Below are 72,089 nucleotides of genomic sequence, written 5' to 3'. Positions count from 1 at the left end.
GTGGATTTATTATGAAGTTAGGGTTTTTTCAGAGTTTTCCCGCTCAAGAATATATCAGTTACATATAGAGCACTTCAAGGTTTAACTGTGTAATAGTCTCTAATGAGAAACAAAATAAAAAGCATTCTATTGTTAGACCTTTAATTTCTCTGGAAGTAAAGTTGGAAAAGTCTTTTTTTGATTCTGTAAAGTTAACAAGCAGATACTAAATAGTAATTTTATACTTATCTTTTAGTAGTGCTTTGGTTATAAAATATGCAAGATAAGTACACTGTTCACAGGAAAGGCGTGTCATTGACAGGAGAATGAAACAGATTGCTGTTCACAAACCCTTCTTTGATTTAAAGAAGTAATTAATCATTTCTTTCTTGCACTAAGCCTTGAAGATCCTCTCTCACTAGAAGGCTGCAACTGCAAGAGCGGTAGGAAGACATATCCTTAGGTAAAAACCAGTTTTTCAATTACTGATTCAAACTCCATCCTAACCCTTTTCTTCATTAATTGAGTAGTTTACAAAACCAAAATATTGCCCAGAGGAAAAAAAGAGTCTCCATGAAATCTGACATTCAAAAAATTCTTATTGTCCCAGAGGTTCTCAATAGACAGTACAGAAATATATCCAAGAAAAAAAAAATAAGGCAATCAAAAAGGATTGAATGTTATAAATCTGTGTTAGCTAAATGGTGATGTGAGGAGGAGATTGTGTGTTACAGTCCCTCCTGAGTTTAGGTTCACACAAAGCACCAGCAGGAAGCAAACAGGGATCAACATCAGATTCCTGCTTGAACTTGTGCAATGATGTGCCAACCTCAGATCAGCAAAAAGGGCAAACATCCACATTGTAGATAAATAGGAAGGTCAGGTCTTGCAGCTAGTTTCAAAATTAGCACAAAGAGAACGCAGGAGAGTACATGCACTTCCAGCTCTAAAGATGCTCTCTGCAGACAAGTTTGAAGCACACTGGTACAACAGTTCAGGAGGCACGTGCTAGCATTGCCAGGTTTAAATGCCTTGAACCAGCAGCATGATCAGTCCTGGCTGGCATTTCCAAATACATTTTTATAGGAACTACCAGCTCATTGTATTTAGGCAGATTTTATTTCTCATTCATAAGTGGTAAGAATAATTAGAGATGCTTATAAATTGATCTCCATGGCACGACTCTCAAGTTCATTAAGCGTCCACTTCATTGCTTTGCTGGATCAGAACCAGGAAGTTCAGCAGCTTCTAGACTTGATCCTACAATAAGGTCAGAAGAGTACAGAAATTTCACAAGTTTTATTTTCTTCCTTTTATACATGAGTGTTTTAGAATGGTCTGTGCACTTAATGTCAGGCAGAATTTTGAGTAAACAGTATTACACTTTGAATCACAAAAACAATTCTACCGGCAGCCAGAGTTTTGAAACTGATTCAGTAAGCGCACTTAGATATTTGGAAGTATAGATTTAATGGCCCTCTCTGTCCCAAGAGTCAGCAAGGACATTCTTTGTAAGATCCTAATTGATCATATTTATTGAATGCAGTATGCATTTCAGCTATTTCAGGTATAAACTTAAACACATTTAGTCTCATTTTATTAAAAGGAAAAATGCATGTGCTGCATTTCAGGAGCACAAGATGACATAGCACTGGAAGAAAGGCATTCCATAGCGCTTAGCACTTCTGAAAGTGTACTCCCCTCATTTTTGAGAAAAGTAGTGAATCATTGCCTTTCTTAACAGTAAAGATTCTGCTGGTGGCTGAACAAAATAATTGAGAAGGGGAAACCTCCCCTCTTCATGGTCACAATGATTAATGAACAGAGGCATGATGCTTTTGCTGGCAGACAGGAGAGAAGGGTTGGGAAGGCAGGCTGTTCTCAGGCCAGTGAGACAAGTTTATGTAGTTGTCAACTGGACTTCCTTGTTTCTTGGGTTCAGCTGACTACAGAGTTCCCAAGGAACATTTTTGCTGACAGTGTTTTTCCTCTTTATAAACCCCTCCAGAGCTCTCTACTAGACAGCCATGAACTGCAGAAACCTCTCTTTCACTCCTTTCAAGATGCTGTATAGAGAACACCAAGCCAGTCTCCCAAAACAGTCCCTCCCTTGATGCAAGCACGAAAGGAAAACAGGCAGAGAAGCACAAGCAGTCAGCAACACTGTGGACACAGAAGACTTAGTCTTTGGCATTTAAAAGGCACCAAATTTCAGGTGAGGATTCGAATCAGAGATAAAGACGTGAGTTTTTTTCTATTTCTCAATTTCATAATTTCATCAATCACCAACTGATGAAACAACAGCCTCAGAAATAACCATCACCTTTCCAATTCCCTTAATTCCCTCTTTCCCTCCAATATACTAAGAAGGCATTAGGACTTTTTACCAAAAATCAATGCTTAACCACAAACTGCAGCTGAAGTGATCCACTGACTTTATCACTTGTTTGCAGGTTAATACACACCAAACTCTAGGGAAATTTTGTCTGGTTACACCCAGGCTGCTGCATATTCTGCTAAATCTCTCACAATGCCTCCAACCACAGAAAGGAGTGCCAGCACCATCTTGTGGCTTTCACTTTTATACAGAATCCCCAGGAGCTGGTCAGTTTATGACCCCTCCATGTTAAGACTTGCAACAGGAACACACACTGTAAGAATTAACACGAGGAGTTGCATCTCTGGGGTCACTTTGCAGTTTCCTCAGACTCTGAAGGCTGCTGGTCAGGATAAATGGATGGATCAAATGCCTGTTCTTCAGAGTCATCTGTTTCCTCAAACTTTGCAAACATTAGAGTATTAAGAAAACAAACCTACTGCTTGGTTTTTCTTTAAATGGCTTTTGTTTTGCAAGTCTAAACACAGCAAAATTTTTTTACTCTCTTCTCCCTTATTGTTCTGGTAGTTTTTCCTCTGTTTAAGCCCCAGTAAATCTCTACTCCTTGAAAATAAGCAGTCAGTTTATGTAAAAATATTCTATCTCTCCCTCTGTAGCAAATACTTCACCTGAAACATCCCAGGCCTCCCTTTGCTTTTTTCATAGCTGCAGCCCACCTCCAATTAGTAGCTGAATTTATCTTCCTCTGCTATCTCCTGCTAAGGACTCACAGCATATTGGAGAAAAAGAAAAAATCCTGCTATGCCCAGTAGCAAAAGCTGCACCATTGTATTCCATAACTTTCCTTATTCTGTTCCCAAAAGGCATCCATGTCTTTCCACCTGACATTCTGAATATCTTTAGCAGTGATGAGGTCTCTCACCTTAGACTTGTCAGCACATCTCACCAATGCACTCCTCCTTTCCAGGCAAAAATCCTCCATAAAAATATTAACCTTGTTTCCAAACCAGTACTGGGAAAACTCCACTATTCATTTTCCTCCTGTTTAGCACTCCCCATGCCAAGACTGTTTTCATGTCCCCCTCAATCATCTCCTCATTCACATTATAATTCTTCCAAGTATCATTTTTCTTCAGGGGAACAAATAAATTCCTAAGCAGGCCAATATTATTCCTTTTACAGAGTCTATTTAACATTGGATCTACTTCTTCTGCATCTAACCTATCAAATAGATATTACTGGAATCCTATACCACACTAGAAAATAGGCAACATCAGAAATGTCTATATATATATATAGGTTTCTATATATAGGTTTTTACTGGTATTGAACAATTTTAAACTTAAAAGCTGCACAAGACGAGACAGCTGCAGAATCAAAGAACACGTATAAGTATGCACTGACCTACAAATCAAGAAACACATGCAAAAATAATTTTATTTTTGCCTATCTCAAGCACAGCATTCACAGCAGGTGCAATGTCTTGCAGTGTAGTAACAAAAGGCAAATGTTTCAGGCCATGATTGTGCGTGCAAAATAAAACTAAGAGGTCACAGGAATTTATGTAAATAAAAGAGGGGACCTGAGCTGCAGCCAGACTTCCAATAGTTTTCAGGAAGAAACCTGGAACACTCTTTCAAGTTTACTTATGGCTGCAAAAGTTGTGTACTATGACCATAATATTATTTTTTTCCCAAGTGTGTGTTTCTGCCTAACTGTAAGAAAGGCCCAAATGCATCCCTGAGGAGGGTGCATCTTGAGTCCTCTGCATGTTCACTGTCTCTGCTGTGAAGTACAAGCTCTCCTGAAATTGCTCTGTTCTGGACATTCACACACCAGGGACCAGGCCCAGACCAAGGAAAATAAAGTAGCTGCCTACTTTACCTTTCAGTTGCTTTGCTGTGATTTAGCAGCCTAAATGCAGTTTTGGGATTATTCCATTGAAGTAAGGATGGAGTAAGGTCCCATAACAGTGAAGAAGGGCAAATAAAGTAGTTCAGGTAATAACAGCCCAGTCAGCCAAACATCAAATTTGAAAAGAGATAGTGACAAATTAGTTAGTAAGCAATAAGTCAAGCTGTCTCTAACCACCTTGAAGAAAACAAGATGATAACAAAGAGATTGCATATTTATTTGTCAGGAAAAATTCATGGCAAATCAATATAATTGCTTTCAAAGGAACTGATCCAGCATACCAGGGGACAGGTCCCTGTAATGAGCAAACAAGAGAAATACAGTCTAGATGAAAGTGCACTAATTTCAGGTCAGAAGCAGTTGAATGAGATGATTCAGATTATTGTTGGAAAAATGGGAATACATTTCAAAAAGGCACATATTTCTTGTTATATCCAGTATTTTATTGAATTATGGTATTTTGTATTTCTTTAAAATTTGTAGCTGGCACAAATTTGACAGGTATTGTTCAGCTCCTGACTCATTTCTACTCATTTCTCAAATCTATTCATCTCAATCCAGCTGGTGTTGTCTAGCAAATCTTCTGTACATTCTGGAATATAGTGTTCAATGTAATTAAGCATTGAATAATGGTCATAAGAAGAGACAAAGTTAATCAACAGGAACTCTTCTTGACTCAGCTAAAAACCAATATGCAGTTATGAAATATTTACCACAACGACCTTCCTCTCTGATACTCCCTCACAAATTTTTTAGGTTAGAAAATGAGCAAACAATAACTCATGTTTTGTCTCATTCTAAACAGAAGCCTGGCTTTTATCGACCAGAGCAATCCTCTCCAAACTCTATTATTTAGAATCACAACTTATACTTTAAATTAAAAAATTCTCTTCCACAGTCCATGAAATTGATTAATTCTGGTGTCTATTATACTCCTATACCCAAGGACAAAATTTGACACTCTGTAAATTATCTAGCATTGTAAAATGCTGCAAAGGAACAAAAGCACTAAATTGAAACTAATGTTTCAAGTAGGATGCAAAGCACCCACTAAAACCAGCTGCAGATTTCTCTCTCTCATACTGTGTATCAGAACACACTGAGGTTTTTATGTCTTTATCTTATTTTGAACACAGAAATCCAGCTCAGACATCACCATGCACGGTTTATTACAAGGTCCCAAACGTGCCCTGATCAAATGGAAGCAGAGAGAATTTTTCCACCATCAGTAGTTAATAAAAGAATTCTTTCAGAACTAATGTGTGAGTTGAGTGCATTATATACCAGTGGTTTAGCATAGCTGGTTTTTTAAGGAATTTGCTACTAAAATGTTATAGAGAGTTTAACTGGAAATGCACAGGTGAGAAGCAGCACAGTAAGCCTGTGGCATTCTTCTACATTTCGAGTTTTTGCAAAAGATCTGATCAAGTAGTCTTGGAAATAGATGAGTGTGGATATAACTTTAAGATTTACCCTGCCTAATTAATCTGTCCCTAAGTTACCCTCTCTCTTTTCAAGAACTCCCCCATTTGGGCTGGCATTGTACTCCTGCCTGAGCTCCCAGAGAAGCGCTGAATGCTGCAAACAAGCTTTTCAATCACAGCAAGACAGTCCCTGAAAACTGATGTAGTTTAAAACACTTGAGGAATGTTTGCATTAGTAGTGTTACAATGAAGCACAGAGATAAGGTTTAACACCGGAGTTGCAGATGTGACATGCAGCCTTCAGGAGTAGCTGCTGACACAACACTGTTCTACCCCGAGCAGTAATGGTAAAACACTCTGGTTACATGCAGTACCCTCTACTCTGCTGCAGGATTAGATTTTAAAATTAAATTTAAAAAAATCCCAAAGATTAGCAATTGCTTCATTGGACAAAGAAATTAAGATATTAATTATCAGGATGAAGAATGTACCTTCTTGTGCTAGAACTTTGAACCAGCACCAGCCTGCCCTGCTGAAAATGGTCATTACTTGAGTGCTAACCTGACACCATGCTGCCATGCTGCTTTTCAGTTTGAAATTTTCATAAACACCTCAGTGTGAACTCTCCAAAGACCTTGTAGCTTCTAGAATTAGGGTGAAAAATAGGGCATTTGTATTTGGCTTGCTAATATAATATCCTAATAGCATCTTTGGCTATTTGTATCCATACTTTAGAACTGGGAAATTGTTCTGCAATGCTAACAGCTTCTTATCAAGTTTTACTACTGTTTTATTATGCTACTACTATTTTCTTTTATTTTAAATTTTCTTCCCTTCTCCACATCACCTCTAGGTGTCAAGTGCCTCCTCACTCACCACCTCACTGTCCCAAAACCACTTCAAATTAAAACCAGTTGTTACTCATCAGGTGGGAAAAATATTAAGTGTCACACAGCATTTGTATCAGTAAAACAGATGGTAATGTAAACCAAAATGCAAATTAAGCCTACAGGATATAGTCACAGAATTCATACAATCAACACTGCACTGAAGAGGAGGTGCATATTTACATGGGTCTTAACTGGAAGCAGAAAAAAGGGTAAATGGAAGCCATAGCATTCAGCCTTCCTGAGGCTGTTCAGCATTTCACCTAACACTCCTACTTAGCGTCACCATCAAAGCAGATACTAGGAATGGTACTTGAAGTGCTGGAACCTGGGATTTCCAGCTGCCATAAGCATCCAGGAAGGCTCACAGGATGAGCCATTAGATCAGAGAGTTCTGAGAAGGGACAAATAGGTTTTGATTTGATTTCAGCACCACCACAGCATTTCAGGTCCATTATTTTTTGGCAACATGCAGCAAAGTCTCCATCAGTTACACTAAATTATATTAATGTACTGCAATACTTGAAAGGAAAAGAAGAGTAATACAAACAACAGTTATATACATATTTGAATATCATTTTTACTACAGATTATATATTCAGCCACTGTTGACAGCAATTATTATAATTTTAAGAACTAGATCAGCACTATGTATTCATACCAGCTCTAGGTATGAATAGAATATTCAGACTTATAGAATATTTGAACTTTTCCAGCATTATGACTTTCAATACTGGCTCTACTAATACCTTGCTCTCCATATATGAAATTCTTTTACCTGGCACCCAGGAAGAACCTTCTAATTCTTCACTCAGTAACACAACTTAGGCAGCAGGAATTTAAATCCTTTTACTGGGGTTCAGTTAAGAAGCATATAGATGAGAGATTCATTGACAGCCATATATTTCCACTGAGCTCATGACCCACTTCCTATCATCATTATCATTAAGACCTCTCAGAGACAACACAGCCAGACTGTGGGTCGAGTGACTTGTCCTAACATCACAACTCTTCACCAGCTGTCACCTTTCCATCAGACCTTGAGACCTCCAAACCTCAGCAGGAAAGAACATCACCAGTGATCAGCATGCTGCTGCTGCCTCAGATAGGTTCTGATAGATGTCAGCCTTTTATCAGGCTGGGAGCACAAGTGCATTCCCATGGATGTAATTGGATGCTCCTTGCACGCCCTATTTTGTGATTTCCTGCCTCCATATGCTAACATGGATGCACCCTCATCAAACAGCTGGCCTAGCAGTTTCAAAGAAAATGTACAATAATGGTATTATTGCTGCTGAGAACATCTTTGTTTCTGAAACTTTGTTTCAACCATGGGGGAAATTGTTAGGGTTATTTGGATAAGGATTACTTGGCATAACCATAAGCCCTTTCAATGGTGTTTCTGTGGTCTGATCCTTAATTAGGAGCAATCAAAGCACTCTGGCAGCAGAAATAGCAGTTTATATTGACCATGAAAATTGCTGATCAAACCAAGCTTGGACATGTGAAAAACAAAGACTCACTTACCTGTGGAGTCTTGACTCAAAGTTTCTTGACTACTACTGTTGTAAGAAGGCACTGGAGTGATTGAAAGTGATGCTGGACAGGACACTGGACATGAGAAGTCATTCTGTGTAGCAAAACATTGACACCCAGGAACAGAGGCATCTTCAGGGACCGTGAGACCAAGGGGAGGGTTCCCATACACACACAGATTTTTCCAGCGAAGCAGTCCTATTGCAAGAGGGCCAACAGCTTCAGAACCTGACAACAAACACCTGGAGTTAAAACCTGTGTCCTTGTGTTGTATAGCTTGTGATTTTGGACAAGAAAGCTATAGCAAGGTAATCCTAATTCTTGTTTTGACCATTAAGTTTGTCTGTCTCCTGGAAAAGAATGCCATATTTTATTCTGTAATGAGACATCCCACTATTGGTAACATTGTTAAATGCTGGTGTAATGCTGAAAGAATTCTTTCAGTGTGTGGTCCCCTTGTACTGAACAAGAAACATTTAATGTGAAACAAACCTTCTAATTGCTATGTGAATTCAAAGGTTGTGGTGGTCTAGCTCATACCTGGATTTCTGCAGGAACTCATACATTACAATCTGAAGGTTTCTCAAGTAGAAGTGCAAAGCCACTTTTTTTTTAATCACCAGCTTGCTGTGATTTTTTGACCCCCGTAAGGTTCAGACCTCAGTGGAAATCAAGAAGTGGGAAACAGCCATCCCACTGTCACATGCACTTCTCAGCTCTTATGCTACAGCCCTCAGGAATTCTCTTATCCACTAATCAGTGGTTTAGAATTTCTTCTGTCTATTTCAAATTTCCTTTTTGCACATTCTGAAGATTCATATTCCACCTTACTAAAAGCTCAGCTGCATATGACATCATGACACAAAACCACAGGGCTTATTCTGACACTGTACCACTAGACTGTGGAGGAGAGATACCCTGAAGAGAGTACTCTGCTGCATATGACAATACTTCTGCTGCTTCACCAGCATCCCATCCCAAAATACAGAAAAAGAAAAAAAATTACCTATAACTGCAAAATAAGGGGACTTCTATATGCCTCTCCTACAAGTAGTTTCTTACTTTTTAACTTTCATGTTTGTGATACTTACAAGACTAAGAGCATCTGAATACAAAGTGTCCCATCCCCAAAACTGGATTCTCAAATGCAGACAAATCAAACCTGTCACACAAGCACCCTCAGGCCATTATGGCAACACTCACAACAGGACTACAAGTCTGATGTGGACTTGGCTGCTGCATCAAGCCAGGACTGAAATACAACACAGAAACTCAGACCTCAGTCATGATCATGCAACGAGCTCCTGAATTCACCTGCAGAAAACCAAGTAAGTAACAGCAGAGCAGGCCTGAATGGAACAGGTGGCTCAGAAGTGGCTCACAGGTTCTGTGAGAGTATCAAATGCAAGAGTCATTCCAGTTGCTCCAACCACATTTCTGTCACTTACTCTAACTAAGCACCAAACTAAGCACCTGAAAAGCAGCAGACGTCTAATGGTAGATCCCTTAAAATGGAACAGAAGAACACAGATTTTCTACCAGTTGTCTCAGAAGAGGAGCCTCTAGGAGTTAGGAAATAATCCCCTTTAAATAAGTGCATGTGCCCTCAGAGCTATTTGAGTTTCCCACTAGACAGACAGATCCATACATCAAGGACCTTCAAGCGTGTCCACTCCAGAGAAAGAGCTCAGTGTCACTGCACAAAGTTCAATGAGCTGTAATAAAATAACATCACATTTAACAGAAAAGCTCCATCATCCTCCCTACTTTCATCTTTTTTTAAATACAAAATTTTGACTCATTTTTTTTTAATATAAATTGATGCATTTTCTAGGGACTTAGCTGCCAATATATTGTTCTAGCTCTCTTGCAAACATTCAGCACATTTGAGACCATCAATTTTACCGAACATGGAGCTTTGCCCAGCTAACTTAAAAGAACACAGGTTTTATTCAGCTTTCTTAGTTGTAATTTGGGTTTGTTTTAATACAAATACCTACAGACTAAAGACTGTGATCATCCCATAGTGCTTGACTGCTTTATCATAAAGGCTCAGGAAAATGGGAGCATTAAAATATATCTGTGTACATAGGATATGAAATTTATAGCTGTTTTTAACTGTCAATATATTAATGAAAATATCCATAAAGATTGATGTTCAGATTTTTTAAAATACCCTTGCAGTCACTCCTTTGTCCAGTATAATTTCCTGTAAACATTGATTTTCACTTTTACCAATAAAGAATCATTTCACAAACTCATTTGCAAGTACATTGCATCGGTCATTTCTGAGGAAAAAAAACCTCAAAATACAAACAACAGCACAGATACATCACATCAAAGAAACATTTAGTTGTCTTATTTATCCATTCACCGCTGCAAGGCCATTTTGCCTACACTAAAACCATCAGCCTAATTTTCATTTTTATCTGTAAGAGAGCATATGTTGCAGCTGTAAGCATATTGCACACAGAATCTTATGCTGAAAAACTAAGCTAGACTATAAAAAGTTCATAAACAGAACAACTCAGCACTCTTGAGTGAATACAAGCTATCCAAGTTTCTGACTTTGTTTAATCTCATTAGCCACATCAGTTAGGAACAGCTTTCACCAAAACCACTTCTAGTAGCCACATTAAAATAAATGTCTAATTAAAATAGCGCATATAGAACACATATATGTGTATATGTCAATAATATATATGTGTACCTAGATGTGAAAATGTATATAAACACACACATACCCACAAAAGCATGAAAGTATGTATGAGAAGTGAATGCAGTAATTTTAAATGTTTGAATTGCAAAGCCATAACTGTTTTGTTTGCAGAAAATTTTATTTTCAATTGGGGTTTTTTTTGGAAGGGAGGAAAAAAACTCCCTGAAAATTTTCGGCTCAGAACAAAAAAAGGCCACTTGGAAAAGTTGTGATAGTTAAAAGACATGTCTTTCAAGGTGAGCGCAACACCAGGGATCATTACAAAATGCAAGGAACGTTGCCTAAGCCTGCAGCAGTACAACAACGTGTTCAACGGCATGATCCATGCACAGGCTGTTTCTGCCTGCTTTTTTCAACTGACAGCAAACCAGCAGCTGAACCAGAAGGATCCAAAAAAGATACTTTTGCTGGGGTTACACACCTTTTAAGTTGCGCCAAAAATTTCAATCTTCTAACAGCAAAGGAAAGCAGTATATAGCTCTCAACAGAACTTCACAACATCAAGGCAGGGAAAGGGTTGCCTGAGATGTGCTGCAGGAGACTCTTTAGCAGCCTAATAGAATCGAGGTTGGAAACAGGAGGACAACTATGAAACCACAGACAATGTTCTAGCCACGAGCTTAATGCCATTCCAGGTGTTTGGATATGCTTTGCAGAGAAACAAACACATGCACCCTCTACTAGCAGCATAGAAATTAAATTGTATACCTTGAATAATTTTCCTAAGTGAAGAGGACTGAAATGGGCTTGATAGTCCCTCAGAGCATTGCAGGGGCAATGCCCTGAAGAGCAAAGCTTGAAGCTTAAACATGGATACAAACCTGGCTGCCCTAGTCCCCCAGGTTTTCCTGTCTGGCATCCACTTTTTATGTGCTTGTTCCACTGTTAGATTTCCCTTTCTCTCTGCAGTTTTCTCTGAAGTGATGGATTTGCCTCACTGATTTTTCTCTCTTTCTCAGACAACACCACACTCAAAAATTCCCCCCAAAACCTAAACTTTCGTATATCGTCCTGAAGCAGTGATACTCAAAAACAATCCCCTAACGCCCCTCTTACCCCATAAATGCAGTAATGCTATACAGCAAGCACATAATTCAGTAAACTCCTGCTTCTGCCTTATAATGTAACAAGCCAAAAAGAAGGGAGATGAAAAAATAACATACCTTGCGTGGTCCATGCATTTGCTCTAGCCGGGCTGCAGTTTGCTGCAGAGTGCCAGCAGACTGTCTGTCGTGGCCTGTGCACCCCCAGACCTCCCCTGTTTCCTGGGCTGCTGGAATCCCCCATCCTGCTAGGGTGCTTCTTTCTGCTTCTGCCCAGACAAAGCTGCTCACCTGTGCTCCTGCTGCCTCCTGAAGCCTGCATGGCACATGCTGGCCACATGTTAGAAGTGCAGGCTCACCATTCAAAGGCTTGGTTTTTTTTTTCTTTTCTTTTCCCCTCCCTCCTCTCCTCTCCCACTTCTCCAGCTAATCCTGATCTTCACAATCAGACACACCTTTCCCCTCCTGCAGCTGAAGTGGAGCAGGAGCTGCTGTCCTTTCACGTGGCTGCTGCTCCAGTCAGGCTGCTCCATAGGGAAACAGTCTCCCTCAGGGAGGTGGGAACAGAAAAAGGCACAAACACATTTGCAAAAACACACATATATTTATTCACCTAACTCCTTCTTGCTGCTAAACCCTCCCTGAGCTGTGGTGGTAAAACCAGACACAGCCCCTGCATAGGGAAATGAGGCTGCTGCAGGGCGGGCCAAATACATTTGCACAAAAGATCAGACATTAAAAGGAAGTGTTTATATGGAGAGAAACAAAACAAAACTTTAACAAAACAAATCCAAGTCCAGAAGACTTCAATGCCAAGTTTTGTTGCTACATTTCCACCTGAGATCCTGTCCCACCTCAGCTGCTCCTGTTCAGAGCAGGAGGCAGAAAGCCCAGCAGATTATCTGGGCCTGAGGTTTGCTGCAGGTCAGTGCCAGCCAGCTCCTCTCCTTCTCCAATGCCATGGGAGCCCTGACACTGTCCTCTAAAAGCTTAAACTGAGTGGCCAGCCTGCAACTTGCTGGAAACTCCTGAAGCTCCCAGACCATCCCACTTAACCCCTGTGACTGAAATGCCTCCACATGCTAGGGAGGCAAACAGGACACCCCTTTTCTCCCAGGGTAAAACTCCCCCAGTTGTTTTGAGCTTGATTCAAAGCTCTGCAGTGCAGGGAAGGAGGGCAGAAGGGAGACAGGAGCCATCCTGGCATCAGAGCTTGCCTTACCACCTGCTTGACTTGCTTATCTGGCCTGAAATACTGCATAGGGCTGCCTGATCTGGAAAAGGTTCTCCAAATCCTCTGACCCTTCAAAGAGGTTAAACGACTGAGACATCTCATTCCCAAATTTTGCTTCCTTTTTTGAAATTATCTCTTCTAAATAAACCATTTTATTCATTTCTTTCCACTTAAAATATACTTATTGGGAATAGATGACATACAGCTAACATGGCAGAAAAATTCACAGTAAGAGACTAAGAGTACCAGTTCTCAAATAACCCCACCCCCCCAAACTATCAAGTCTATATCAGCATTTTCTAGTTTTGCATACTTCTGGTATGTTTATAGGTATATTTAGCCAAATGGGACAACAATAATTACTTTCAAGAAATTCTGTTCCAGCTAAGCATATTTGACATTCACACACAGCATAAAACTGAAAGTGCATACGTGGGATTTTTTCAAAGTTTAGGTTAAGCAGAAAAACAGCTTTTAGCTTTTTATTATCTATGTGTGCCCCAATTCAAACTTTTCAGCTTAACCTCTCCTTGTCCAGATTCCAAATACTGGTGTTAGTTGATAGACTGGCTGACACATAACCAGATACAAAGAGCATGGTACATTAACAACAATTTGACATGACTAAATTATTTTACATCTTAGCAATCACTCTATCCCTTCCCCTTTGTAGAAAGGGAATTATCCTTCAGCTGCCTCTCCTTGGAGGATATATGCTGCCAAGGGTGAGCCAGATCTTCCATGGCAGTTATTATGTTAATCATATCTGGATTTGACAAGAACCGATATTTATATCAAATTTTAGTAGAAAATAAAAATACATATATGTGAAAGTAGCATGTGAAATGTGTACTCACTTTGCATCTGCTGACACGTGAGTAATTTCCTTTGGTTCATGTTGAGACTATAGATACACATCCAAGGAGAGAGATTTTCACTCAACCACAGAAAAGGTGCACAGCAGAGCCACGTCATACGGCAGAAGAGCATCTTCTCACTGCTTAGCTTCACTTAGCTGCTTTAGGAGGGGAGCCCTCCATAAGTTTCTCCCATAAATGAAGAGAGAAGGATAAACTGGAGTAATCTGTAGTAAGATCAAAAGCCTAGTCTGTGAATAACTCTTGATAGGACCTTTAATTTTATTTACCACTAAGTAACAATACAGCACAAGGAAATGAGCCACCTAATTTACCTGGCTAAATTGGTTTCCCGAAATAGGAAGTGTGAACCATGACCCACTGCATCCATTTTGTCATCCAGTCTCCTTCCATTTTTTTCTGGATTCAATAAGCACTTAAAAGTTTATTCTGGGGAGGCAATTGTACAAGTGTGTGTTCTCCTTCTGTGGGAAAGAGCAGTACCAGCCTCCACTATCACAGCTTGTCTTTCTCTACACAGGGCATGCATCAAGATCAGGACAGATTGGAAATGGTAGGCAGATAATGGAAATCACACTGGCTCTCTACACGTCAAGGCAAAAATAATAAATTATAAAGGACAAGGTGTTGCTTCCACCTGTCTCACTGCAGAGCTATGGGCAGAACACCTGGCAGAGCCAGAACACACAAAGCACTAAAGCCACAAGGGGTTTCCTTGACTTCATACCTAAGGATTTTGAGACTGCTTCCTGTGGAAGGAGAGAGCGTAAAGAGCAGGTTTGGAAATAACTAAAATAAAACAGCAAGAAAGACTTTTGCTCTGCTTACACACAGAAGGATCTAGGTCACTAACAAAAGCCTTGATCTTTAGCTAGTTGCCTCAGACTGCTTCTCTGTCAGATAACTTTCATTTGATTGAGAGCCCTTGCTCATGTTAGTGCAATAAAACACACTGCTATGGGTGTCCATTTCATCAGCAGTGAGGTTGAGAGGATGGATTTTTTTGGTTGTCTGTTTAGCCACAAAAGATGAGGTAGGAGCACTGCAAATCACTGCTTTAGACATGCCATAGCAGAGGGGCTGGGGAGAGTTGGATCATACTGCATAGGAAACAGATTTAATTTACAACAATAATTTATATTTACACCAGGGACTGCAACACCATTAAAAAACCCCCACTACAGAAAAAGCCCAGGAGAACAACAACCATAAACATCTTTCCTGAAAAAGCTTGATGCAAGGCACTGAATGCCAAACTCTAGCAGAAAGCATTCAGAGTGTGGGGCCTAGATGACTCAAGATGAGGAGTTACGAGTTGTCCCAGCAGTGCACTATAAAAGTTTAAGTAATTATTTAATTTAATTTTTTAAAAATACATATTGGTGACATATATTGGCATTTTAATGAAAATACAAGTAGCTCAAGAAGAGACTGGCTTGTTGCATTCTACAGCCTACACAGGAAAAAGTCTTTAAGCTTAACAGCTTCTCTTCTCATCAATAACTGTGATGTTCCAGCAGAATAAAAGTTAAATAAATCCTAAAAGCTTTAATTTTTACTGTGGAATTGGAGAATTAACAGACTTCACAGCAATGTGAAGTTCACTCAGTCTTCTCCATTTAACCAACTTTTCATATCTGATAAGGAGAATTCTGCTCAGAAAACAGCTTTGCTGCAAGTGCTGACAAATGGATAACACAGAGTTTGCTACAGACCTTAACAAAAATAATTGAGAGCATCAATCACAATCTATTTGGAAAACCTCACTGTGTATTAGATGCAAGTCATGAATGGCTCTTCCTAACTCAAACATTCAGTCAACAGGGGTGAAGACTGAGGTGCAGAGTGCCAGCTGCCTAAAATATGTAACCTATCATCATCACTCACCAAATGGGTCCTGTCCCAAGAGCCTTGGCACCCTAGGTCTCACCTCTGCCTGAAAATGTGCATGCTCAGAGACACAGAGGGGCTTTGAACTCCACAGCAGGGTTTCCTTGTACAAGATACAAGTGAAAGAAGTACAAGTTAAGACTTTACAGAGAGACCTCTGCTCTACAAGCTAAGCAGACTGAGTAAAGCCTTCCCATTGCACAGAGTAGAATAAATCCTCTCCTCAGCTCTGTAAATTTTACCAATTTCCTGTCTTACACAGACCTCCAGAGGCTCTCTCACCTCTAAAGGCCCAGCAGGCTGAGGTATGTCTGCCCCACCTTTGCAGAAGCTGATGCTGGAACGTAGAGTAGCCTTGCTCCTCTGCAAGAGGAACATACTCTGAATGCAGTGGGCTCCAGCAGGTGCCACCCAGGTTTGTCAAAATAAAATGAACAATTTGATAGGTAGCAAAGGGCAAAGTTTAGTTTTCATTGTCCCTGGGAAATGTAGTCTTACTGAAAACTTTGACAAAATTTGAACGATTATTCTCCTTTTCTGAATACACTCCTGACTTCCTCACAGAGTCACACAAAGACTCATAATTGCTGCCACCTTATTGCAAAGTTCCCATACCTTCTCAGTGATTTCTCATGGGCAGTTCCTTGCAGTGCTGACTCCTTCCTCACAGCACAACCAACAAACACCAGCTCTCTCCTCCACCAGCTAACCCACTCTTTCATAGCACTCATCCTCACTGGACACAGCTGTGGCCCATTAAGGGCAGGCCTGCTCCTAATCTTTGGTGATGAGTACAGCTGCAGCTCCTCAGGGGTGAGATTGCCTTCTGCACTATCTCTATTTTCTTAATTCTATCCCCCCACACCTCATGTTTTTAGTTCTGTTTCAAAACACATGTTTTCTGTCCTGCTATTTCATTGTTTAGCCCTTAATAATTGGGTCATAAGCAGTTTTCATTGTTAAAAAAAAATCAAAGGATTTTTTTTCTAGTTCTTGGAACAGGATTATGAGAAAAAGAACATGTATAAAAATAGCTGCTTTCAATTTAACAAACTCATTTGTTATTACTGAATTTCACTTGTTGAATTGAATGGCAAGCATAGGTTTTACTGCATTCTATGAGGTTGCTCATTACAGTACATTTTTGCAACTTCTTGGGCTTGAGCTTAGCTGAAGGATGCCATTGGCCTGAGTACAGCTTGAGAGTTCCTGATGTATGGGAATAAAGCATGCAGAGAGCCTCAGGCTTGTTTCCTTCCAAAGAGCCTCTCAAAACACCACTACATATCCGGCTCCTCTTAAAACACTGAACTCACTTTGCTTTGAGAGACATCACTACATCTCATGCTTGTCTTATACTTTATGAACTGCAGAAATCTGTGAGGACTCAAGCAATGTAACAGCACATGCCCTTGAATTTTATAGTCTATGCAGAATCAGATTTTATAGAGAGCAGTACTTGTTCAGCTAAAACCAAATGCTTTATTGTCACAATATCACTTCATTGTTTTTAAAGACACTGCAGTATTTTTCAAAACACACATTTCTAATTTGGTTTTAAAAAACTCCTTTGTGTTTATTTGTGTGTCAAGGGAAAGGCAAACTAAGCCAAACACTACCATAATTCATTATCTACTAGAACATTTGGTGTTGAGAATTTCCCAAGAAGAGCATTTGCAGAGAAACAAAAAGCTGAGCTGAGAACAAGAGTGACCTCACCTGCAAACTTTGCTTCAGAGAGATCTTACTGAAGCATCCAGCGCTCCAAACGCAACATCCTGTCATCCAACCCACTGGCAGTCACTAGTCACCAAGTTGTTCTTGGTCAAAATTTCTTCATTTTTTGGGTATAGATACAGCTTTTTAATCTTCCCAGTGTGACAATGCTGCCTGTCCCATTATGTGGTTGAAGTGGTTGTAGGTTGTGACTGGGGATCTGGGGGTGTAGAGGGAGGAGGCAATGCCTGAACAATGCTGCTGTAGAAACTTCAGCAAAGGTTTTTGAGACCATAGGTATGACTTCATGACTGCTTAATATAATTTCCTTATTGAGGGAGGGGGAAGCAGTAAAAGACCTAAATTAGGCTTATGTGGTTTTTTTTGAAAGCTCTATAAAACCCTCTCAACCCAATTCTTGGAAAATCAATGACAATGCCTTTTTGTGCAGTCACAGCAAGAGTGTCACTCTCTCACAAATTACAGTTCTCCAGGCACCCATCCCCATTCAAATGTTCACAAGGAGTTTGTTGACCAAGTTGGTAGTGACTGGCTAAGAAGATGAATAATAAAAAATGGTAAATAGTGAAGCATCAGCTGTATGTTGTATGCAGTTAGTCTTTCTTCATAGTTTTCTTCCCTTCACCTTTGGCATTATACTGTTAGGTTGTAGCCCAAACCCAGCTGAATACCTCAAACACTGTTTCAATCTAGTTGTATCTTTCACTAGTAAAAGCACCTATTTTTACTTGATTTGACCAGGAGCACGTGGTGGTGACATGGAGAAGAATAGCTACATTGGAATGGACCTATGCCATTCGTTTAGCCCAACAATACTTACAGTGTGGTCCAGAACTTGTGGAACAGAGAGACTTTTGGTTTCATTCTACAGAACAAACAAAATGGTCAAATAATTTTGGAGGCAGATATTATAAGCTTAGAAATGACAGAAATAAATTGGTGAGAGTTGCTTGTAGCTCCTGAATTCAGATCCCTTACATGCATTTAAGATGAGATGAGCTGTAAATTCCTGAAGATTGGTTCTGCATCCTTGAGAGAGGTAGACGGGGAACATGTTGAAGGAATACAGGAAAGACGAATGATTTTTTTCTTGCTTCAGGCAAAAAAATTCTGTCTCTAGGAACAAGATTTATATGTCCTCTTTTTTCTTTCTGCCTCCCTGCATGATATTAGACAACTGAGATAAGCTCACTGTTTCACAAAGAGCTACTTTACTTTCTTGTTATAAGTGTCTGACTTGAGCCCATTACTCAAATTTGCAACACTGCTAAGCACTCTCAAGATATAAAGCAAAATCACCTGAAATTTCAAAGTTATTCAGTCCAGTATCATCACTATCACACTAATTACTTTGAAGTGCAAGTTAATTGACTCAACTGAATGGATACTTTAATCTCAGTGACTTTCAGCCCTGACTTTCCTCAATTTTAAGGAGATAAGCCTCAAGAAACATTCAGGTGCTGGGATGAGATCCTGCAAATACCCATTTGACAATGATTCACTGTCTTCAGCACAGGCTAGAAAATAAGGCAAGGGTCCCCACACTGATGTACAGAGAGAATCCCCAATACTGAAATGCCTGTGCAGGCAGAGCTGTCTCTTCTACAGGCTGAGTGAAAGAGCATTCTGATGAAATCATAATTGATAATGGAAATGTGTGTCAGAATGATAGAATGGTTTGGGTTAGAAGACACCTTCAAGACCATCTGGCTCCAATGCCCCTGTCACAGGCAGGGACACCTTCCATTAGACCAGGTAGCTCAAAGCTCCATCCAGCCTGGCCTTGAACACTTCCACAGATGAGGCAACCACAACTTCTCTGAGCAACCCATGCCTCACCACTCTCATAGTGAAGAATTCCTTCCTAACATCCAATCTAAACCCACCTTCTTTAATGTCATTACCTCTTATCCTATCACTACATGCCCCCATAAAAAGCCCCTCTTCAGCTTTCCTGAAGGCCCTCTTTTAGGTACTGAAAGGCTGCAATGAGCTCTCCCCAGAGCCTTTTCTCCTCCAGGATGAACAGCCCCAAATCTCTGAGCCAGTCTTCATAGGAGAGGTGCTCAAGCCCTCTGATCATCTTCATGGCCCTTCCTTGGACTTCCTCCAGTCCTTTTTTGCAGAGGCCCCAGAGCTGAGCACCGTATTCCGAGTGCTTCATGTATGCTAGTGAAACAGTTGCATTTACCCATCTGAATTACAGCTTTCTCTAAAACTGTGAATGTTTGGCTTCACAGACCTAGTATGCTACTTTTACACACCAGTGTAAATGAACTGTGACTTATGGAGCTGAGTCTTGGGGAAGCTCATGGGGTTTTAAGAAGGAAATCACAAAGAAACTTCTCAATATTTTTCATTAAACAATTAAGCCCATCCATAATCTAGCTGACATTCTTATGGCCATTGTCATGTACATCACCAAAAATGCTTCTTCATGGATATATTTGTAAATAATTTGACCTAGCAAAATATCCTACAGCAGCTAAGAGTGTTTTATACAATTGTGTAGTCAGAAAAACCTCCCAAATCTAATGTATTGTACAGGAGCTTAATTCCAGGGCTATTGATCCAGACAAAAATATCGAGTTTGATTTTTAAATAAACTCATTCTGCTGCTCTTTTCATTGGATGCAGCAATAAATAACATCACTGTACTTCAAGGTTCAATGCTGCAATGTGTACACAATAGAAGCAATTTATTATAGTTTTATTTCACAGGTGTCTATAGAGCAGTGTATTCAGCAAAACAGAAAAAAAAAAAGCTGTGAAGCAGCATATTGTTCATCAGGAAGACACATCACAGTAATTATTTCTGTTCTTCTGGGAATATAGGTTCTGCTACAAGGCACTTTTTGTTACAGCAGCAGTGCTTCAGAAAAGTAAATAATAATAATAATGCTTATGTAAAAGTTCAGCAAATTAGAAGATTCTCAATCTGAATTTCAACAATTACTTTTATTTTGAAATGCAAGAGGTAAAGTATATGCTTTCACTGTAAAGATGCATGTCACTGACTTTAACATGGTTCTTATCAGGTGCCCTGTCTGAGTATTTTGACAAACTCATGCATTCCACTTTTCCGGAGTGAATATCCTAACAGGGTGTTTGAGGATGCATGCAAGTTTGGCTTTGTTTAGCAGGACCTCAGCTTTGCACAGTACTTTCTGACTCAGCACTAAAGGCCAATTTTACATCAAAGTTCTATGCTGCAATCTTACCTTCTAAAAACTCTTAGCACAACAAATCTGTCAGTACTTTCTGCCTAGCTACATTCTTTGGAGAAATGGCCAGCTGCTCCCATCCTGTAAGGTTTTTCTTCCATCTGGAGCAAAATACTTCAGAGAAAATGCCATCATAGCTTTGCTTTAGACATCAGTAGTCCTCCCCAAGCAGAAAGATGTCCACTGCTGGCACTCCCACCAGGTGACACACCTGAAAGTTCATTTCTCAGTTAATGGGAATTGCTGGCTAGCTAGATCTGAACTGTGAGCAAATCTCATCCCTCAAATATTTTAATGCTTTATTTTTTATTAAAATGTCTGAAAGGTGTAAGTGTTGAACTTATCTACGTTTCAGACAATTTATTTTTCAAAACTTTTATTACGGAAGTGATCTTCAATTTTGGCTTTCAAAGAAAACAATGAAAAAGAAGTTTTCAAGAATGTACTTGCATGAAATGAAAGGGTCTCATAGCATTAAATGTCTCTTGCATTACTTTCTTCATGCCAAATCTGGATTTTGCTAGCTAAAGGTTTTATCTGAATCCAAGAGAAAAGTTTTGCCTGTGCATTTCTAGAAAAGTTAAGGGGGTTTACATTGTCAGAGTAGTCTCTATAAAATTAACAGACACCAGATGACCCCATAGAACTCATTTACCTAACAAACAGATTTCATTTTCCTTGTAGGGAAAAAGATAAGGAGCTGCCTAGTTTGATGTTCTAAGTTATGGGTGCTTCAAGTTTTAGAAGGAAAACTGCCCTGAAATTTACCAGACATAGATAGATAGGTATGATTAGGATATATAAAATAGGGTTAGGATACTTACCTGAGAAAACCTTGGACTGCCTTTGCATTTTATTGGCCAGCTGTAACAGCACCTCTTAGAAAAAAAAAGCTGTAACTAACACCTATGCAGAGCTTGGTCCTGTAGGAACAAGGATGGTAGATGCCACTTGCACGTGCTTACTAGACACAGCTGAAGTGGAAGGGTAAGTCTGTGTGATTAGGCACCAGCAGCAGACTGCCAGGAACTGAAGACACTTTGAAACAGCAGACAAAGGCAGGCTTTAAAAGAGTTTTAAAAAAATAGAATAGGGAAGGGGAAAAAAAAGTTAATTAGGTAGTACCAGTGAGAACACCCACTTCTCCACCCAACAAAACTAATTAAATTTCTGTCTGCAACAGACAGAAATAGATAGATCTTTTGTTGACAAGATATAAGCAGGGAAAATATGGCACGCAGGTGCTTTATATTTCAAGTAGAGCTGCAAACACAACTTTCTGGTACATCTGAAACTTCTTAGGCTCATTCCTAGGCAAGGATGCGCCTTCCACACAATTAGTCACACTGACAACAGGGTCAGAGGAAAAATTTCTTGAACTCCAAACAAAGCAATGGATTAGACACATCCCTCCCTGCAAAAAGATGTCAGGAGAAGAAACATGTGTGCACATAAAAAGGTGCAGTGTATGTTTATTTTAAATAAGTACTCATACAGAGGACATCGATATCACATGGAGAATCAGTCAGATTCTTGCTCCAAATTATCTTTCCCTTACAAAAGGTAACATAAACTGAAGATTAGACTTGCTATTTGGCAACAAACATTGTAAAAATAGTATGTATTTCCATTAGGAGGTACTTCGTTACACTTCATTCTTGGCTCACCTCATGTTACATGGCTATGCAATGCAGCTGGTGACTACAGTTTCCACAGAAGTTGTACCATGCTCAAATACACTATTTTTATAATAAAACCAAACACATCTACCCATGTGTAACTTTAGATTAGCTGATAAAGGTTTCAACTGTAACAGCGTATACATTTTTATTTCAATTTTGAACTTTAAAATTCAGTTTATGATATGACAACATATATCACAAAGATGAAGCCATTTGCTTCATTTACTCTGTAGTTCAGAAAGGCAGATGTTGAAGTTGCCTTACATTGAGACCCAAGAGCCTCAGTGTTTAAATTGATGCTAAGAACTTTGTAATGGTTTAAAAGGTGCTGTGGGTTGCAAGTGTCTGTGCACTCCCCTCAGTCCCCTTATCTCTCCTCCACCCCCAGCAAGATAAGGAGAGAGGAGCAGCAAAAGCAAAACTCACTGGCTGGGATGAAGAGTTTAATGAATGAAGAAAAGATATGAAAAGTAAACCACCAAGTGATGCAAAGGCAATCCTTCACTACTCTCACAGAGAGACTGATGCCCAGCCAGCTGGCACACAACCACCTTAGAAGCCACACAATCTGCATGCCCTTCTTTCTCTACCTCTTTCTTCTTTTTATTGTTGAGGTTATGCTTTAGGATATGGAATAGCTCTTTGGCCAGTTCAGGTTGGCCAGTTCCCAGCCATGTCACTCCCAATCTCCTGCCTACTCACTGTGGGGGCAGAGCAGGAAAAAGAAAGACTTGACCCTGGAAGGGCTGTTCAGCAACAGCCCAAACAACAGCATGTTATCAACATGGGTTAGATTTTAAATCTAAGACATAGCACCATATGGGATGCTATGAAGAAAGTTAACTCCATCTCTTCCAGACCCATTACAGAAAAAAAACCCCAAGAAGTCAGCTATTAACCTGCATGAGATGTAGCACATGTAACTCACCATTTGGAAGCCCGAAAATAAAAAGCAAGTCATCTACTGTAAAATGCTTTCAGCATATGAAACCATGCGCCAGATTTATCAAACCTGACAGGAAACCACTTTAGTCAATACTCTGCCTAACACTGGAGCAGTGGCTTTGACCAGCATACGTATAAAACAAGCAAGCCCAAGGCCTTCCCCAAACATACATACAACTTTGTATGGGATCCTGGGGGACTTGTGTCCATGTTATCAAAACAGATCTGTTTTCCTTCTACAGTTTGGATACTGGCATCTACTGCTCACTCCCAGCAGGTTGTGAGCAGTATTGTACAGTAGATATGCATAAATAGAATCATAAATTAAATAAAATAAGCTAACAAGGTGCTCAGAAAAGCAGCTCTATGACTCTGCCACATCGCATGAGAACTCAGTTTATGATGTTTGCTTACTCTAGTTCCAGGAAAAAAAAAAAAAACGAACTAAAATAAAACCCCTTAACAACAGATACTACATATTCCATGGAACTCTTCTTTTAAAAAGACTTCCCAGTTCCACCATCCAGGAGCCTTTATGGCAGGGACATCCACTCCTGCCCATAAATAGACTGGGAATGGAGGGCAGAAGTGATGATCTGTCGAGACCATCAGTGTGTCTTCAAAGACCTTCAGAGCTCCTCAGTCTGGAGGGACAACTGTTCATTAACCCCAAAATAACCCAAACAGCACTACTCCCAAAGACAGTAGTTTTCCATCTACCATGAAACTCACTTCTCACATGTAAAGGTGTTGAGCACCACAGATGTTTAACTCACTGAAAGACTTCAGGAGCTGGGTGTAAACAGTGCATAGCTTTCTGGCACTTTAAGATGTTTAAAGGCAAATGCAGACTATATTCCTCTTTGAGAAACTACTTCTCACCTCCAGAGAGTGATAGAGAGCCAGGTAAGAGGTGTCCACAAATAAAACAAGAAAGGCCACTGCAGACTAGGGTGCCAACAAAAAATTAACCCATAGCACTGAGAAAAGTATTTGGCAATTCAGTCTTACTTGCAAAGGCCACTCCTGCAGAGCAGTGAAGCTCTGCTAGAACAGGTCAGTGCTTGCAGCTCAGTGTTGCTGCAGCAGGAGCTGTTTTGGGTCTCCAACCCAGGAGTATGAGCTGGTGTGGGGCTCCAGCCCAGAGGAAAGTGTCTTCCCTAGAACTCAGAAACATCCCTCCATACAGCAAGAGCTTTCTAGGAAAACTAGTCAGATTTGAACATGGACTCAGCAAGGTTGTCTGCCCTGGGTTTTAAAAGTAGTATTGCTCACTGGAGAGTTCTGACCTGAATTTGAGAGGCTAAGGCACAATGAAAGTGAGCAATCAAGGCCATGATTATCAGTGTCCAATTTAAACCACACCAGGCTCCACTTCCAAGTGAGCTGAATCCACTTTAAGGCATATGGGTGGGGCAAAATCAATACTGATAAGAGCATCTGTCAAATCTAAACAGGACTAGACAATTCTTCTCTTTCCAAAACATGTGACCTAGATTTGGGTTACCAAATTGGGTTGTCCGGGATACTAGTGAACAAAACCCACAGTTTTGTTTGAGGTATTAGAAATTTTACAGCTTGTGCACAGCTCTGTTGCTTGCCACACACCTCAATGCAGATGTGCTAGAACCACCAGAGTTCTGCTGCAAAAGCATCAGCCTTAATTCCCTTTTCCTCTCCCACACTTTTTTGCAGCAGATCAAGGATATTTGCCATTCCACAGTGCCATGCAGCAAGTAAGCTCACTTCTAAACATATCCAAATAGAAGTTTCTAAACCACAAAATAAACACAGTTTTTACAGTAAATTAGGCAGCAAAAGGCAGGTTATACCTAATATTTCATATTAAATGTAGTGTTATTTAGCTTTTTTCCTTGTCCTCAGTGTAGCAGTAACAAGAGGCCCTTTTGAACAAAACAGAGACTTCCACAGAAAGTAATAAATTAGTTTACTTTCTGGGCTTTTTAGTCCCTGTCATAACAAAATAGTGATCATCTTGCCTGCTCTTCATAAGAGGAACTTTTGATGCACCAGCTGTTCCTTTGTTATATGCCTGCTCCTTTGGGAGTGGCTTCTTGGCTGCTGAGGCCAAGCTTTTGTTTGTTTGCAAGTTTTTGGTTGAATGCTGACCTTTTGTGGAAGGCTGTGCTGGCTTTTTGGTCACTGCTGCTTTGGCTGAAGTTTGAGGGAGCCGTACAACAGACAAAGGTGTGCGCTCAGCAGGTTTGGATAAAGAGGGTCCAACCTGAGGGGGATTACTAGCATTTGTCTGCTTGCTGCCAGCTGATGACACATTTTTGCTTGTAGGTAACAATGGAGGTGGTGAATTGGATGCTTTGCTAACAGCAAGGGAAGGTGCAGAAGCGGAAAGTTTTAGCTCAGAAGCCGTTTTCAAGTTCCTTGCTAGGTGAGAAGTTGTTTGCGGGGCTCTCCGAGGATGCTGAGACCCAGCACCTGAGATCTCAATATCATTTTCAGGAGGTTTTGCAAGGAGTTGCTGAGAATGTGCAAACTTGGCAACAGTGTGCAGATTTGTAACCGGCAGCTGAGCGGCTCTGGGAGTGGCTGAATTCACCTTGGTTTTAGTGACAGATACAGGTTTGCATTTAGCAGGGACACACTTCTGTTTTGAAGCAGTTGTTCCAGCTGTCTCAGACAAGAGAGATGGTTGTTTTTTAGAGGGTGAGGGGGCACGATGGAGTCCCGGTGCCGGGGAGCCCCGAGGCAGGGCAAATTTCACCTTGGTAGCATCGGGGGACCGAATACGTTTGCGCAACGTTTCAGAAGAAACAGGAGCTGTTCTTGTTCCTGCACGTGAAGAACTTTTGCTTCCAGGCTGTGAAGGAGCAGAAGCTGGTGAGTTGTATGCAGGAGACTTCAATTTCTTTGAGGTGCCAGCTAATGGTTTGAAAGGAGACTGCACACCTGTTGCTGAGGACCCTTGTAATTTGGACCTGACTGTGGATGACTTGGCAGTGGAAGATGGGGTCACTCTTGGTGATGCCAGGGCAGGGGACTGAGGACGTTTAGCTAAAGCCTTCTTGGCACTGGTCCCAAGACCTAAAACAGGAGCAGGAGGTTTTGATGGCTGCTTTTGAAACATATTGACAGCTGACATTGGATTCATAAGAGGAGGCTCCTGATTTCTAGCTGACAAGCTGGGGACGCTGTCACTGGTGACCCCTTTCTGAAACGCCAGGATTTTTTGTTCCAGAGTTGCAAACTGAAGCACTCGGCATGGATCATATTTGAGCAGAAAACCTTGAAGAGTGTCCCAGCCTCCACCAACACGTACCATCACGTGCTTGCCATGTAGCATCTGAGATAGGGAAGAGGGGTTGGGAGCAGAAGAACAAGAGAAATTCTCATCTTGTTTTATTTTTCTCCATCTTACATTACCACCTATAGAAATTGACTAAAAATAGCACTTCCTTTCTTACAAAGAAACATTTTAAAAGAGAAGTTACGTTATAAACAAGGCTTTTGCTTCCCAATTATTTTATTAGATAGCTTCTCCTGCACAGGTAGTAATTCTGTGTCAGGAAATAATGGAAACATCTTTACAGAAGACATTTTAACCATTCTGTAAGAATCTTTGCTTAGTATACAAAGTTCTAGGCATGGGTTTAAATTAAATTATGTCCTTGCTCTTATGATTGCTAAAAAGAGTACTCAACAACCCCACAAATTATAAACCCCAAGAATCTAGGTTTTGAACAAGAAACATTCTCAGGATATTCTATGGCATTATTCTTGTTTATGTTGCAAGTCATTACTGAAATTTTAGAGACACCACGGAGAAACATTATCTTAGTTTAGTGTGGTTGTAAAATCAATGTTTGTGGATCAAAGATCTAAAGAATGGAGTAATTACACCTATTTAGAATAAGTGATTGAATGTCAAGTTGCACCAACCTAAATAATTCTGTAATTCTAAAACAACTCCATAAAAATGAGGTATTTCACTGAAAAGCATTTCTCTCCCTAAAATAAATATAAATTGGAGTTCTAAAAAACTACTTACTCTTATGAAGAGTATTTTATCTCCAAGCCTATAACGTCCCTCTGACAAGTATTCAATTGAAAATCGATGGGAACAACTGCAGGGAGGATCTTCTGCTATATGTTTTACCTTGTTATTAAATTGAAAGCATTTGTTAGTATTTTGACAGAAGCACAAAATTAACCATCTATTGAGTTAATCTTCCGTTAAGATGGAAGACCCAAGAAGGAAACAACTAAAAAAAGGGGAAAGGGAGTCTCCAAATAAATTCTGGGTTAAAGAAGATCTGCCTCCATGAGCCACTTAGAAAAGCAACAAATTGGAAGGGTGAGATTATTGCCGAGAAGGAGAACCAGTGAGTTTTCAGAGAAAGTAAGGACCTGGTGGCTGACATTCCCAAAGAAACAGCATTTTTACATTACAACACAGAGGACCTTTAAAACTAATGAATTTTTGAGCAGAATAGGAAAATTGTTCATCATTTCCTCTGGACCAGTTTACAAGCTGTACAAATCATTTCCTTTTCTGGATACATATTCATTTCCAATTGGTACAGCTACAGAGGTTTGATTTAAAAATCTTCTTTCAAAAGACTTTCATCAAAGCCTACTTTAACATCTGATGAAGTTTTAAAAAAAGATCAAATTAAAGGGCAACATTCATTGCAGTCATAGAATATTGACACCAGAAAAATTGAATGAGAGCATTTCTTATACTCAAAGAAGCAAGGGAAAGGAAGAGGGGAAAGGAAATCAATGTAGGCTCTATGCATTCCAAAACACATAGAACAACATTTTAGTTACATTTTCAAAACAAAACAAAAAATTGATAAAAAGAAGTGCATAGCCTTCTGTTTGAGGAGGCTCACACATATTAGATGAAAACCAGCCTGTCCTTACTGAGACAGATCATCAAAGTTCATAACTAAGAGTTTAATTTAAAGCCCATATCACACTGAGCATGTAGCACTTACTGCCTCGTGTAGCTCCCCACGGTGACAACATGACTTTGGTGTGCTAAGAGGTGATGGTGGCGCAGAGGTCATAAGCAGGGTTTCTTCTAGCTCAATTTCCTTCTCTAGTTTTACAAGTACAGGAGGTTCAACTCCATACCTCAAACACCAAAGCAGAGTGTTTAATTACTTATTTAGTAAAGAAAACAGAGAAAACTGATGATAACAAACTTGCAAAATTATGAGTGGCTTGAGAGACAAGGACATCTGAATCAATCAGAGAAGTAATGCTTTAATAATCCAAAGAGAAGGAGCATCTCTGAATTTCTAGCAGAAGCCCTTCCTAAGGTGGCCTTGGTGTTACCAGAGGATGCAGTAAAAATACTACCAAAACTACACAGTTGAGGTCACATCCAATTTAGATAGACTATCTTAAAGCTTCCAGCTCTTCACTAGAAATATATTAAGTCTACATTTAGATAATAAAGAGATACTTTCCAAAAAGCTGAAAAATTGAAACCCTTAAAATAATATTTAATGTTAAGTGAGTTCTTCCAAGAGGTACACATTATCTATAAGATGAATGTATAACTTAAACACACAGCTATAGAAACCAGCATGGAACAGCACCTCTTCAAAGAAAGAGTCCGATAAATATTTGAAAAAACATTCATACATTTTCTTGCACATTCATGATGGTCCTAGAAAAGCTACTCATTACTTTTTGCACAGAATTAACATCACTTGACAGATGCAAATAATGTTCTAACTTTGTCTTAGCTTTTACTTGGGAGCATGTGTGGATCACCTACCCGGATACAATGCGCCCAATTTCCAGCAGACAAAGATACACTTGTCTTGGATCCTTGTGCAACACTAAAAGGGAAGAGAATAAAGAGGAGTTACAGGTCATATTTATTGCAGGAGGCCTATGCAATTAGGTACAGCCAAGAGAAAGGAAGATGAAGCCTCCATGACTATAAATTTCCCATCATCCTACCCAGAGGCAAGGTACATTATCATTGATAAAGCACTACATGCTTTACAACTCTAATTTTCTATTCCATAAAATCTTTAAACCCATCCTGGCACTCCTGAAACCACTCTTCCTCCTAAGAGAAAGATGTTTTATAACCTTCTTTCTTGATGAGAACAGGAAAGAAAGAGACATGAACGCTTCTCATTCCCTACTCCCAATGCAATATCACAGTTTTAAAGATGAAGAACACTTAACAATGACAAAAGGAAAATACACCCATCTGGTCATGCTCATGCCTACAGACACAGCTAGGTACATGCACTCTGGAGGTTACAATCCACAGGGGGATACACTACAAGGGCCTTAGCTGACAGGTGGATAGCTACACGGCCAGGGAGTCCGAGTGGTTTTAAACTTCAGCTGGGAAAGAGCAATCTGGGTGACTGTTACTAGTTCAGTAAGCAACAGATCTTTCCTCATCACTGCTCCAAAAGTTCCAGCTCTATATTTACAGATTAAATCCAACATCCTTCTGATATCACTTTGATATTTGAAATGCCTTTGCTTTAAAAGTGTTTCCTAAAGTATAATCCAAATATGAAGTCAGAATTTCTGATGATGTTTACATCATCAACTCCAGTTTCTAAGTCTGCTTTTTAAAAGATCCAGTTATGAAGGGTAAATCTAGAATAGAAAGTTGACAAAGCCATAATCTAAAAGCTACTTTTAGAGGCCAATTAATCTCTTTTTTAGTGTATCTGCATGTGTGTGTGTATTTGCCAGCTGTAACAAAAGTGTTTTAATTTGCTTGAGTCCAAAAGGGAAAAATCCAAATATTTCCCTAGCAAAGATCAAGACATTTGTTTTGGCTCGATGTCAAAGGGCATCCCACAATGCCTGCTCTTCCTTTTTGCTGTCTCAGGAACCTCTTGATTTATTTCCTTCCCCAGTCATCTACACTTTCCAGGAGGTGCTGCTATATGCCCTGATGTGAAAAAGACAATTGTCAACTTATCCTTCCCCTTTTTCATTCATGAAGAATGGCTTGAAAGTCTGATGAAAAACATTAGTGGAAAGAATGTTTCATCTAGGAGGCTGCAAGTCTGCTCATTTCAACTGCCAAAAAGGCTCACGGAAGATATTTATGCCACAAGGCAAGCTTGTGTCAAGAGTTACAGACTTCAAAACACTTCTTTGCAATGAGTGAAAGCCACAGCACTAGGAAATCATATCTGCTTATCACAGGGAAGCTAAACAGGTTCTAGTTACCTGTCCACTTACAGGAACGAACATGCTTAAGCAATACAATTCATACAAGGAACTAAAAAAAAAAAATAAAAATTAAAATATTCTTGTAACTCAGTTCTACTCTGTATTTCCTGGCACTGAAAAAAGATACACTCACTAGTTAATCAAAATGAAACATGTAAATGATGGAGTTTTCTCAACTGTTTTTAAAGATGACTTATATAGTAAAGATGCATGGGCAGTCCAGCCAGTATGGAAATAGCATTTAATTAGCATTAATGCTAATTAATAGCATTAATGGAACAAAGACTTCAAAATACAGTAAATATTATGACAATTTCATACGATTACTGAAAACAAAAGATAGTTCTCAGTTTTTTGCTAGTCTGCTGACAGGCAGATATTTTGCTTACCAAAAAAAAAATGCCAAACAACAAAAAACAGAATATGGCTTGCCATAGAAAGTTTTGTATTAATTAATTTTTACTGACATAATAGCTGGTAGAAGAGCATTTCCTTATTTATTAGGTGATGAAAGTACAATCCTCTTAACTAGCAGTCAAGAAAATTTTATTCCATCATACCAGTCTAGAAGATGCTCTACAGCACCAGTTGTGCACTGGGGCAGGCATACTCATAGTTGGTAATATTTACTTTTATAACTATCTTATAAATGGGAAAATACAAATGGTTTAGAGTAATGTGGTGTCCTGAAGTAAATGTTAATTACCAACAGGCTGTTGGCACGTCAGACACAATGCCCTGATGTCGTTACCAAATTTAAGCATCTTGAATGTATTATTCTGAAGGATTTTTGCAAGAAGAATGAGCTGTAATACCAAATAAAGGATCTTATTGTGAGTTGACTCCATGGCCCTGTGGTCTTCCCACACACAGAAAGTGAAACCACAGTTTTCTCCTGTTTCTCAGTAGCTCTTTTTACTGAAGAAAAGCACAGTATTTTGTTGCACAGCTCTCAATCCCCACTTCATCCCACACAGTAACTTTCAGAAGTTTGGAAAAGCATCATACAAATTATATTAGTCATTTAAATGATTTTTCAATGCTTGTACTTGGACACTGCCTTAAAATAAATAAGAGCTTGCACGACACATGCAGAGTCAAGAGAAAAAGTTCAAAAGTCTATAACAAGTCATCTCCCTGACCAGGTAGTGATTCACACAGAGATCAAAGTAAATCTTACAAAAAGAGAGAGCTACCTAAGCCTTCAGATTCAAAGAGGTATGTCTCATCAACTCCAATGGCTCTACACCAGTTAAGAAAGTTGGCTGTATTATCTCTGGCAAAAAAAGATCCTGATGGAGCATCCTTCTTACATGGAACTTTTCTCATAGGAAAATTCTGGCAAGGGAAGAAAACAAAAAGTACATTGTATGCATCAACATTGCCAAGAGATTCAAAAGCATATTTGCAAAGGAAAATACACCCTAAATACAGAGAACAGAAACAGTTGTAACTATTTTGTGTTCACTTCACTGTGTATTCCATGAAAAAAGCTACACTAACATAGAAGGCATTCTACTTTATCATTGTGAATAGTCACTGAGTGAAGAGTCCTTAGTTCTGCAGCCTTTGTACTCCAAAGTAACAGAGACTTACTTGAGATTCACATTTCAACTAAGCACTGCCTCCCAATGGAAACACTGAAGCCCATCTGCAGGTCTGGATACTTTTATGGCTGACCTGTATACCTGGGTTCAAATACCACTTTCTGGCATAAAACATAGCACTAAGTGCCAATGGATATCTCACTAACAACCCACACTGGTGTCAGGGGAACAAACTACAGACTTGGACGAGATCTTCCTCTGGCAAGATTTCTACTGAAATCAAACCAAAAACCCAGTAAAGACCTTACAATGTGATTAACAAAGCAAGCAATTTATTGGATGAGTTTATCCGTCTATAAAGCCACTTTGTTGTTAATCAGTCTCTGGATACACAGCATACAAAACACTTCTTTGGGAAGCCTCACTCACCTGCTTTACCTGTAACTGCTACTTGAACTTTAGGACTTTGTACTTAAAAAATCATCAAACTACTCACCCTTAAGTTATTTGAGCTACAACATTTTTTAACTGTGTTTTGAAGAACATCAATCAATTGGCAAAGCAGTACCCCATTATCAAGTTCTTCTAGCAGTTGTTCTGCTTTGACTTCCATTCCTTTAAGAAAAAGAAGTTCAATAATAAAGTTACTCCACAGAAGGTAAAGAAGTTTCATATGAACTTAGAGGCAGCTCAAACAGCATTCCAGTGTTAAAGACTGAAAAATAGAAGAAATATATAAGTAAAATAAAATCAAATATTAGTTTAATTAGATTTTAATTAGACTAACAAGATTCATAAATATAAATTAGAATTATTAATTGTGCAACCCTTAAGACGTGGCAGCTAGTAAAACTGAAATCAAAGCAGGCATTTGAATGCAATTCTCCCAGCCATTCAAACCCATATGCACCGGCTCTTAATAGTACTATAGATATTACACGTCAGCGCTGACTAGAATATTGGAAGTGCTTTGAAATTCATGAGAGAGTGATTTATTTTTAAGCTCACCCAGCAAGCCAGACAGCCAAATGGAGAGATCTTCCTGCATAGGCACCAAAGTGGCTTCGTGCCGCACAGATATCCATTGGTCATAGAGGCACACGTCTGCCAGGCCCGGCCCATGCCTCGGAGTCAGAGGACTCCGGGGACTCAAGGGAAGCTCATCTCCAAACCACACCTGCAGAAGATTCCAGTAAGCTGAAGACAGGAGGCTCTAATATTTTAAGTCAGATGACAAAAACTTGTGCTTCTGAATTAGACTGAAGAACTATAAGCCAAAGACTGTTCTCTTCCCTTTCAAGAGATATAGCAAACCAACAGAGCAATCAAGTGGTTCTGGTCTTGCTAATAACTCCTGCATCAATATACCACTGCATTCCTTCTCTTGACTCCCTTGGATTTAAAATGACATACTTGCCTGAATACAGAAGAAAGACAGCACGCATTAAATGCTTCAGGTTTTTTAAACTCAGCACATTTTAAGTCACGAAATCTGCAAATTATCATATAATTTACTACTGACTGCTGATTTCTTATTCAAACAGTTCAGTGGCATTTTGTGCTTAAATTGTTAAAAAAATATAGCATTAAAAGAGGAAGTGTTCCCATGCAAGGACGTAACATATTTCTTGAACACAAATACTTAGCATTTTTCTTCAGAATTGTTTATCTTGTAAGTGAGAGGTAACTTACACTTCAAGAAAAGGATCACACTGAAATTTTGTGAAGAAAAATTTCCAAATTTTTTTCTGAATAATTTTTGACTGAATAATACCAGAATCTTTCTGGCATTCATAACTATTTTCCTTCAGTTCAGTGTGTATGTAAAATACATTTATTTATTTATTTATACTTAAGTGATTAATTAGAATATAAGATCACTAAAAAAGCACTTCTTAATCATGATGGAAATTTTTCAATAATCTCAGATTATTAGACTTTAGAACTTCCTTAGCTAACAGCACTAAGAAGTGAATGGGTCACCTACCTGATAACAGCAGTGGGTTAGCCTTATCACATTGCTCCTTGTGAAAGGGGAAAACTACTACTTTTTTTTTAAATCAGAGGTAACTGGGGAATCTAGTATTTCATCTGCTTCAGGGTAGACTTTAGTATTTAAAAAAAAAAAAAGTATTATACATATACAGGATTTAAACACTTCAAAAGGCACTTACCTGAACTGCATTCTGCATGGTCACCTGCTTTACATTAGTTTCTCCTCCTGGGGAAAAATGAGAGATTTTTATTACAGTCTCTCTTGCTTTCATGAAAATCCTAAGGAAAAACCCATCAGTGCTGTTTTGGAAAAATAAGAATGAGTCTAATAGGAAGGGAAGGGGAAAGAGGGAAATATCTTAGTAGCTAAGGTTTTGATCCAGTATTCAGTCAACTTCAGTTCTCTGCCCTTAGATAAAAGTGCAGTCATTACAGCAAAAGTAGCAGCTAACTTTGTATGCATAAACAATGCTCCAAAATTGGCAAGATTTTTAGGAGCTGTATGACATTTATTTTGTCAAAGAATAATGCACATACTTCATTCTTGGATTTAACACTGTTGACTGATTTTTCCTTCCAAGTTATCACAAGTGTATCTCATACATGTGTGCAAACAGATATATGCATCCTGAGTTGACATAAAGATACTTAATACTTAGAAGATCATGAAAACCTCAAAACAAAGAAATAGTTTTGACAAATAAGATTTTCTCTTACAGAATCATAGAACGGTGTGGGTTGGAAAGGATCGTAAAGACAATCAAGTTCTAGCATAGACACATGAGAGAAATCAGTGTTTTTATAAATCTTTGTTGGGATTGTGACTTTGCAGGCAGCATGCATGCATTAAGTTTTCAACAGAATGCTGCAAACTATTGCAGCAACATAGTTATCAGTACAAATCCCTGGCAAAAGGAACATTAAGGAAAGTTTGGAGACAATCCAGTCAATGGTTTCTTTCTTGAAGCCAACACTGTATTTTCCAGTAATACTCTCAACCATGGGAAAATCCACTGCAAGCTCTACACTGAGCTAAGGATTAGTAAATCTTTCCCTGAAGGCTCTAGGTCTAAAGATGTGCAGCATTGCCAGGTTAGCTGCATGCATGTGTACAGAGGGTATTTCTCCATAATCATTTTCCAGTGGAATTTTGCAATGTCAAAAAGTTCCTATCTGCATCTTGAAACCTGTTAAAAACTACTTACTTGCTCTGTTACTCAGTAGCTGCAATAAAATTTCATCTTACTGATTAAACTGAAAACCAGACTGCAGACAATATCAGACATTTTTAACTCATCTGTTTTCATTTAAAATTAAGTTTTTCCTCTCCTGTCCCAGATATTTAGGCTTTGTATGTAGATGGCATCTTCTTATCTCCTGCACAACCTGGCCTTCCCATGACATAAGACTGAACAGCCCATCACAGAAAACACAATTCTTGTAAAAATTCTCACCCTTTCATCCTACATAGAAAGCAGAATGGTGTCATTTTCTCCCCCTTGCTCCTTCCCACTGCCTTAAACCTCAGAGATTACGTGGGACCACATGTATCAGGCATTTCAAACAACTTACCTCTACGACTGGCAAATGAGCAACCAGTTTGGTTTCAGGTGAAGACACTTCCTTGTACCAGGACTGCTAGCACTTCTCAGAGCTTATCAGAGACACTCCAGTGATCTTTCTCCTTCCTTTTATTTCTAGGGAAGGAAAAAAAAACCACAAAGAGACATCCTCTCCTTGATGTCATTTTTCCTTCTATGAATGAACAAGGGAAGGGAAGGGTATATACCAACCATTACTAATGAGCATGTTATGCTTCCCACAGCTTTGTCCAGGGGAATACGTTTTCCTTTGGCATAAGAAAGCTATTGTCCTAAGAGAAGCTCAATAAGAGGCTTCATTGATTAAAAAAAAAATAAATAAAACAACAGCAGAACAGCCAGTAGAGAAGTTGGTCTCATTAAAATAAGGAGTTCCATATAGGCTAACAAGAGCTCTAGCATATTAACTGCCAAGGGAAAACAAAAGACAGCCTAATTCACAGGGAGCACTCAAAACATGAACAAAGCAAAATATTCACACTGCAGCTATCACAGGAATGCTCAGCATCTGCAGTTTTGTGGCATGCCTAACAAAAACTAGTGTTGCTAAAAAAAAAAAAAAAAAAAAGAGGAGATTGAGGAAAATTGTGGCACTTGAACTTCAAGGGCCTTCTCTTCTAAAACAAGTTATTTTGTAAGCCCATATTTCAAAGCTCCCTAGAAAGCCAAAAGGCTTCACTTATTATCAGGGCATCTGAAAAACACTTAACAAAAACCCCCTCTGATGATGCCAGCTACAGTGCATGAATTTTGAGTTGAAAAGTAATACAGTAACAATTGCCCATTTTCAGATGCCAAACTGTTCAGCTCAGAGATTGCAGGGAATACAGATTGTTGTAGCCATATCACTTACTGCAAGAGGCACAGGATGAGAAGACCCAGATCTGCCACCTTCAAGTAGTCAGCCTGTAAATGTGCAGAAGATGCTGTGGTGAGGTGAATTCTGCAGTACCAGGCAGAGTCATAACCAAATCTGACTTCTTCTAAAACCAGTTGGGTTCCCTGCATCAAAAAGCTGTACATAATGAATGAAGTAAGTATCTGATTCTGGATTTTGGCAGCTCCAGATAGGACTGCAGCAGTTTCTACACATGCCAGTTTTATCAACTCTCATTCAGAAGGCATTTGGTGTTCAGACACTGAAGTTTGTGAAAGAAAGGACCTCAGAATAAAAGTACACTGTAACACTCCCCCGCACAGCTTCAGGCCGTGCCATTCTCATTTCCAGGCAGACCTTGATACCCTCAAGGTCCCTTGGGACAGAAGACTGGATAAGCCATCACAGTAGAAACAATTCTTTTAATAATTCTTCTCCTTCCTCCTACTGTTTCTGGTGTTGTTTCTTCCCCATTTTCCCCTCCCTGCTTCACCCCTTAAAACAAGGAAAACACCAGAAATGTGTGCTTTGCCCAAACAGGGGGCAACCAATCCAGTCGCAGGCTCAGTAAACACAGAGATCCCCCACCACCAACCCCACTTTCAGAAAACCCCTCTTTTTTTTGCTGGTACTTCTGCTGCAAATGGTTCTGTGGGATGGAAGGAGAGGAGCAGTCACCTAGCCACAACTTGCAGCGGGATCAATAGAGAGACACTGATTTACTGGGAGACAGGTGGTCACCCACAAATTATATACCAGGAGAGGTAAGAATTGCCTTCATCTGGTTGAGTGCCAAATCTTCAGTGAAGGACTTAGAGCTATGGATCAACACCATGTAAAAGAGATGAGAAAAACATCCCTATCTATTGACACGTGGCATAGGGACAGGCATTCCTCAGCAAAGGGGGTGCAGACACACCCTGGACATGACCCACACAGACTTGTGAGACCACAGTTTGCCTCTGCTCTCCACAGAGATGCCAGCACTTTGCCCCCAGACACTCTGAGAAACAGCAGAGTCAGCAAATAGTAAAGCACTTTACACAAATACTTCAGGGTGTTAACACATGCTCTTAGATACTCCATGAGATAGCCTGTTTAGGATCAGTTGTATCAGGATTTATAGATCACTCAGTGGGCCCCAACCAGCAAGACATGCTACACTAATTACAACCCATTCTGTAGCACAAGATGAACCGAGTCCACATCCCATTTTACTTGACTGAACAGTTTACAAATAAACAAACAAACAAAATCCATAACTCTACAGATAGCTAAACATTGATGAAGCAGCCATTGACCTAGCTTAAGTGGAACCTAAAGGGATTCACAGGCTCATTAAACTGCCTTCTGTTAACAGGCTCATTAAGAAAACACTTGGGTAGAAACGCTTCTACATCTTCACCCTATATTTAAAATATATAACATCATCTTCTATTCCATCAACACCCAAAGGCAGTCACAACAGTCTAACCCAGAGCAACTGGATTATTCTTGACAGTACCTACTGAAACCCATGTTTATAAACACACTGAAATGAAAGAAGCTGTCATGTCAGTATCTGTTGAAACCTACTACAGGATAGTCAAGATTTTTTTTGCAGACACATCTACTAACATGCAAAAAAAAGAGGTAGGCACAAGAGACATCCACTAAATGGAGCGCTACTCCATCACTACAGCAATTTCAGAGCCTTTTTGTTGCATTACTGAGTCAGCAGGAACTCTGCTTCCCTGGGGAGGCCTCAGAGGCACGAAAGAGAAAGAACCAGACTGGTCAGTCCGAGGTGATGGGCTTTAAGGCGGCAACCAACTCCTTACATTAGGGCATGCTGACTGTTCTCCCCAGAGACTGCCTTTCCACACCTCGCCATGAAGTGCACACAAGCAGAGGCAGTGAGCACACTCTCCCCTACCAAAGGGCAACAAAGGCCGTGGGTACACCTGTCAGAGCAGAGAAACCCACTTGAAATCAGGGAGGAGCACTTCACCTCAATAGCTGCCTTCTCGGCAGGAGACATGCAGACGGCTGCTTTCCCACAGGAGCATCCAGTTTGGGCAGAGGCTGGTTGACACCAGACACACTGCCCCAGCTGCTCCCTCACATACACAGGCAAGTCCTTCTCTCCCTCCCATTTCTAACCCACACTTCTTCCAGCAAAGCAACACAGAGGGGAGCATTTCTCGATGCCCATTTGGCAGGCTGCTGGCTGGCCATAGTCAGGAGTAGCTTATTACGACTTAAATATAAAATCACGTATTATTCTGAACGATCCACCCGGTACAATTTCAAATGCAGAGGCCAGTTGGGCCTTATAGCTCCCAAAGGAATACATGTACTTTTTCCCATGTCTTGATCTGATACTATGCCAAAGGTGACACACAGCATCCCTGGAACACGGCCAGCTTTTGGGCAAAGAAAGGAGCCAGACGCTTTTCGGCTTATTAAGCAATATGAATGAGCGTTTTAGCCAGGAGCATTGGGGCAAATTTCCTACAGAAGCAGCACTGCATCCTCAAACGCCGGCGTAGGGCACAGGAGGGACTGGTTTGAAGGCGGTTATGCAAAAACTCTCCCCTCTCCCTTCCCCAGGGTAAGTTTCGAGGCACTTCCCTTCCGACATCCGTGACTGAGACGCTGGAAGAACTGCTGCCGCTGGACGTGCGACCGGGCTGCTGGCAGTGAGCGGCTCCGCCCAGCACCGGGCTCTGCCGGGCTCCCGGACACGCGGGACTCAGCGCGTCCCCAGCGCTGCCCCTGCAGACGGCGGGACCCCCCGAGCGCCCCCGCTTCAGAGCTGCGTGCCCGGGGCACCGCGGCGAGCGGGGCTCCCCCTCAGCCCCCCACTGCCCGCCCGGCCCCTCAGCCCGCCTCAGCGCTCCGCTGCCCGCCCGGCCCCTCAGCCCCCCGCGGGCCGAGGCCGGGCCACCGCCATCCCCCAGGGCGGGCTGCTGTCACACCCACCGCTCTGCCGCGCCGTGCTTTGCTCTGCCGCGCCGTCCTGTGCCGTGCCGTGCCGGGCTGTGCTGTGCTGTGCTCCCACGGCGCAGCGGCCGCCGCCGCGCCGGCCGCTCCTTTCGAAAGCGCCAATCGGCGCCGGGGGCGGGGCCGTGCCCGCCGCACCTGGCCCGGAGCCGCGGCACCGCCCCGCTCCCGGGAGAGCGGCCCCGGGCTGGGACACGGCCCCCGGGCTGGGACACCGCCCCGCTCCCGGGACAGCGGCCCCGGGCTGGGACACGGCCCTCGGGCTGGGACACCGCCCCGCTCCCGGGACAGCGGCCCCGGGCTGGGACACGGCCCTCGGGCTGGAACTCGGGCCCCGGGCTAGTACACTGGCGGCCTGCAGCCCCAGGCGCTGGCAGCAGAAGGGCCCCCGGCAGCCGGCGTTCTGCCCGGAGCGGGAGCGCTCGGCACAGCGCTGCCCCCGCCGCCTGGGCTCGCGTCGCCGAGTCCCCCCCACCCTGCCTGCAGCCCCCGGCGGCATCCGCAGCTCCGCGCACAGCATCCAGATACCCTTACCTGTCCCAGGGGTGCTGCCGATGGTATTTTTGAGAGCAATTAAGCACCAGCAAAGTCATAAAGCAAAATAACCTGTGACACACTTTCACAAAGTAAAGATCCTCTATAATTTTTACTTCGAAATAATATAGCAATTGAAGTTACATGTTATATCATTAAGAGTTTTTGTGTGTATGTGGTTTTTCTCCATTACGTAATTTTTCATCTTGTGAAGAAATATTCTTGCAAACCTTAACATGAACACTTTTCAGAGTTGAACAGCAAATGACTATGACATTAACCATTTCAGCTGGTTTATTACCGAAACGATCTGGAATATATTCTTTGTCAGAGGTAAAGAACAAAAAAACGCTGCAATGAAAAATTATGAATGGAAGCTTGCATTTCCCCATTTCTTTACGGAGGAACAGTTACTGCAATCAGCTTAATTGCAGCAGGAATTAATTGGGTTCCTCTGAAGAGCTGGTGGGCTCTTTCTGGTCAGAGGGTATAAATACAGAAAAAGTTATACTCACGTGTGAAGATGTGATATACAATATTCTGTGTATTGTGGACAAAATGACTTTTATGAATCCATGGTATGTTTCTATAAAATGCAGTAAAGAAAATATAATGCACCGTGAGAACTTCTCTATGAAAATAAGTGATATGTGGTCCTTTAAAAAAGATATTTCTCCTAAAATAAAATAAAGAAGTATCCATCACTGCACATCCCAGATCTCGCAGAGAAGAGGTGTGAATTTGTGATCATTCACTCTCCATGACATCAGCATCTCTGCGTGATGATGGTTAAATGTCCGTAATTCTGTGAGACGGCCCAGAAGGCATGCAAAGTGTTGAGGGTTATCTGGGTGGTGAAGTTTGCAGACTTTTTGTAGAATATCCAGCAGTGGTTCTTGAAGCCTTTCCACAGAATCTCTGTCCTTTATGTATTGTCGATCTAATTACGGTTTTAAAGAAAAGAAGTGATTAGCAAATATATGCTCTGATACACTGCAATTATTTACACAGATAAGTTAAAATAAAAATATTCAAATATTTACACCAGCCACTGATGTTCATACCTACAAAGACCATTTATTTTCAAATTTATATGAAATAAAAATGTTTAATGCTGTATTTTTGCTTTAGGGTTTTCATGTAAGCTTCCTGCTTCTAGCTAGAAAAAACTTTAAACTCCTCAAAAAACAAAGTATTTTAACTCTGCGACATTTCACTGGAGTTCTATCATCATCTCTGCATGTGGTTCTGCACCAGAGTATGTCGTGCAATGCATTTAAAAAACTGAGCAATACCCTAAGTTCCTGGAGATGTAGTACTCCTGGGGAGTTTAGCCAGAAGAGAAGAGTGCAAAAGCAGGTCACCAGGGTAAAATCAAAGATCTTCATCCTCAGATTAAATTTCCTTGCTAGAAAATACTTGTATTTTTATTTTGTTCGTATGGAAATATATGTTTGGATACTTGGATTGAGGGGAGAACAGAAAGATGGGATTTTTGGTGTAAAAAAATTTCCTGAGACACACTGACTCAAAGAGTGATGGAAATGCCTCACCTTCCCATCTTTCATGAAACCTGATTTGGAAACCTCCCAATGAAGTCTGAAGACCTCCATTGCCATACTCTAAATGATTCTAAGTTATAGGGTTTCCCAATTTCCCTTTAAAATATATAGCATTCCACAGTGATCTGTGGTGATGTGCATGTAGCCACATCTGGGATTTTCTGAAGGAAGAAACCTGGTTTGCTAAGCAGTGAAGAGATACCCATAATTTTTAAAAGCGCGTTATTTAAGCAGTTTCTTCTTCTTCCTTGTACTCAAACCAAATGGTGTAGCAGGACGTTTGGGGTTTGTATTTCTGTGCTTTTTTTCTGCTTTAACAACTGAATATACAGAATGAGCATGCACATTCACTTGCTCCATGTAGAATGTAAGTTTTTACAAATCTCATGTTTGCTCCTCCTGCTTTCTTTCCAGAACAAATAATATTTAATTCTGGATGAGAAGTTACCTGGAGACAGGATAACTATGGCTGTGAGCAGTGCATATTCTTCCAGTGTCATCTTCAGCTCTCCAATGCTTTTATAAAAATTAAACATGGGAGTTATGAATTCATCTGAGATACCTGTGAGAATGAAAAAAATAGTTATAGGTATGTCTTAATTATTGAAGCACTCTGGTTTATTGCTACACAGCAATTATTTCATATTTTATATTGACTGTCTTGGTGGAAGAAATCTACTAAAGAAATCATGATGCAAGACAATTAGTTACAGAAGTGCAAGCACATCCTTGTTTTCCAGAGCAAACTAGACACAGGCAAACACTGGAAATTTATTTTTGCATGGTTTCAAAGTCTTTTTTTCAAACAATTCATTTCACTCTGCAGATTTGTCCATCTGGCTTTTCAGAACAATTCTCATAGGTGGTTTCCTTGCCTGCTGATAATCTTCTTTGTGAAGCAGACCCTGTGTTCCCTGTCTCTGCATTAGTTATGTGGAAGCCTCTCAGGGTGTATGGTTTAATTCCAGCCCAACTCTAGAGCCAACTGCCTTGGGCAATTGCTTCAGTTGTCTCCATAAAGTCACTTAATTACTCCTTTTATGTAGCCTGAAACTTTCATTAGGTCTAGGATTACCTGTAGTCCAAGATCAACTTGCTTGCAACTACTACCTTAAAGCATAAAATAATGTATTATAAAATACAGAGCCAAAAATAGCTGAAATCCAGGCCTATTTAGGAATAGGATCATGTGATTCTCTCACCATCAGCAGAAGCCTTTGGGGTTTCCAAAGTAAGGCATGCCAATGGGACTTCTTCTTGCTGACTTTGTCATCAGGTCACAATGTTCTTAGTTAGCCTTAAATTACAGATGTGCTCCATCCTGCTCTTCGGTGTAAAAGAGAAGTTCTGTGACATCAAAATTATTCCTCTCTTAAATGATATGTGAGTCACTCAGAGCAGACACGAAACTATTGACAGCAGCTGCTTGCAGCTCTGAAGCAGTGTCGACATCCAAACCAGTGCTTTTGCAGCAAGAGCCTTTTGGCCTTCCTTGGTTGAAAGGATGGGAACCTCCTCAATTCCCACAGATGAGGGCCATAGGATCTCTTGTACATTTAATCTTAATTTTGAGCTGTTCTAGGAGAAGTCTTTATAACTCCCTTTGGAAACCATGTGAATTAATGTGGGTTTGAGTGTTGTGTACAACACCAAGCTGCTGTCCAGGACTAGTAAGGTTTAGAGTGCCCCCAGTAGGCAAAATCCAAACTGAAACTCAGCATGTGGAACTCAAAGAAAGGAAACATGAAGTCACTTGACTCAACTATGAAACAGTCACATTTTGCTGTGACAGTGAATTTACGTCAAGCAGAGGAATAGTTTTGCGTCCCAACTGTGAAGGACTGGTCTTGTAGGGTGTGGCTTATTTCATGGCTGAGTCATGTATTTAAACACATGACATGAGCAACCTATGTTCACTTCAGATTACAAACCACAAATCTTGTTTCTTTGATGAGTTCAATACTACTGAGTCTAAGTCAATTAAAGGGATATATATGATGTGGGTCAGCTTGTCCTGTGGAAGTTAGTAACACAGCTGGCCCTTCTTACAGGGCAAACAATGGTTATAGCATCTAACGTGCTGCGAGGCTTATGCTGTTAGTCATCAGCATTAACTGCTTAAAATTTTGAATACCTGTTATTGTTAACTTTTGGGGAACCACCTGTCTCCCTCTTGGGTGGTTTGAAATGCCAAGGTTCCTTATAATATGTAAGTAGCACATATATATGGAACACCAAAGTCTTAAAGTTTGCATGAAAGTAAGAAAAAAAAGAAGTGAAAAGCTGGGCCCTAAAGCAGAGCAAATGAATTCCTTTCATGGAAATGAGTAGCTCAGCAGCAACATGAGAAAAGTCTAAGACAAAGTTGATATTTTTAGAAGTCTCTGTGCAAGGTATTGTGCTGCTGGGCACAATCATCTTGACAGGAAACAAGAAATGGTAGGAAGTGGGCTGTGACTGACTCCCATCTTTTGTTTCTCATATTCATAATCTGAAGATTTTTTTTCTCTTTTCTCTTTCGAAGGTCAGGCCAGCTTTCAGCCGGATTAATTTATTGCTTTTGGTGACCCCAAACTCCTCAAATCCTATTGTCTATATAGCAGAAGTAGGATGAAAATGGTTCGGCAAACAGGATATGGAAAAGCTAGTGAGGACCTAAATTCATGTCCTCACTGCTCCAAACAATGCCTAAGCATGTAATGGAACAATCCCTGCCCAGAGAGCTTCTAAGCTAACATTAAGTATGGAAGGGTGAAGCAAAAAATGAGTATAGATGTGAAAGCAAATGAAATTACTGCAGAGAACTCTGCATTAGTGTACTGAAAACAGAGAAATAAAACAAAACCATAGAGATGAAAGGGAATTACAAAGGGATGTTTGAGCAATGCATGTGATTTACCACTTCTCCTAGGGAGAACAGAACTCAAAAATCTTTAAACTGATATATGTCACAAGACAATTATGAAAAAAATACGTGAAAAATAAGCAATTTTGCAACTAGGATAATGGAATCTTTTATCTTAGTCGTTTTGCAGTCATCCCACCTAGGCCGAAGTTTCCCTGCTGTTAGTTCATCTTTCTGCATGCACGTTACACAAATTGTTTTCTGTCACAAGAGGGGGCTGTTTTCTAACGTGATTGTAAGAGCTTCGGTTTGGATTTAATAAGCTCCAACAGAACGAAAAAAAAAACCAAAACACACACACACACACACACACACAAAAAAAAACCCCAAACAACGAGGAAACACAGGAAACAGATGTTTATAGTTCTTACTTTTTTTTTTTCCTAGCTACTGTATGAGATGTTGCCACTTCAGATTATCAGAACAAGAATTAAAGGTGATTTAGCGCTTGTAACTGGAAAGGCCAGAGAAGTGAGTTATATGATTTCCCCCAAGTCATTACTACAAGTTATAGCTCAAAAATGAAAAAAAAAAAAAGTAAAAAAAATCAAATAAATGAAATTATATTTCTGGCCTCATTGAGAACAGAAAAGCTAGTTCCGCCTTACTTTCTATATTTAGATCAGATGAGAGCCCTGCACGGTGCTGTCAGGCAGGCAGAGCTTCCTGGTCACTGCTGATAGTGCCTCCTTCCTAACTTTCTTCCAAAAGGTTTCAAAAACCTTGTTTCATGCAGCATTATGGCAGTAAGAACACGCTCATCCTTCACATGTCATTGGACATCTTTCTGTGCTATACAAATTCCTACCTAACCCAAGTCAGCCACCTGCAGGAGATGCTGCAGATCATTTGATTATTTCATTGTGTTCATGCATGTCTGGCTGTAAACCCAAGTGTGGTCACTGGGAAATACAGTGCAGCTTTGCAGCATCAAACTAGAGCAGATTTAAACCCATGAACATCATTCATTCAACATCCCTTACTTGCACAAGTTCATCCCCATCTGTAGTTCAAGGCACAGCATTACTTTAGAACTTGTCTTTTTTACAGTTTTGTTGCTATGATTACTTCTTAAAGGTAAAATGACTGATACCTGATATCATAAGGTTTGCAGTTTCAGGCCATGAATAATTATTTGTTTAAGATAATCCTGCAATACATGTATTTACTGTGGTATCAGGTCAGTATTGCCAGCTTTTTGAGACAGCATTCTCTCTTCTACTTTAGCTGTGTTGCAAATCTGAATAAGTAATCTATTGCAAGAAGAAAGCTTGAGAGTAAATGCTAATTAACAGTAACTAACACTGTGTTATTAATATAGATAGAGATCATTTTTTCTTTATAAACATTTAAACATCAGCGAATAAGAAAACAAGGGTATATTAGTAGCTGCTTTATGCAAATAAAATATTCTAATTACTCACAAACTTACATTTTATCTTTCACATTATTCCATCTACCAGAATTGTTTTTCATGCTGCTTATTAGTTCTCCTTTCTGAGCCATTCAAATGCATAAATGGTGCTTTAAACACTGACCAAATTCACCCCTGTGATGCTGACTGCCAAACCAGGGAAAAATCTAGCCAGGAGAAAAAGCACACCAGAGCATGGGCACATTCTTTTCTCTCTGCCATTATCTTGTAGGGCTTAAATGGCCAACTTAAATGAGATGTGTGTTGAGCAGAATTCACAACCAAGCACCAAACCTCCATCCTCTTTAAAGCAATCTATAGGACCTCTGTCAAGTCATAATTGCAAGCAAAGAAACCTTAGTTAAAAAAAAACCACAAAAACAAACAAAAAACTACCCCCCCCCAAAAAAAAACCCCAACAAAACCAAAAACCAACCAAACCAAGCCTGTAAGGAGGGTGCAAATGACCTTTCTACATACCCTCCTATAGCAGTGGCCTGAATGCCTGCAGTCAAGAGAGAAATGTGGTCTGGCACACAGTAGCAGCATCTGCACTGCCTTGACCTGGTCTTCATAGGCAGAGTCTGAAAATGTTTTTGGCCTGAAGAAACCCACTTATGCAGAATAAAAGAGATTGGCTTCCTGGCATCTGTTTTTGCTTTCATGGGTATAGATTTATTGTGTAGATATGATTTAAATAATTTGAGTAACTTTAATTGTGCTTTCCGTACCTAGAACTGGATGACTCAATGTGGTAGATTGTGCAGGAAAGCTCTTTCCTATATTTTGCAATTTAGAGTGGACTAAATTTCTAAATGTTTTGGGCAGTGTGCCAGTTTTGTCTTGAGTCACAGGATGATGTGTCCTTCCACGAGGATGCACATGACCATTTGGAGGGTTAGACACTTTGGACAGGTCAGTGAAGATCATTTTGTTTCTCTGCACAAACCCCAGCACAAGGGGGGTTTGAAGCACCGCTCTTGCTCAGTACTAATAACCAAATTATGAAAAACAAGGGCAATGGAAGTTATTAGGCATCCATGCTCCAATATCAAACTTTGCTTTTGGTTGCAGGAGCCTCTTATCCAAATCAGTGGGAACTTTGTATCCCACATTCAATGGTAAGCAGTGGCCTTTTGCCAATGCTTTGAACGTGCGGCTATTTCTTTTTTTTCCTTGGATCTGAGTGTACTTCAGCACCTGTAACCCATCCAGGAAGACAACAGTGTGTTTCACAATGTCAGAGGTCCTGCTGCCAACTTAAAATTTGGGTCCAGATTTTTCCCTTTCTGTCAATATCAGTATTGTATTTCCCAATACTCAAATTCCTAGAACTGCTCTGTAGAGTAAAGTGATGAAATAAAAATCTCTGTCCTTTCATGACTACTGAAACCTGGCATCTTTAGCAAAACTACAAATCCTCACAGAGAAAAAATTCTGTACCTCGGCTCTGTTTCTTAAAATAGTGTAATGCTCAGTAATGGGGAGAATTTACTTTCAAAATAACAGAAAACCACCAAGCATTAAATTACTAGAATGTCAGCCTTTCACAGAATGAGTCAATCACAACACGGTATAAGCACAGTGAAGCATCAAATAAGATGAGCAAATGGCAACAAATCTCAGTAACATTAAATTTGAAGAGTCTGTATTTCTCATTAAGTCTCAATATTAGGGTGTGTAGGAGTGGATTTCAGTCACAGGAGCACCTAATGCGAGAATTTTCCTAATGGCTTATGGAGAAAGACCATCAGGGCTCAAACAAAGGCAGTCTCTGAGGTGCAGCAGGACTTGAGCAATATGCACAAGCTGAGAAATAAAAATATGCCTCATCAGCATGAGAATGAAAATGAATGCTGATAATGCTCAAAGGTCATCACCACCAGATCTCTGACTTCTTTATCAGAAAAAAACCCCAAACATTCCATACAAGCAGACCAGAGAAGACATAAATATTAATAGATGAGAGCAGCTTCAAAGTGGACATGGTGGCAGGTGACAGAATGCTGGACAGCTTGTGACTTTTAGGCAGAATCACCACCACCCTCCCTGATTTTATGGATACAGGCATCAAAGCTTGACAATAGAACTTCTGTGATGTTTAGACATTAGTCTGTACCTAAAAATATACAGACAGAAATTCTGACTAACAGCAATAATTTATGGCTGCTGGCATGACAATGTTTAGGACCTCACTACGAGCCATAATTAATCCTAATGCTGGTTTTTTCATTTGTTACCTGCAAACTTAATTTTCAAACTTCCACTCAGCCATCACTGAATTTCATCTGAGGCTCTTTGTTGTCTTTGCATGTTTCAGTTTGCTGAAACAAACATTTAGCCTTTTTTGTGTCTGTGTTTATTTGGTTTTTTTCCAGTGAGGCATATGAAAAAAGAGGGGTTTAATCTCTTCTGGCCATTTTTGTCTCCTGGACCAGTCTACAACATGATAATGGGCAGCTGCAGCTTTTAGTAACATTTGCCCTTACTGGTTAAGACTGGCAAAGATTGTTTACATTTCTACTCTAATGTCACATTTGGTACAGGCTACTAAAAAACCTAGAGCTCTGGTTTGAGTTCTGTGGCATTCAGGGGTGCAAACTGCATAATATTTAATATTTTAATGTTGAATATTTGTAATATTTTATTTTGCTACAATTTATATTGCATATTATTGAAATAACATTGAACGCTGTATGTGTAAACAATGATAACAGAAGAATTTGGATGCCTTTCCTTCATTTGGTTTTAACATTGACAGATGAAAATAATGAGGATTTAAACTGCAAAAATAAGGTATTTCTCTAGCAGATATTTTAGAACTATTTCAAAGTTTTGTTTATTTGAAAGTAAAATAGGTCCAGTAGCAGTAATTAAACTAGAAATGCAAAGATTTACAAGCTGCTTTTTTTATTGTCACAGCCCCATTAAATGCAGCAGAGGAAGATCTTTTAAAGTAGTTTTGAATTTGCACTAAGTAGAGAAAATATATGAGTTATTTCATTCTGGCTATTAATAGAAGGAAAAAATGCAGTCAGCAGCAGTAAGCTGGATAAAAAATTATCCTTTTGTAATACATGGAGGGGGAATTTCTAACATCAGAATTTCTTCTTATGTCTTCAACTTGATCCTGGCTTGAGGGAAGATGTTTCAGAAAGCTTCTTCCAAGAGCAAGAAGATTTGTATTTATACACACACAGAGGTTTAAAAAGTTATTGTGTTTCATTTCTCAGGAACTATTTAGGTTTTTGATCTAAGAATTTGATTTTAATTTACCCTGGAGTTTTTCCCCAGAGAAAAAAAAAGAATTGCAGGAAACATACCACATTTTTAACTCGTCTTGTAATTTCTACACAAATTTCTTCCAAATTGTTTTACACAAAATGTTGGGGTATTTTTAATCTGAAACATGACAGGTTAATAACACTAAGGCAGGATACAATGTAGTATTCCAGCCAGTTGTATTACCATGAAGTCAAGCACAACCTTGTAAAATATAATATTGCATGTCATCTGGATTCCATAGCTGCAGAGAATTAACAGAATATTTTAAACTTATGACTATGGAAAATTATTGGTATGACATAAGGGCTTAGGCAATGTTCTGGATTAAAGGGGTTTTTTTTGGCTTTTGGGTTTTTTTAAAATGAACAGTTGATACCCTTAACAAAGAAGCTTCATACTCATTGTACAGATTTGAGAAGAGAAGATTTCAGTAATCATGTTGCCATATGGATTCATTTCTCTAAAAGCTATTTTTATCAAAAATGTGGGTTATAATCCAGTAAAAAACTCTTAATGAAGACATTTGGATATGTGACAGCTCATTACAGTTTTCAGGAAACATATCTGGCCTTCTTGGCATACTTCTCTGCCTGCAGAACCTGGACCAAAAGCTATTCATATCACTCTGGAAGTCACTGTTTCCAGTCCGTCAAATAGAACCCTCTTATAAATGAATGAAAATGAAAGAAATAGAAAAAACTACTAGTTATAAATGAGAGTGCTAAGCCAAAATAAATACATATGGTCAGCTAGTGAATTATTCTCAAGTTTTCTGAACCTTTTCAGTGAGTCAAATATGTAAGCATTGGCTTAATTTTGCTTACATCAGTAGTACTTTCTGAACTGAGTTCAAGCCCATTCCCATGACTAATATTGAGGTTACATGTTCTTCTGTCTCCTCTCCTTCTGATCCTTAAAAAGCAAAGTCAGAAGGCAGAATCTATAGATGGACTCACTGAGAATTGTTGATCCCTTTGAATATTCATTGATAGGTATCTGAGGGTTGGATAAAGCTTGCTGGTCAATACAGAAAAAGGCAAAACATTCAGTATTGTACTGGTGGAGCACAAAGAATGCATAATAATGTACAACACAACTTCTCCTGCTCTAAGTAACAAACAATATCTAGTCCCATTTGGCTTTTCATAATTATTGTGATTTATGTCTAGAACCAGTGGAACTTATCAGAGTCACTGAGCTTTCAATGGACCTTAAGAAGCAAAAAACATACTCAGAACATGCTGTATTTATAATTCTTCTATGCACCTTGCTCAGTGTGATTCAGTTTTACCAGAACAACCCTAAGAAGGTGCTTGCCTTCAGTCATCTTCAGTAACATCCTAAAATTTTTTTTTTCTTTTCTTCTTATGGGGATTGTCTTTGAAAGCATAATTACCGATATTTTATGGGAACAATTTGAAATGGTAATAGTTCTTCTTCATCATTCTTTCATTCTTATCACTGGAGATGTGCACTAGGTTTATTTGATGTAGCATTATTCATAAAAGTTGCAAGGTACTTGTGAAGAATCCCTTATGAACTTTAGACTCAAGGCTCAGTTAGATTTGTTCTAGTTAAAGTAAAGAACATTCAGATAAATCTATCTCAATGCCACTAAACAATCTTACCCAGCTTCCCAAGGGCCCAAGACTGACACAGAAGCGGAATGGTGTGGTTTGTTTTTCCTCATTGAACAAGATACCTACCACTATTGCGAATTCTTTCTTCCAGAAGCACAGTGTGTCCCGTAGGAAGTTTCCTGCTGAAGATCTCAGCTGAACGGAGGAACATGGCTTCTACTGCTGAGCCCTTCAGCAAAGCAATCTGGTCTTCATGATCAAGCGTTTGGAAGCCTGAGCACACATTAGAGACAAATCAGACAGCAAAAGAAACGGTTCCCACTTCTTTCTGTCCTGCAATTCCTGCATGTGAGGCCCCACACATCTGCATAACCTCGGTGTTCCTGTCAGTAGGGTTGCTACGTGCTGCAGACATTCAAACCTGAACTTCAGCACATGACACTGATTTGAACCTCTCCAAAGTTTATGAGGATTGCACACATATTTCAATGTTCGTGGTACTTTTTGAGGATAAGCAAAGTGTAGTGGTGCATAACCAGCAGTGAGAATTTTGTCTAACCTGATGCTGCTCCATAGCATCTTCTCTTGTGCTTCCAGCAGAGCTCTCTACACTCCTTTCCCACTGCCATGCTGCTTCCAGTATTACACTGCACTTTCCTTAGTTAAAGGTGCCTACCATATGCCCAGTGTTCAGTCTTGAGCTAACAAGAACTCGAGAGTTAAAAAAATGCCAATAAACTCAGATTTTCAGCACTTGTCCATAACATACTATGCAAGGACCATAAATATTGGTGCCACCAACTAGAGAAAGTTCTCGTGTGGCACTCACAATTCAGTGGGTGTTATAACCTAGAGGCACTGCTAGAAAGGCAGCAAAGGGAATCAAGTAGAGTCCAGCAAGCGTTAGTGGTAATTTAGAGGCAGACTATTTGGCATTGCAGCAATATATAAAAATAAAATCTCTCTACAGACAATCCCTTCTCTGAGCATTTTCTCTGTCAATAGCTAAAGGGTGCCACATCCTGGAGCAGCAGAGTTTGGATTGCTCAGTCTACTGTTCTTCTGAGCACAAAGCACCTTTTCTTTATACAATATCTAAACAGTGTGTAGAAGGATCAGGCATTTTAAAATAGTCTTTAAAATATATGCAAAGCTTTCCAAAAGGCAACAGAAAGGCATGTAAACATTGCAATAACAAATATTTCCCCAAGACCCTTGATGTACCTGGTAGTTTTTTAGTGAATTCCACAAGAACCTGCACATGACTGGTGGCCATTTCTGTTAAAATCAGGAAATTTCCTTCAGCGCTGAATTCCTCATTCAACTGTTGAAAATCAAACCAAACAAAATCTGTTAATTTTCACTGACATTTCCAATTTAGGAGCATAAAGTACAAGAACTATTAAACTGGACCAGGCAAGAGTTCTGCCAAACACTGTAATTTGGCAAATTAGAAATGTTGCCAAAACCAAGTCTTTTGGAGGGCAACATAAGAAGTAGACAGTGTCTTTTACTTTAGAAAATATTTTCGAGATTCCAGGCTGGTGTCTTTACAGGAGAGGAAGCTTGACAGCAAGTCAAACTCAAATCACTGCCTACAATGGAAAAAACAAAGCTCCAATCAGCAAAGGTTAGGTTTGATCAGATTTGAATCAGTTAGATTCTAGAGTTGAAAGATTTTTCTTAACATTTAAGTTTCATAAAGATGTGGTCTGATTGTTGACTGAATAGGAGAGATTCTGCCCCACTTTCAGCATACTTAAAGTGTAAGTCCACAGTTTGTTCTACTTACTACACCTGCTTATGCTGACTATAAATATTTTTGCCTTGTAATCCTCACTTCATTATCAGTGTTTCAAAAAGGAATTTGTCAATATACTTACTAGTTTTTTTGACACCTCCTGGGGTATTTGTTGTTTACTGTATGAATCCATAATATAATCAAGAAGTTTCTGCTGCTCTGGGGTAAGTTCTACCTTCTCCTATACTGGCAAAAAAAAAAAAAAAAAAAAGCCCATCATGAAATGCAGTCATAGTAATGATGTAGCATCTCTTGCTTTAGGCAAAACTATACATCCATTTTTCACCATTTGGAGACTAAGGAGATAAGAGGTTTGCTTGTCACTAAGGCTTTTACAGAAGTGTACAGAAGAGAGGTGTATAATGTTTTTAAACTGCATAGGTTTGTGTGGTTAATTACCAGAAATAAGGAAATGATTAGCAAATAAGTAGGTACATTCAAGTTTTAACATCACACCTCAATGTATGCGATATATGTACCACAGAAAAAATACTGCATGGATCTTACAGATGCTTTACAGGGTTCTAACTAAAAATATCAGAACTACATCTACACTCAAGGTATTTCCTTGACTTAGTGGAAGATAAAGTTTTAATCAACACAGGTAACTCCAGAGGGTTTTCAATACCCTTTATTCACAGTGCTAGATGCACTTAACAAAAATCACATCACCAGTAATGAACTATTGCAAGAATTCTCTTACCCTATATATTTTGGTTGTAGAAGTTACTTGTTTCACATCATGGCCTTCATTGTCTTCATTGACTGTCTGATCTGGGGGCTGCTTCACGTTTTTCCTTAGCCTTTTTGACTTGCACTGTATCTCTGTTAAGAGACCTAGGACACACAATGCAACACAAAGCAACTGGATTTATATATGCCTGAGGCACTGAAGAGGTACTTAGACATGCCCACGAATGCCCTTTACACCAGCAGCCCTCTTACCTGTGCAGATCATGTCCTGAATGTGTCATTCTCTTTGCATGGGAGTCTACTGAGACAAGCTAGGCACGCTCTATGAGCAGTCTGCCCCACATGGAGCTTATCTGCAGAGCAGAACAGCTGGTTCTGCTGACCCAGAATCCACACACTGAGCCTGTCAGAGGTCTTGCTTTGGACTAGGTCTGATCTATTCTTACAGGCAAAAAGCCCATTAGTGATGGGGATATACTGGATTGTGCCTTTGTTTCAGTTTTATAGAAGAGAGAAGCCTTTCCTGTGCTCCAAGAGCTGAACCAAACTACAAAAAATAGGAACAACTGGAAGACTGTCATCAAAATAATGCTCTTTTGCTCTGATCCAAAACAGTGAGGGAGGTGCAGCTGTTCTTACACAAAGGGCATTGGATATTTTCAATAATCCTTAAGCAATATTAGGTCTGTTGTGCACAAGTTTTGGAAAGAAAGCCCACACAGAAGAGGGGATTCCCAGGCTTCAGCCTTTACTACCTCACTGGTAGACCAAGAGCTAAAAATGTCAACTGAGAAATAACTCAGACTGGCTAAAAAGCCTTTAAAATGTATTTAAGAAGTCACCCAGCAGGTCTTCTTATTTTGTTTTTCATTGTTTTAGAGGAGTGCCTAAAGCCCCGATTTTGTTATAGAGTTTCACTTGCAAAAAAGGATTTTTGAATTTGTGGTATGGAATTTTTTCTTCAGTATTTTTTTGTTCTGGACTACATTTCAGTACCTTGAACCAAGAAGCATCCTTGTTTGGATGTCCTAAAAACTATCGATTTTCTTGTTCTAACAAAAGAAGGGAATAGGTACCCTACACAATCTGTGGAAGAAAGTCAGAAATCACAAATGAAAAAGTAAACATCTAAGTATTCATCTAAAAATAAACTTATTTATTTTAAGCACAGGACTTTTCTTTCTTTCTTTCTTTCTTTCTTTCTTTCTTTCTTTCTTTCTTTCTTTCTTTCTTTCTTTCTTTCTTTCTTTCTTTCTTTCTTTCTTTCTTTCTTTCTTTCTTTCTTTCTTTCTTTCTTTCTTTCTCTCTCTCTCTCTTTCCCTCTCTCTCTCTCTCTTCCCATTCTTCACCTTTAAAAATGCAGAACAGGAAAATAGGCTCATTCAGTGAGTATATGATGTGGAGGAAGATACCATGAAACCAGTGAATCTCGTTGTGAATGTTTTTAATTTCCTGTTTAAGCCCTATATAAAATGACCTACCTGAACTGCTGAGAGAAGAGGAAATTTACATGATTAAAATAAGACCTGCAAAGAATACCTTGAAAGGAGGGAATGGGAATGATAGAGATAATAATTGGTATTGAGCCATGTAATTTGTGGTGCCACACAGCACCATAGATTTCTTTTTCTAAATTATTCAGTGCATCCTTTGGTGCTGTTAATGGGCTTGTGCTGTTTTCCACCAGCTTAGGATCTGGTCTATTGCCTTCCTAGGGAAAATTTGCTTTACATTTGCCTTAAGCATTAAGACAGATTTTTCTCATGCTTCTTGCCACGAAGCATTACCTTGATATCTTATTCTGGCTCCATTTAAGTAATCTGAAAAACTTGTATGTGAGACAGGACATCACTTTTTAGCTCAGAAATAGCTAGGTTTCGATGGGTATTAAATTCCAGGAAGAGTGGCAGAACCTGGGTCTTCCCTGGGTAGACATTTCACCCAAGAAACTTGCAGTTTAGATCCAAGTGACAGCAAATGACTGAACTTGATGGGTAGCAATTTTGGTCTGTCTGTAGTTTGCACATAAAGGGCAGGAGAAAGATTGTTGAGTAGCTGTGCCATAAATATTTATAATACTTTAGCTCCTTGTTCAGACAGAAAAAAGAATTCACAGAGCTTGCAATTACAATCCTACAAAATGAGTAAGTGAAACAAAGTTCAAGGTAACCTTTTATTTCCTAGTCATATTTTTTCAAATAAATGCCCTATACTACTAGAAGTTTCATGTTTTACTGTCCTAGATTGCCTTGAACAAAAAGCAATTATACAACACACTCCTACTTTAAAGCCATTAAATGGTGCCTTGCCAAACATCCTCATTGCAGTGCATTAGAGCACACTTATGGTTAAGTCATGAGCAACACCAGATACCCCGTGTTTCCATTGCAGAGAGAGAGTCAAATGGCAGCAGCACCCACTGGCTTTTATTTCCCCTATGCCAGCTTGTGAAAATGATAGGCCAGTGTAAAAGTTTCATGTGGCCCCAGTCAGTATTATTTACGCTGACCTGGTTTTATTTTTTCAGCAGTGGGCTGTTGGGTTTTTGCTGCACTGAGTGACTCAAGGTATTTTGAATCCTCAAAATTTTGAAGCAATGGATCAGGGGTGAGCTCCACAGGGGAGTTATTTTCCTCTGACAATGCAGAATGCATTGAGTTCTTCTATCAAAGTGGGGTCTGCTCATATATTTAGGTATTGCACAAGAATATATCCTATCTCAGGATCTTTGCAGCCTGTTCAATTTGCAGAATGAAAGATTAATTACATTATGCTGGCAACACCTTTGAAATAATGATGGAGCTTATTGTTTCTCATATAACCAACAGTTACTATAGCATCTTCTGATCAGATTGAAGGATAGAAATATATTAAAAATTCCAAGTAGATTAATTTCCTGTATGAACCTAAATTGATTTCACACATACGTGTATGCTAAAGTGACTGGAGCCATCAAGAAGAATAAATTGTAGTCCTATTCATGGAAGGCAGAAGAGCAGATGTTTACAGAGAGTTTTCAGGAGCAGGCTTACAAAAATAGTGCAATAACTCAAAGAGGAGCTTTAAACATGTTCGGAGTTGTACTTCAATATCCGCATTGTTCAAAGTTATCCAGTTTGAAGCTCAATAACGTTTATAAACTGTCAGTCTGAATAGAATATTTGTTCTACTATGCAACATTATTAAAATCCATTGGGTTCATTTCTGGAGACCTATGTGTCTAGCTATGTACCTATATGCAAAGCAGGAAAATCTATAGCACCATGAGAAAAGCTAATGAGACTATAAAAAAGGGCCAGCCCTTACCCAGCTTTGCCTGATTGCTGGGTGAGGTCTGGGAACATGCATTTGGCAAGTCCACAGAAACTTCCTGCTAGCAGCACTCCCGCTCTTTTCTTGAAAATAGCATTGTATAAGTGCCAAAACTTGGGCTTGGCCAGCGAGAGCTTGACTGGGGGAGCCCCAGAAAGAGGAGGAAAGAAAAGCGCCAGGACTTTCCTGCTCTGGCTTCCATAACACTGCAAAACCCCGACTCCTGGGGAGTCTCCCATAGACCCACTTCCCCTGCTCCTTCAAGCAGCCTAAGAGCTGTCAGCCAGTGCAGGACTGGCCTTCCTTCACCATTTGCTCAGCTCTTATGCCCTTGCATAAATCCCATTGCTTAAAAGTGCATTTGTCTTTCAACAGGGTTTGATGCACAGGCACAGCATCTTCTTTCATACATCTTCCACCTGCCAAATGGCATCTTTTAAACTTTGTCAAAACCAGACCACTCAAGCAAATCCAGTATTTAATGCACACTCTGACTGGATGATGCAAATACCTGTATACATACATTCAGCCAACATGCCCATCTGCTTGCATTTCCTTAGACGGCACTCCTGGCATTTTCTCCTCATGTACATGTCCATCTCACAGTTGCCTCCATTTTTACACTTGTATACTGCATTTTTTGTGATGCTTCTTCTGAAGAATCCTGCACAAAACAGCAGTGACACAGATGAAAGAAAACACTCAGAAGCCAAGTCATCAAGGTGAAGTTCACCTCCATCTGCACTGGATTTTCCAAATGACACGTATTCTGCCAGATCGTCAATTTCTTACAGCGCTTGGATGACTAAAATCTTGATACTTGTACTGACAACAGTATCCAAGTCATATAATTTAAAAAATGAGCCCAAACACTAGACATTAATCCAAAGGAAATTCCTGTAATTGTGAATTTTGGGAAAATTCAGACACAAATCTGAAACCTGCCAGCAGCAGGCTGAGCACCAGCGCTAGAGCCATAGGGTGATACCATACAAATAGCCAGTGGAAAAAAAAAGGGAGTCTGTTAAGTCTCATGAGGTACAGAATGTGCAGAACGTGCAGAATGAGAGATGAGTAATTCTTCACCCTTCCCCAGCTCCTGGGAGCACCAGAAGCTCCCCATAGTGGTCTTTTCACTATGTTTAATAAGGAAGCTGCCCTGTATCTACCTATTGTACGTGCAGCCTCCACCCCTGTTTTCAAGATACTCCAGCCTTATTCACTAAGTATTGTCTACTTGACTTAAGTAGTCACCCAATTTCACTTGCACAGGCAGTTCTACTGGTGTTGTCACTGGATTCACTCAAAAATTGCACAGTAATAGCTGCAAACAGCAACTGACACAAAAAATTGGGAGGACCCTTCCTAAGTCTGTCCAAATCTCCTATTTGGCTGCTGCCCATCTGTGAGAGCGGCACTGTGGGCAAAACATGGGGTAGACAAGATAATAAATGCAATTAAATAAGGGTCATCACAGAGCAACAGAATCTTTGCTGTCAATGTTTCCTGCATTTTTAGTATTAGTCACTGTGCCATTATAATCTTCTTACATTACCCTTCACATGGCAGAGACTATTCAGCATCAGCTACAGTGGGAATCAGTTTTCCTCCCCATGTGAGGGCAGGTTTCTGAAATAAACTCCTGGGAGCTTCTGCTGCATCACTGATTTATCCTGTACTTCAAACTGGAGCTCTGTGTACATTTATATTAACCAGAGCTATTCAAAAAGCTTTTGCTTTCTTATCACCCCTGCCTGGCACAATAAAACTATTGTTTTCCAACCTGACACTCTAATGCATTAAAAGAGGGACCAGATAAGAGCCGGTCTCCCATAATCAAATCATAGAGCACATTCAGTTGTGAATCTAAAGAATTGCCTGTGTGTTTGAAGAATTGTGCATTGTCAGATGACAATTTCCCAAATTTGCCCCATGGTTTTATAGTTGCCTAATCTCTTCCTAGCACCGGTGTGTAGCAACCAGTAAAACAATTCCACTACCTGGTCACAAAAAATCTGGCATTTCTCTGAATCTTCAGTAATTCCTGCTTGAAATCTCTTCCATGCTGTCTGTTTTACTGGCTGCTCTTCAAACAAATACAGTTGACTGGCATCAATCTCTTTTGAAATGCAGATTACTTAGAGCCTCCAGAAGCCCCAGGCATTATTTTTATTCATCACTCACATGGTTTTAATACATTACCATTTACTGGTCAGGGAAGGTAAAAAAAGCCTGGATTTAAGATGCAAGTTCTCACTGTCAGTTAAAGGCAACTGCATCTGCTTTATATAATTTATTATTTTATTTGTAAATTTAAAATAGTATTGTTTATGATACATTAACTAGTAGTAAACACTGAAAAGCTCTGCACAAATATTTATAACGTTCTAAGACTGATTTATGACTTTATCACTCAACCTATTTACAAGGTTTGCATTTACTTCTTCATGATGGAAGAAAGAAAAAAATTGATAAATAATTTTTTACAAAGTTCAAGAAAGAAAAAGGCAAAAACATGGATGTGAAAGCTAGGAACCAACAATATTCAAGCAGTCAAGTACTTTCTCTTTCAAACAAAGGGTATGAAAAAGTGAAATTATCTGAAATGAAAAGCAAAATAATTTTTTTCTTTCTGGCAAACACTAATTTTAACCCTATTTTGTCTTCAGTTTTCTGTGAAGTGACTCTTGAATTATTATCTTTTTGAACAGATTTCTTCATAACGAATTTTTAAATTAGCTTTTGGTATGAATGAAATTTCTGTATATATTATTCACTACTAATTCAAAATCAACTTATTCTGCTGGAAATGTGACTTCCTATAACAGGAGGAGTTTTACTAAAATTTAAAGTTAAGTCTGAAACAACATATGTTAAACTAACAAAGGGTTAGCAATCCCAGCAGTGGAAGGTTTTCCTGGCACAGTCTGATTTTCATCTGATCTCGCCAAATTACGAAAAGCTCATGTTGGCTGGAAATGTTGAATTTGCTTTGTTCTCAGATAGTCATGAATATGATTAATTATGGTAGAGCTGCTCCAATGTTACTGATGCTGATTTTTTCTCATGGAAATTATGAAAGTTGAAGGAGGGCAGCTGTAAAAAGATTAGATGAAAGCTTTGGAAATATCTCTGTTTGGCATACTGATGGGTTTTAAATTTAAAAGTTTTTGAAATTCACAGTTGCTAACAAAGCACCTGCTTTTCTCTGTCAGGCTATCAAGACATCTTCTGGCATTCTTTTGCCCCATGCCCCCAAAGGAGAAGATTAAAGAGGGACCCTATTTGCAAGAAGAATTCTAGTCTGGTGTGAGACACATCAAGAAGCACAGGAGGGAATTGAATACTGCAAAAACTCCTACTGCAAGCCTGCATGGAGGGGATGTGTAACTAGCATTTCAGAGGCTGGGGTTGAAAGGGATCTTGAAGATGGGCACTTTTTGTTTCAACAGAAGTTATTCTGTGGCTTAATTAAACAAGCACAACATTATGTCACACTTGTTCTGTAACACCTAGCAATGGCCCTTAAAACCCAGTATAACTATTCAGGCTGAGGCTGTACCAGAACATCTTTGCAGATGTTAGTCTGCAAAGATTGTTTCAGAAATGGTCCCCACAGTAGCTAGTTTAAACACAGTGTATTGCTCCTTGTGCTGTAAATACTATGTAAAATACTAATGAAATAGTTGATATATATATTTTTTTATGGATGATAATGTATTAAGAAATACATATAGGTTGATATATACTCCTGCCAATATGTTCAGATGAATATTCTCATGAGGACAATAGATAAGATCCTAATATTGTTCTGACTGCCCAAGAAAGAAAACCAAAGAGAATGGAAAGTGTTGCTGAATGCATTACCCACGAAAGAAATAATAGTAATAATAAAAAAATTAACATATTCATGACAGAGGATTGAATCCCATAAAAATAAGTGCAAAGCTTCTTCCTTTGAATAAGAACATCCACTGCATCAATGGAGCAGAGGTGCTCCAAGGTGAGCACTAGTCCTACAGAAAGGGACCTGCATATTATTTTGGACACACATTGAGCATGAATTAGCAGTCTTGTTGCAAAAAGAAGGGATAATCTCATACTGAGGTTCAAGACACAGACACGTGAGGTAGTTATTATACTGCACTGATAAGAGCACAACTGAAGTGACGAGCCTAATTTTGGTCTCCATGCTTTGAAGGTAATGTAAGCCCATGTGAAAAACTCCACAGATAACAAGAATGATCCAGAGATCTAGAAAACACAGTATCTGCTTTGCCTTGTCAGACAGAATTACTGTCCTCAGCACATCTCTTTACTGAATCAGCTGGTACTTTAGCCACCTTTAAAATTTATTGTAGAAACAGAATCCATTACCTATAAGTAATTTAACTTTTACTATGTTTGATCAAGGGTACTATTCTTTGTAATTGATGTTGCAGTCATGAAACAGAACAAAAACATAAAATAGATTATCCCAATAAAGCAGTAAAATTATGGTTACATGGAGTGATTCAAACTGAATCAGTAGGGAAGTAGATGCACTTTTCCTTTCACCATGGGCTTTAGTCTGAATATTTACCTGATAGCTCTAACCTCTCTCCTAGAAACATTCTATACGAATTTCAAAGTTTGTAACTTTAAGTCTTTGAAAAGTTTCTCACACATTAAATACTGCAGTTAATAAAGAGGAGGAACAGCTTACTAGCAGAATTAAAGTATCATTACTTGGAATTGTCACATCAAAATTGAGTTTAACCTGGTTTATAATGACAGCATTAATTTGAGTTAATTCATAGTTTTTGACTTGGAGACTATTCCAGGTCAATCTTCAATAAGAATCTCTTATTTATTGGAATTATTGAAATAAACTGTGTGAGCCTTGACTGTATTCATGTTTCGAGTGTTCAACTCATGTGGTCTGTTTTTTCCTCACAAATGATTTTGTGATAGATAAAGTAAAAGCCCCACATTAGGTCCAGGTCCACTCTCTATAACAGCAAATTCCACATTAAGATATTTTAGTAATTTGGTAGTGACCGTGCTTTAGTCTTTATCCATAAAACAGAAATGTTAATGGAATATTTATTCACAGAACGGGATGAAAAAATGGGGCACTATATTTCTGGCCATAATGTACCTCAGCCCTGTCACAGGTATATTATACCTCTTCAGGTATGATAGTTGACATAACCTCTTGTCCCTCTGTGCTAAAATATCTGACAATCATGTTTTCGTGTAGAAAATCAGCAATAATTTTCTACATCACATTTATCCTGATAATAATATGTGAATAATATTCTTCTGAGAAGCAAGATATTTGTCCTATGGATACAACCTTCTTCCCGAAGAAGCTCCCTCCCTAGAGATAGGGGCTACCCTTAGAAGAAACCATGGAACTAGAAATCCTTTAATTTCACAAACCTGAAGACACCCTATCATCATATCCTTTGGGAGCTGGGGGAAAGAGAGTCCCTGAGAACAGACACTGCCAGTCTGCCTTGGGGGAAATACAGACTAGGGTACACAGGATCCAAATGCAAATCTCTAATATGTTTAATGATTTGGATAAAATTAACAAGAAAAGTAAAAAAAACCAAAAAACCACAGAACAAATAAAAAAACAAAAAACCAAAAAAAAAACCAACCAAACCCCAAAAATCTGAGTAGCTGCTGTGCCTAATAGCTGATTCCATCCTACCTTTGCATCCTTCACAAGTAAGGGCATTATAGTGATAACCAGAGGCTTTGTCACCGCAGACCACACAGAGCTCTTCTCCTTTCACTCTTCCCGTGGAGTGACCCAGCCTTGGCTTTTTGGCTGCAGGGATGTCCATTATCTCAGTCTCCCTTGTGAAAAAGGTCTCTGAGGGTAACCTCCTGAGTTCATACATCCCAGGGGAGTACCATTCCTCATGCTGTGGAGGGTAGAAGCCTAGGTTGGAGTAATAAGGTGGCGATGAGATCTGAGGCTGAACTTGGGGAAATGGCACATTGTTGTACTGTGCATAAGGTGACACATCTGCCTCTTGCACTGGAGAACTCATTGGTTCTGAAAGGACACCTGGAAAAGAATAATGCAAAACCATTTTCTATTACTACCATGAAATTGTAGTTGTCAGAGAAGTTTCCGCTTCCAGACATCTATCTCAAAAACCAGGAACAAACACGAAATTGCATTCTCTAAACTCAGATTTGCTACACAAATACACTGCAAGAAGTTTTAAAAATAATTTATTCATTCTTAGACACACCTTTATAATTGGTGGAAATGTCCAGGAGTGGCAGTTACATAAAAAAAATCTTGAAAAATATTGTGCAGGTAATATATAATTGTTCAGTTTATGAGAAAGAGCAACCCCACCCCAGAGAAGTTAACAACCCAAATTAGGCCTAAAAGCAGAATGTGAGAAATCCAAACTAATGGCAAAACCCCCATGGTATTGGTAAAGGCTAAATCAAGACTCAAACATCGCCTTAATTTGTTTTAATTCTGAATGAATACATCATGACTGACAAAAACTGCACTAGGGAAAAATGACAAGGCTTAATTAGAAGACTGAAAACATGAAATCAGCCTTCAAGGAGAGCCTGAAATAGGAAGGTGAGGTTACCAGGAAAGAACAAGAAAGATATTCCTAATGTAAGTGATGAAACGCAACCTTCTCACCACCCAGCCTCCAGTGGCCAGCCAGCCTCTGCAGCCTGATCCCCAGATCCCCAGCCCTGTGCCACTCAGTGCAGCTGTGAGGCTCTCATAGGGTGCACCTCTGTAAGCCAGCATTGGTCACCTCTGAGCCAGCAACAGAGCTGGCAGTGGCACAAGGAGTGGCAACCTTTCCTGTTGGGATCAACGCAGTACCCAGAGGTTACCTTAACCTTGCTCATTAAATAGCATATTTTAAATTGCAAACAATTGAACCCTCTTTTCTTTTCTGTACTCCAAGCACAGCCACATCTAGCAGTCCCTGGATGGTGAAGGTAAAATCCAGTCCACATCAAACTACTGTAAAGTTGAATATAAAAGTGATTTGCAAATTATTTCTTATTTTCTGTTGGAGAGAGCCACATCTTGCGGTTTCGTGAAAACTCTGACTCAATTCCTTCAATCGTTCCAAGAAGAGAGTCTGAGAAAAAGAGTGCATATTTCCAGGAAGATGATCAGCCCAGTTTTATTTGAATCAACAGCAGTATTTACCAGAAAATCATAGATTAATGCTCATTGGTGACCATCACTTAACAGTACTTCAGAAGAACTCCAAAAACATTTTTGCTGACATAAAATTGGTCATGGACAAGTGTCCTTCTTTTGTGAGGAATCAAAAACAATGAAGAAATGCCAAAATGTTAAGAACAAGGAACATCTGTAATGACAAAAATAATTAAAATCTATCGTGGGGGAGCCTTCCCTCTCCTTTGTCTCACTTCAGTTAGTGCCAGGAACTGACCTTTTAATTACACTGGCTTTTTCACTTTCAAGGTCTCACGCTCTTGCTCTGCAGCTTTCTGTCCTTCCTATTTTACCATGCTGCAGAAGCCTTGCCAGTGTTTTGGGTTTTTTTGGCTGCTCTGTTATTGCCCACAGCACATCTTTGCCAGTAACAAGTGATGAGGTCCCAGATCCAGAATAAGCAGCGAGATGTACGTCTGGAAAAACGTGACACAAAACCAAAGGAGAATAATGGTGCCCTTTATTACCAGCAATTAGGTTAATTATGGTTGCATTTCGTTGCTCTGGAAGAGGCCAGAGCACCAAGTGCTACAGTGGCAGAAGCAGAGTAGCAAGGCACGCCTCAAATCCAAGGTTATGCCATTTAAACAAAGAGTACAGACACACAGAGGGCATCTGGGGACTCCATGAAAGAGCCTGGAAGTGACATTACAGCTTCATGCATCAGATGCAAGCTGTCACTGACACCTGCCAGCCACAGCAGTGATCAAACAACTAAAGGGTGAGCAAAGATTTCATATCCTATAGGTTTAATGAGAGGTATTTTAGCTGCATTTACCACTTGCTGAGACTGCTGGTCATGAAGAGTGGTCAAGGTACTTCAGGTACAAATATGGGGTTAATTGTGGGATACACAATCATTCCATCTCTCTTTGGAAAGGAATCTGCTCGCTGTGGAAACCTGAGTTTTCATTTGCTCATTGTTAATTAGCTGGATTTGCTAAAAGAAAGTGTGACAATCCCAAAATGAAAAGGAAGAAACTTGATTTTTAGCTTTTTGCCATACTCGGGAAACTCCACAAAAGCTGTATATCAGCCTCTTGAACTGCTAGGGCCTCTGAAAGAGCAAGAAGAGAAGGCAAGATTCCTCCCACAGAAAAAAATATCAGGGCTTGTTAAAAAACTCAGAGCTACTAGAGGACTGCAGCACATCCTGAGACAATACTGGGGGTTTATTTAAACAACTGTAGAGCCATTTGGGTTACAAGTATGTTTAGAAAAATCTTCCCAATCATTAATTCTACTCTGCTTCCAAAGGAAACAAACAAACAAAGAGTCTTAATTAAGTTTAAAAAAGGAAAAAAAGCCAAACAGCCCATATCACCTCCTTTTTCCTTCCATCACACACAGCATTAAACAATTTAGCTGAACTGAGTCCATGCTTAGAGCACTGGAAGGGAAAAGTAAAACCAGACAGGTTTGAGAGATTGAGAGAACGTGGCCTTGTTTCATGTAAAACAGACTCACAGCTTAAGCTCTGGGAAGTGCTCAAAGACCAGCATGATTTTTGAAGATAATTAGGTTGCAACTGTGTAGGTTTTTCCACTTTGAAAGTTCTTGAAGTTCTGAGGGTTTTTTGTTTGGTTTTGATTTGGTTTGTTTTAAGTAGACCTGAGCCTGACGCACCTGTAGACCTGTACATGAGAGTCTGGACTAAATAATTTCTTATCACCAAAGAAAAGTAATCTTATCTTACCAAGCGGAACGCATATAAGCTTTTCTCCAGATATATCTATTAATAGAGGTCTGGGATGGACTGGTCCCATGAGACTAAAGCATAAGCAGCCCAGTAAAATCATTGCAGTTGCACTGGTATAAGCAGTGAAAGTGAAATCAGAAATTAGCTCATTGGACTCCACTGACATTTTGTTTGTGTGGTCTTAAATATCTTAAACCATTTATCTCTTTTTCCTTTTGGAAGGATACCTTTCAGATTTTTAAGGAAAGACTACTTAAGCATACACAAATGTTAATTACATCTACATATTTTTTCTATTTGCAAATCTTATATTTTGTAAATAAGAGTTTTTCAATTAAAACCTTTTACAAAAATATTGAAAGCTTACTGAAAACAAAGTGAAACCTTCACATGCATGTGATCATTGTTTTACAAATATTTTTTTCTACTTGCAACTGAAACTTATTAGAGAGCTTTACTTTTGTTACTTTAAATTTTACACAGAATACTTTACAAGAAACTTCAAAATATATTTGACTTGTAGAAATATTCCTTGCAGGAATAAAGAAACTGTTTTCAGTTTGCAGAATGATACTGAGATTTTGTGCAAGATAAATGTGCTTTTATGCAGAATATTACAGAAATTACAATGACATCACATTTTAATGTAAAAGTTATTGTTCCACTAATATAAATTTCAACAAAGAGAACTAAATTCTAAGTAGGTTTCAATATGAGCCCCTGGCTCTCCTTCGTTATTCGTGAAGGAACATAATAAAATTACAATATCCAGAATTAAGTAATTCGGAAAACATGGCATAGCCATTATCAAAATCCTGGTTTAATTCCAAGCAAATTATTTCCATGTCTTTTAAAGATCTCTTGGCGCAAAAATCCTACTAGCATCCTTAAATTTCAAAGAAGAGTGCAAGAATAGATAACAAAAATATCCAAGGGAGAATATGGCAATATCCTACCTCAGGCTGTGTTCACTCTGACCATTTCTTGACAAAAAAATGTTCTCCTTAAGGTGCCACAGTCCTTGTTTCCATCTTTTTCCCTTTTTTACTTCCAAAAGTCTACATGTACATAAACCTTCTTAATTCTGCTTTGCCTGTGTCCTGTTCACTTCTTTACTGTGAGAACTTTCTTTAAGATTAGAAAGGAGTGACACAGACCAGGGGTTGTATAGTTTACTAATTAACTTCATTACCAGCAACTTGTTTGTAGATGCCGGAAACAATGTCTGCTCCCAGTGTGGATTTACCTGGATAAAATTTGGCTATCAGTTGGAGGGGATGCCTCCAAGCAGCCTAGCCATTTTATTTTTGTACCTATTGTGGTTCAGTTACAACCAAATTTTGTGTCAATCAATATTTGGTGAGGTCACGTGGTTCTGTGCAATAGATTCACCCCTCCAGTATCACAGGAAGCAGGTTTTTTAAATGGAGAAATGTTGCAGTCTCAAAAAAAAGGCCAAAGTACTCAGACCATTCTGAATACACCTGTATGACAAGACAGAGTGGTTTGGGCTGGAAGGGACCTTAAAGATATCTAGTTCCAAACCCTGAAACAGGAAGGGACACCTTCCTCATAAGCAGGTTGCTGAAAGCCACATCCAATCTGCCCTTCTCATTAATTCTTTTACTCACATTGCCACTCTGTTTGGTTTGGGTCTCTTAATAATTATTATGCATCCAGTGTTTTCTGTTTTAATTTGTGCTGGTTTGTTTCTTTTTGATTTGGGGGGTCAGTTATGAGCTTAATTATCTTCTCTGCAAGGTTGAAGCCAGATGTTGCATCAGCTGCCAGGTGGTGCCAAAGACAAGAAGTTATTTAACATATCTTATAATCTTGAAGTTGTTTAATCAGTTTTGACACTTGACCCTAACAACGTTTTCATTACTCTTATTTATTTTAAAAATACACACACAAAAAAGACCAAACAAAACAAAACAAACAAAAAACCCCAAACAAAAACAAAACCAACAAACCCCACAAAATAAACCAAAAACCCCCAACAAAACAACAACTAAAAAAACCCAAATAACCACAAATCAAACCAAACCAAACTAAGCCAGGAAATAAAGCAGGGGAAAAAAACCCAACAGATTTACCTAAAAGGAGTCAGTCTTTTAAGCTACTCTTAGGCACTGTTCTGTGTGTATAAAAATTTTCAATTACATTTGTTGTTATTTCCTTAAGAAGTTTAGATATATTGGGTTTTTTTCCCCCCTTTGTTACATGTTATTTTTTTTTCTTATTGTTCCATATCCTTTTTCATACAGCTTTTATAGCGTTCATTCTCCCCAAAACCTTCTTTCCCAGCTAGGGACATGTACAGTGAGGCTGGCATTTCTTGTCTTGCTGTATTTTAGCATCACATTACAAGAAAACATTTTCAGGCCATCAAAAATACTTGAAATACTTAAAAATACTTGAAACAGGTCTTCACTCAAACTAAGAATTAAATAGAATGGAGCTAGCTACTTACTTATCATAGAAATGACAGTCTGAGTCACATACTGTGCATATGTCAGGTGCCACACACCTATACAACCTTTCTGAATCACCTGAGTCCAGAGTCAGAAAAAGAAAAGCAGTTTTGTAGGAAGACAGGGTGGAATGGAAGGACCTGACTTTAACTAGGTGAAAAATGTTCCTCCTTTGCATTTGAGGCCCTTTCCCCAGGGACTCATTACTGCAGAAGTGAAAAACTACGGTTAAAACACACTAACTCCAAAGACACACAGACATACTTTACCTTAGACATACACTCTAAAAAGGCAGCATACAATTTTCATCTACTCAAAGGTGGACAGCCTTTTTTCAGAAATCTGCTGCATCCAGAAGTCTTGAGGCTAAAGATGTAGAAGTGCCTTGGAATTTCTATGGTGATGAGGCTCAAGGCACAGGCAACTCAGAATTGACAACATTTCTTTTGGAAAGACCTGAACCTGGAGCTAATGTTTGGAGAAGCAATTAGATTCACTTCTGAAGGTCTAAGAACACTCTGCCAGTAGACTGAATAAAGCACAGTGAAAACAAAATGCATTTCCAAGGGGTTTTTTACAGAATATGAGTGTGCATCTTTGAGTAAAGGAGACTGGTTTGTATAAAGGGTAATGTCTGTAAGCCAGCAATTTTTAACTTGTGAGCTGAAATGTATGAGAAGGCCTAAAAGAAACGTGAATTATAAGGACCATCTGAAAGAAAAGCTTTCTTCCTGTTTTCTGGGGTTCAGAAGTCACTTCCTGCCAAAATGGAATGTCAAAAATTGCAAATAATTTACAAAGATAAAGAATTGAGAGGCAAAGCCATTTCCTACAAGTGTTTTGCAGGGATGGTCATATTTTCACAATGACTAACTATCTATGTGCTCTCAGTTGAGTATTAGTTCTGACAGGCTTTTTTCCAGCTATAAAAGCAAAAAACCACCATATTAGAGAGACACCCCACAAAACAAAAGTCAGCTTAAGTGAAACACAGCAGGAGTCCTCAGTTTTCTCCCAAATAGAACCCCTGATTCAACTCCTTAATACATTATTTCTTTCTGTTACAGAAATGTCAGTTTGAATTAAATCTCCATTGTGCTAAGCTCTGAGCACCTTTAATGAGAGACACAATGCCTCTTCTGAAAGCTTCACAATTTGTAAGTAAGATTACCCTGTGGAAGAAAAGTATTTTACATTAACATTCTCCCTTCTATTTTCAAGCAACCTTATAATTACTCCTTTAATTAATGAAATAATTAATGAAAAAGTAGATATTAGAGGGAAATTTCTTGATAAAAATTTGAATAAGCTCAGGTAGGCAGGAGTTTTGAAAGATGACTGGAAATAAAGTTTGGCACCCTAAATTTGAATATCATTCTCCTCTCTTTATATCATGGCCTGACATTGGAATTAAGAGGTACCAAAGGAGTGTTTTAGTTGTTAGCATATTTTTTTTTCAACAACTCCAAAACATTTCTCCAACCAAACCCCAAAACAAAGAGGGATAAAAACCAGTAACACACAATAATGGAGTGGGTTCTGCTTACCATTATGAGTGCTAATGCTTTAGTTTAATTGTATGGAGCCAGGACAGTGCCAGTGGTCTGACTTGTAGAGATGGTCCTGCCTTCCAGGAGCTCTGCAGCTGGAGTGGCTCTGGGTGCCAGTCCTTCCTTCCAGGCCCCAGGCACTACTCTTGTTTCAGACAGATGAAACTGGGATGTGTTCGGTTTTCCAGCACTCAAAAAGGCAGAACTCTGGCCCTATTTAGACTGTAAATTTCTGAAGTGTTGCAGCATTTTGTGGGGTTTGTATTGTGTGTGAGGCCCTCAATGTATCATAACTCACTCAATGAAGGACCCACTCTCTTGTCAAATGAAAGGCTAAATCAATTTATTATTATCTATTTATTTCTTAGTGGTCTATATACCAGAAAACAGCTTACCCATACTAATAAAATATTCACCAAGAATTTTTCACTTATTAACAAACTCATGCTTAACCTTGAAAAATATTCTCTGTGAACCTGGAGCCAGGAGAATCTTCCAGCCTGCTATATAAATTTTCTTGTGCACTGAAGTTAACAGGATAAGTTTTTAATAGTTGTAATAAGACAGAGATTTTAATTTAGGTGAAATTACTTTCATAAATTTGCATAATATGGCAATTCAAATACATTGCACTATAATTTTGTTACAGATTAACTGGAAATATATCTGCTCAGCTTGGTTTAAGTGACTCACATGAAGGTAACATCCAGCCTCCATACAAAGGTCTGGTTTTGCCAAATGATCTCCAGTATTGGAAGAGTGTCACAAAAACAACAACAGGTTCTGCTGTGAGCAGTGATGAGAGCAGTAACGTGCAGGATTGCATTAACACCCCAGATCTCTTGTTTGTTACTCCTCTCACAGGTACTGAAGATTCAAGAAGGTTGGCATCTTTCAGCCTAATATCCTTGACCTGAAATTTCCATCCATTTTCTCCTAGGTTTCTGAGTATAGGACAGTTTGCTATTTCAACCCAATTTGGTGACTTACCAAACAAATGAGGACCTTCAGCAAGAGGAAATCCATCAGCAGTGGCTAGCTGATGATGTCCTATTAAATTCATTTCAGATCCCATTTATTCTTCAGTTCAGGAGGAATATGCTGATTAAACAGGAGGTTAAAAAGAGACCCTGAAAAATATGAAGCAAAAAAGAATATTTAAAACAAGATAACTAACTTTTGTGTACTCAAGGTAAAGCAGAATGCAGGAAGTTGTTTCAATATTTGCTGTAACAAACATTCTCTTGAAACTACAAAACCTAATTCAGCCTTTAAATAAAATGCTACATCCAGCCTGTTTGTTTTTTCCTTGCTGTGGCATATTTTATTTGCCCTCTTTCTGGTCATTTTAAATTAATAGCCCAAATTTATTCAAATATTCAGACTGAAGCACAGGCCTGACCTCCTGAGGGCATGCTGCCCACCACCCCTACCATGCAACACCAATTGTTTGCATTATTTTTCATAATTTCATTGTTTTCGCTCACTGAAAAAGTGTAAGTTTATGGTTAGATCAGAAGAACACAGATGGGAAACTTGAGTTTAATTCCTAGGGACCAGCTCTGTATCATGTCTTCAGTAATTACTGCACAGGACAGATGGTGACAAACACAGAGAGCCAAGCCTTGCTCTGCTGACCAGGCTCGCCCACCCCTCTCCGTGGTCTCAAGCAGCCGCACAAGTCTCCCTTGGGAAGGCTGGGAGAGGTGGGACAGGGTGTGACACCTGCCCAGCTCACCTGAGTGGGCTGGACCAGCTCCAGACTGCATTTGAGGCAGGACCAGCAGCAGAATACAGAGCTCCAACAAGGAGATGCCTCAAGGGCTTCTACAGACACCGAGAGGATGCTGCACAAAGCTGTCAGCAATCTGCTTCACTTTGTTTTACAGTCCTAATTCTTTATTTGGTTTTATTACCGTGGGACTGTCCCTGGGACTGCATTTCCACTGGAGGCATTTGAGAGTTCTAGCCCAGTCTGCTTCCCAGTGAGGGCCCAGCATGTTTCTCCAGGAGAAATGAAATCATCTGACAAAAACGTGAATGCTGCAGGAGGCCCCAGTGCTGAGCAGGCTGGGAAGTAGCTTGTGAGAGTGAGTGGCAAGCACACTCTGTAATTATATTCAGATTTGTCTGTAAGGATTCATTAAGTTCTTTTTTAACATAAACAGAGGCCCTCTAATTAGACAGATGCATTTTAAATGTCTGCCCACAGATAATTTAAACAGTTTACTTAGAAATGTCAAAAGCTACTTGTATCACAGACCAGATAGGGCTCTTGAGGCAAATCACATATAAACACAGTCTCAAATCTAGCACAGAAACATAGTTTTGCAACAGCAGAAAAACTCCATGTATCTTGAATGGGATTTGGCAACAAGCCCAGCCACCCCACTATGCCCATGTTTAAT

General features: G+C 39.5%; 2 protein-coding genes across 3 annotated transcripts; both read right to left on the bottom strand.

Annotated features, from left to right (window-relative positions):
• Positions 1–25,378: 25,378 nt before the first annotated feature.
• GAS2L3 (growth arrest specific 2 like 3) lies at positions 25,379–34,396 on the bottom strand (the record flags this gene model as incomplete). Its single annotated transcript, XM_084206657.1, has 8 exons — positions 34,358–34,396; positions 33,192–33,360; positions 32,680–32,798; positions 31,833–31,974; positions 29,198–29,261; positions 28,407–28,545; positions 27,455–27,562; positions 25,379–26,749 (listed from the first exon to the last, which is right to left on the bottom strand). Exons 1-8 carry the CDS (start codon positions 34,373–34,375, stop codon positions 25,379–25,381), a joined length of 2,130 nt encoding a protein of 709 aa, XP_084062783.1. The 5' UTR covers positions 34,376–34,396.
• Positions 34,397–40,876: 6,480 nt separating this feature from the next.
• Positions 40,877–70,756, bottom strand: NR1H4 (nuclear receptor subfamily 1 group H member 4; the record flags this gene model as incomplete). 2 transcript variants are annotated; one of them, XM_084206093.1, is made up of 9 exons in its annotated part: positions 40,877–41,115; positions 42,186–42,299; positions 51,048–51,194; positions 52,146–52,245; positions 52,805–52,903; positions 53,426–53,559; positions 57,239–57,391; positions 62,429–62,791; positions 70,672–70,756. In XM_084206093.1, 9 exons carry the CDS (start codon positions 70,754–70,756, stop codon positions 40,877–40,879), a joined length of 1,434 nt encoding a protein of 477 aa, XP_084062219.1. The 2 variants fall into 2 exon arrangements, with proteins under 2 accessions (XP_084062219.1, XP_084062220.1); XM_084206094.1 differs by having other exon boundaries at positions 57,251–57,391.
• Positions 70,757–72,089: the final 1,333 nt, after the last annotated feature.

This window comes from Fringilla coelebs, assembly GCF_963513975.1.
Source record: "Fringilla coelebs genome assembly, chromosome: 5".
Taxonomy (NCBI): Eukaryota; Metazoa; Chordata; class Aves; order Passeriformes; family Fringillidae; genus Fringilla; species Fringilla coelebs.
The sequence above is the reverse complement of the archived record's forward strand: the minus strand, read 5'-3'. Positions and strand labels throughout refer to the sequence as shown.